Source organism: Ranitomeya variabilis, chromosome 2 (genome assembly GCF_051348905.1).
Source record: "Ranitomeya variabilis isolate aRanVar5 chromosome 2, aRanVar5.hap1, whole genome shotgun sequence".
Classification (NCBI taxonomy): Eukaryota; Metazoa; Chordata; class Amphibia; order Anura; family Dendrobatidae; genus Ranitomeya; species Ranitomeya variabilis.
This window is the reverse complement of record NC_135233.1, coordinates 656,698,559-656,770,647: the sequence shown is the minus strand read 5'-3', so window position 1 is coordinate 656,770,647 and position 72,089 is coordinate 656,698,559.

Genomic DNA, 72,089 nt, shown 5'->3' with positions numbered 1-72,089 from the left:
GTTACTGAACCCCAATAACAGAGGAGCGACTGTTGGGACTGTGCGGACAGCACTTCTGGACAGCAACTAGCGGTGTTGGAGCCCAGGGACAGGTGGAGGAGGAGGAGGTAGGAGGAGGTAGGAGGGATTGCCACACACACAGCAGGGGAACAGCTGACGTTACTGAACCCCAATAACAGAGGAGGGACTGTTGGGACTGTGCGTACAGCACTACCAGGCAACAACTAGCGGTGTTGGAGCCCAGGGACAGGTGGAGGAGGAGGAGGTGGAGGAGGTAGGAGGGATTGCCACACACACAGCAGGGGAACAGCTGACGTTACTGAACCCCAATAACAGAGGAGGGACTGTTGGGACTGTGCGTACAGCACTACCAGGCAACAACTAGCGGTGTTGGAGCCCAGGGACAGGTGGAGGAGGAGGAGGTAGGAGGAGGTAAGAGGGATTGCCACACACACAGCAGGGGAACAGCTGACGTTACTGAACCCCAATAACAGAGGAGGGACTGTTGGGACTGTGCGTACAGCACTACCAGGCAACAACTAGCGGTGTTGGAGCCCAGGGACAGGTGGAGGAGGAGGAGGTGGAGGAGGTAGGAGGGATTGCCACACACACAGCAGGGGAACAGCTGACGTTACTGAACCCCAATAACAGAGGAGGGACTGTTGGGACTGTGCGTACAGCACTACCAGGCAACAACTAGCGGTGTTGGAGCCCAGGGACAGGTGGAGGAGGAGGAGGTAGGAGGAGGTAGGAGGGATTGCCACACACACAGCTGGGGAACAGCTGACGTTACTGAACCCCAATAACAGAGGAGCGACTGTTGGGACTGTGCGGACAGCACTTCTGGACGGCAACTAGCGGTGTTGGAGCCCAGGGACAGGTGGAAAAGCAGAGGAACACAATGTAGGCCGAAGCCTGAGAAAGTCGAAAGGGAACCTTTAACCCCCCCCCAAGGCGTTTGTAGCTGAAAGAGCCAGCTTGTGCAGCACAAAAGATGCAAAAGGAAAAGGTGGCTCTTTTCATCATGCTCCTTGCAAACACAGAACTAAACACTTATAAAATGTGTCCCCTGAAACCGTGAAACCGTCCCGGAGGTGGGACTTTCCTTCGTAATATGATGCAGCACAGCCGTCATTCCTACCCCCCCGGCGCCGCGCCCCGGCTCCTCAGCGTAGTTTGATTCCGTCCCGGAGCCTGCGCTGTTATGTTATCCCTTGGCCAGGCACACTTAGCGCTGCCCATCTTCTGACATCATTTGGTGTCAGGCTGGCTGCGCCTGTGCGGCCGCGCTGGCCGAGAGCCCGCCTCGCAGTGTCTTCTGATTTTATCCCACTGGGGGCCTGGGATCCATGGCCATGCGCAGTGCATATCCTCGCCTCTCACTCCCCTCCCTACGGCTTCTTAAGACTGTGCGGTGTCATGGCCGTGGCATGCTATTAGGGACCAGCTGACACCGAACAGTCTGAAGAAGCCATAGGGAGATGAGTGAGAGGTGGAGGTTCAGATATGCACTGCGCATGTCCATGGATCCCAGGCCCCCAGTGGGATTAAATCAGAAGACACTGCGAGGCGGGCTCTCGGCCAGCGCGGCCGCACAGGCGCAGCCATCCTGACACCAAATGATGCCAGAAGACGGGCAGCGCTAAGTGTGCCTGGCCACGGGATAACATAACAGCGCAGGCTCCGGGACGGAATCAAACAACGCTGAGGAGCCGGGGCGCGGCGCCGGGGGGGTAGGAATGAAGGCTGTGCTGCGTCATATTACGAAGGAAAGTCCCACCTCCAGGACGGTTTTACGGTATCAGTGGACACATTTTATAAGTGTTAAGTTCTGCGTGTGCAAGGAGCTAAACCAAAATAGCTACCTTTTCCTTGTGCAGCATTACTGCTGCACAAGGTGGCTCTTTCAGTAACAAACGCCTTGGGGGGGGGGGGACAGATTCCCTTACATTTCAGTTGTTGTGTCAGCGTGGCGGTCGCATGACACATTGCCGGCTACACAGCTGGGGATCAGCTGACGTTACTGAAACCCAATAACACTGGGTCGTATGTTTTGACTGTGCAGACGGCACTTCTGAGCCTCAACTGGCGGTGTTGGAGCCCAGGAATTTAAGTTCAGGTGGTAGAAAGATAAACACAACAGGAGACCTGGATAACGTATACAGTGACCTAATTATTTAATCAGGAGGAGGAGTGGCAAATTCCTGCGAGATCCAGGCCTTGTTCATTTTCAGGAAAGTAAGCCGGTCAACGTTATCGGAGGATAGTCGCATGCGACGGTCAGTTAGTACACCACCTGCAGCACTAAAGACACGTTCCGATAATACACTGGCCGCAGGGCAAGACAGCACCTCCAATGCATACTGGCTTAGCTCTGGCCATGTATCCAGCTTTGAGACCCAAAACTTGAAAGGGGAAGAGCCGTCTGGGAGTACAGCAAGAGGGCAAGACATGTAGTCTGTCACCATCTGACGGAACCGTTGCCTCCTGCTGACTGGAGCCGTCTGTGATGGTGTAGACTTTTGTGGGGGGCACAGAAAACTGTGCCACAGTTGGGCCATACTGGTCTTGCCTTGGGCAGAGGCACTGCTTCTGCTCCCTCTTTGTGCAGAGCCTCCACCACTGCCTGGACGCACTGAGCTGCTTTGGAATGCACTAGCAGCACTTCTCTCAGTTGGAATGGAGAAGATGATGGAATTGACCAGTGTGTCTTGGTACTCCCGCATTTTTCGCTCCCGGTTCAACGGTGTGATGAGGCTTTCTACGTTGTCCTGGTAGCGAGGATCGAGGAGGGTGAACACCCAATAATCAGACATGTTGAGAATGTGGGCGATGCGGCGGTCGTTTCTCAGGCACTGCAGCATGTAATCCACCATGTGCTGCAGACTGCCAACTGCCCAAGAAACGCTGTCCCCTGCTGGAGGCGTGATCTCTGCCCGCTCGTCATCACCCCACCCTCGCTGTACACACTGAGTACTGGACAATTCGGTAACTCCCTAATCTGGACGGATGTCTTCCTCCTCCATTGACTCCTCCTCATCCTCCTCACAAACTGTCCCCTGCCTACGCGTTTGTGAGGAACCACGTGGCGCTGACTGTCCAGAAGATGATGGAAATGGTGAATCCTCATCCTCCACCTCTTCCACAACATCATCCCTTAGCGCTTGCAGTGATTTTTCAAGCAGGCAGATAAGGGGGACAGTCATGCTGACTAGTGCATCATCTGCACTCGCCATCCGCGTGGAATAATCAAAGGGACGCAAAACCTGGCAGACGTCATTCATAGTGGCCCACTCTGTGGTTGTGAAGTCTGTACGGCGCTGACTGCGACTTCTTTGCGCCTGAAGCAGCTGGTACTCCATTACAGCTTGCTGCTGCTCACACAACCGCTCCAACATATGTAACGTGGAATTCCACCTGGTAGGTAGGTCACATATGATGCGATGTTCCGGCAGGCGGTGTCGGCGCTGCAGAGCCGCAATGCGCGCTTTTGCCGTGCTGGAATGCCGCAAGTGAGCACACTCTAGGCGGACCTTGTGCAGCAGTGCATCAAGATCCAGATAGTCCCTCAAAAAGCTCTGCACGACCAAATTGAGCACATGTGCCAGACATGGGATGTGAGTGAGGTTGCCGAGGCCCAGAGCTGCCACCAGATTTCGGCCATTATCACACACTACCATGCCTGGCTGGAGATTCGCTGGCACAAACCACACATCGCTCTCCTGCTTGATGGCATTCCAGAGCTCCTGCGCTGTGTGGCTACGATTCCCCAAAAAAATTAATTTCAAGACGGCCTGTTGACGTTTGGCCACGGCTGTGCTCATGTCGGTCGTAACAGGTACACGTTCATCACGGGTCCATGTGGAGGTGGACTGTGACGGCTCCTGCAGCGATGATTCTGAGGAACTGGTGTAAGAGGAGGAGTCAATGCGTACAGAATGGATTCCTGCAATCCTTGGAGTGGGCAGGACACGTCCTGCGCCACTCGCACGGTCTGTACCCGGCTCAACGACATTAACCCAATGGGCAGTGAGGGAAAGGTATCGCCCCTGTCCATGTTGACTGGTCCACGCATCGGTGGTGAGGTGGACCTTGCTACTGATGGCGTTCAGTAGCGCGTGTTTTATGTGTCCCTCCACATGCTTGTGCAGGGCAGGGACGGCTTGCCTGCTGAAGTAAAAGCGGCTGGGCACATTGTACTGTGGGACTGCCAATGACATCAAGTCACGGAAGCTGTCAGTCTCCACCAGCCTGAATGACAGCATTTCCAGTGACAGAAGTTTGGCAATGCCTGCAGTCAGAGCCTGTGCTCGTGGGTGGTTTGACGAGAAAGGCCGCCTTTTCTCCCATGCCTGTACTACCGATGGCTGTAGACTGGGCTGGGAGTGTGTGGATGACTGGGAAAATGGTGCTGCGGGTGGAATTACAGCGGGTCTCTGGACAACAGGGCCAGAGGTTCTTCCACGGCGATCCTGGGAGGAAGCCGAACCAGCTGCGTGTGAGCTAGAGGAAGAGGCAACACGAGCTGAAGAGGTGGTAGCTGCCGCTGTTGCTTGGCCTAGCTCTTCAGTGTGTTTTTCTAACTCCGCCGGGTGCCTGTTGCGCACATGTTTCCACATGTTGGAGGTATTGAGGTTGCTGACATTTCGACCTCTTTTGACTTTTTGATGACACACCTTGCATCTGACATAGCAAATGTCATCTGCAACTGTGTCAAAAAAGGACCAGGCACTGCAAGTCTTGGGAGCGCCCTTTTTGGCTTTTGGAAGAGACATGCTCCTAACGGGTGCCAAAGCGGAGGCTGCAGGATCCGCAGTCTTCCCCCTCCCTCTCCCTCTTTGGGCCGTACGGGGAATCTCTTCCTCAGAGCTGCTCCCACCACCTTCCTGTCCCTCACGCCAAGATGGGTCAAGGACCTCATCATCTACACTACCCTCTGCCCCCAACTGCTCCTCCTGGGTAGTCTCAGCAGCAGAGCACGCACCAGTAAGTGGCACCTGAGTGTCATCATCAGCTGATGCGGCCTGCGATGTGGTGACCGGAGCCACTGGCCCACCCGCCTCTTCAGAGGAAGAGAGAAAAAGCTGTTGGGCATCACTGCACCCTGCCTCTTCTTCCATTTCTCCAATGCTGCTTGGCTGGCCCCCTGTTTCCAAGCCAAGAGATTCAGAGAACAGAAGTAGAGACGGCTCCTGTCCTGGGCTCTCTGTCTGCCTGGGCAATTTGGCAGGTGGTGAAGAGACAGATGGCTGCTCTCCAGTGCTCTGTGTCTGAGAGGATGTGGCACTAATTGAAGTTGATGCATTAGCTGCCATCCATCCGACAACGGCTTCAATTTGTTCTTCACGCAGCAGCGGTGTACGGCGCTCTGACACAAAGCTGCGCATGAATGACTGTTGCCTGGTGAAAGTGGGTGCTGATGAGTCACCGGTGCCCGCAGCAGGCACAGAATCCCCACGTCCCCTCCCTGCTCCGCGCCCACGTGCCTTACTCACTGCCTTCTTCATCTTGGTTGACTGATAAAGATAAGCAGAAAAGTACTAACGGCTTTGTGTGCTTATTCCTGAGCAACTCCTCCTAACAGGTATAAGAAACACTAATTTTCTAAAGTGTGGACTAGACTTTAATATGAGCTAATGTGGCCTACACAAATGTAAAGTGGTGTAACTGGTGTGTTTGGTGAACTTTATTATTTATTTATTTTTTGGGGGCTGAACTGACAACGGATAGAGCTGCAGTCACACAGAGACCGTGCAGACAGACGTAAACGGCGCTGCAAGGCCCAAAAACCCTCCTCTACGTTATCCTATGTAGTGTTTTTCCACAAGTTAGCTGGAGACGGGTGGAAAGACACTAATAGGATTTTTTAGAAAAAATGTGCAGCAGCCTGCACTACTTAAAAAAAAATGAAAATTGATTTGGCGGTATGACGCAGTGAAGAACCCTGAGCTGGAGACAACCAGGCTATGGCTGCTCACAGACTACAGGGCGAGCTGCAGTCACACGGAGACCGTGCATACAGCCGTAAACGGCGCTGCAAGGCCCAAAAACCCTCCTCTACGTTATCCTATGTAGTGTTTTTCCACAAATTAGCTGGAGACGGGTGGAAAGACACTAATAGGAATTTTTTGAAAAAATGTGCAGCAGCCTGCACTACTTAAAACAAAATGAAAATTGATTTGGCGGTATGACGCAGTGAACAACCCTGAGCTGGAGACAACCAGGCTATGGCTGCTCACAGACTACAGGGCGAGCTGCAGTCACACGGAGACCGTGCAGACAGCCGTAAACGGCGCTGCAAGGCCCAAAAACCCTCCTCTACGTTATCCTATGTAGTGTTTTTCCACAAATTAGCTGGAGACGGGTGGAAAGACACTAATAGGAATTTTTTGAAAAAATGTGCAGCAGCCTGCACTACTTGAAAAAAAAAAAAAAAGAACAGTATGAGGCAATGAACCACCCTCCCTGAACTGAATACAACCAGCTATGGATGGCCTATGTGGCTGCACTCAGACTAGAGAGTAGGCTGCACTCACACACACACACACACAGACCTTGCAGATCGCTGTGAAAACAGCGCTACAAGGCAAAAGCAAGGTGAATAGTAGGTGAACACAGCGGTTGCTAAATTAGCCTTTGGAAAGCACAAAGAAGCAAATCGCTATCTCTAAACTGTCCCTCAGTCAGCAAACAGCGTCCTGTCACTAACTGAATTCACAGCAGAGTGATCGCAAAATGGCGCCAGCGACTATTAAACTGCATCATGACATCATTTCAGCAGCCAATCACAGCCTTGCCAGTAGTTTCATGCCCTCAATGCTAAACAGGATGTGCCCACACTTGGAATCATTCTCATTGGCTGAATTTCTGCATTTTGAATCTTGGAACTTCCGATTCTGGTATCCGATACGCGGCAAGTATCGGAATCCCGGTATCGGAATTCCGATACCGCAAGTATCGGCCGATACCCGATACTTGCGGTATCGGAATGCTCAACACTAGTAGTGACCAGTACACCAGTGAATCTGACCAGTACGCTGCAGTCACCAATACTTTATGCCCAGCCCATGCTTCTGGAGACATGCACCCATAAATTAGGCGGACTCTCATCACTACAGAAATGCCTAACATGTGGGCGCTATACATGGTTTAGACACACTGGGGTTCAGAAGGGAGTGGGGTATTTGGATTTGAGAGCGCAGAATTTGATTCATTTCTTTTGAAGGTCTGAGGGAGATTTCACTTTTCCAGAGCCTTTTTACTACGAGTAACGTGGAAGCCCTCTATATTTCCATTAACAGATGACAGACTTCAGTGGGGACTTGCTTTTTTTGTGGATAGAGTTGAAGCTTTTATTGGGAACATTTACATTAAATTTGGGATCACATTTATCATGCGTGCTACGCTGAGCACTTACTTTGTGGTTTCCATCTAAATCTCTGAGTGACGTGATTAAAATGAAACCCCGAGGGATCCATTCACTATAATGAGGCAGCAGAGTTACTCTGGTCTCCCTCTGGCCTCTGTTTGGCGGTGTCCTTCTTTTCAGAAGTGCACAAAACTGTGGCCGTCGGCACTTTTATGCAATCCTAAAAAAACAGACATTGCCGGATCTCGGGTCCTGCGGCATCCACAGTGCCTCCATCTGCCTCATTATAGGGAATCTTCCACCAGAGGTTCCGTCTGAATCACATATTTTAGAGATTCACAAAGAAAATGTTTGCCGAGCCTTACTGCAATCTTTGTGAAGTAGAATGAAAAAAATCAACAGCAGGTGGAGGATTGATTTTATTTATTTTTTATGCCTTTCCTCGTGCACTATAAGTGATTAGGTGATTTTATTCTTTTGGTCAGTCCGATTACAGCGATACCAGATTTATCGGATTTTCATGTTTGGCTGCTGTTTTCTCATCCCCATATTTTGAGAGCTATAATTTTTCTATGTTTTGGCCAACAGTCATGTTATGGCTTTTTTTTTCTGGGACGAGTTGACGTTTTCATTTTCAGGCACATGACATTTTTTGATCACTTTCTATTCAGATTTTTGGGAGGCAGAATGAACAAAAACTAGCAATTCAGGATTTTTTTTAATGTCGTTCCGTATATGGTAAAATTGATAAGGCAGCTTTATTCTTTGGGTCAGTTTGATTACAGTGATACCCCATATCTTACTTTTTTTATATTTTGGCGCTTTTACAGAATAAAAACTTTTATAGAAAAAAAAATACTTTTGCATCACTTTATTCTGAGAGCTATAACTTTTTTATTCTTTTTTTTTTCTGCTGATAGAGCTGTATGGCGGCTAGTTTTTTGCGGGACAAGATGAAGTTTTCAGCAGTACCATTTTATATTTACATTCATCTTTTTCATCGCGTTTTATTGCACTTTTTGTTCAGCGGTATAATGATAAAGCATTGTTTTTTGCCTCATTTTTTATTTTATTTTTTTATGGTGTTCCCTGAAGGGGTTAACTAATGGTACATTTTTATAGAGCGGGTCGTTATAGACGCAGCCATGCCAAATATGTGTACTTTTATTGTTTTTTTCTTTTTTTACATAAATATATGTATTTATTGGAAAAATATTTTTCTTTTTTTTGTTATTTATTTGGGAATTTTTTTTTCATAATTTTTATACTTTTTTTTTTTTTTACATTCTTACATTATCCTAGGATGGGACATTACTTCCACTGCAGAAAATCGGAGCAGCACCTTCCCTGCAAGACCCTGAAGGACCCCGCTGCCATCTTGGGTCCTGGGGTCTCCATGGAGACCATCAGTATAATGTGATCGCATCGCGTTTTTCTTATAGGAGCACTCAGGGAGCCCCCTCCCTGTGTGCGATTTTCTCAATATCGCTGTCACTATTGATAGCGGCATCAGAGGTTAAACGCCCGTGATAGGTGCTAGCATTGATTACGGGCATTGCTGCTTGATGTCAATTCTCACACAGAGCTGATGGAACGCCCGCCAGGGAAGTGGGGTACTTGGTACCGGGTCCGATACTTAAATGGATTTGTCACGGCGGCAGCGACCTGGTCCGTGGCCCTGGGCGCCCATGTTAAATGGAAAGTCTTTTTCAAGGGGTTTTTGAGATAAAGAAAGTTTGTGACGCCACCTGTGGTATTCGGTCAGAGGTGACCAATGCTGCTTAAAGGGGTCCTCTGGGTTTATGTTATGGCAGCCAGATGGTATAACTTCCCACAGTTCCCTCTTTGAAAAAGAAAACGCGAAACGCGCGTCAGGGGGTATTCGGAGCCCCAGGCAGATTAACCATTCCACTATGGGTAAGCAGTCTCGCATCAAGTGGGCACAGTGACTGACTTTTAGCATGGTAAACATATGTCCACATGGACTTTGGTACTATATGGGAAAGCTACACCATGCTTTTTTGTGCCAATACTGATGCTTACTTATGAGAATACCCTGGTGTGTGTTTTGTATCACTTTCTCTGCCTGTGACTTGGATGTTTGTATACTAGGGTTCTTTTCCTTCCATTTGTGTACCATAATATGCTATGTGGTTTTTTTATGATTGTTATAAATAAAATTTAATATTTTTATACATATTTGTATGGTACTCAGTTTTATATATATATATTTGTATAGAACTCCTTTTTTTCGTGTTAAAATAACTTCCCACAGTTGAAGTAGGTCCCCAGGGCTCCCGGTGAATAGATGGAAGATGGTGAGTGGTGCAGTAAAGTACGAAGGACACAGTTGTGCAGTCTTGTTACCTGGCTTACTGATGGTAGCAGGCAGCCACAGTCCAGGGCACCAGATCACGGATACAGGCAGGGTCCGGCCGGCTTGGAAGCGAGTTCAGAGTCCAGCTTTTTCAGGTGGAGTTAAAAGCCTTCCTTCTAGTGCTGTGTTATTATAGTCCCTTACTGCCTATGGCTTTGTAGCAAGGTCCTCTCAGTTCTCTCTGTCCTTTGTTGAAGTGGGACACAAACCCGTATGACAGGTGACTCGAGCCTTTTTACAGGATCTCTATCATGACCCGGGCTCTATGTGTCACTGTGTTTCTGTGTTTCCTGGGTGATAGGGTAGATAGGTTACGTGTAGTCTAACTGTCCTACCGGTTTCTGCTGTGCCTCTTAGAGTATGACATAGCCTCAGTCTTCCGGTTACCGGTATCTGCGCTCAATCAGTGAGGTAGCCCAGTCTCCGCTATTCTCCCCTGTTGTCAATCTCCTGTGCTTCACTCTCCGGCACGTTTGCTACAAGCTGTTCTTCCCCCTGTCTCTCCCTATCTATGGGCTACAGCACCTCAGGCTGTACGGCCCCTCACCCGTTCTTCTGCCTCAGACTGCTCCAGTCTCCTGTCAGGCACCAACTGTCTAATTCTTCCCAACTGCCTAGCAACTAACTCCTCCTCCCGACCAGAGAGAGCAGCTCCCCTTAAGTCGGGTGTAGAGCTCCCCCTTCTGGCCTGGAGTCAGAACGGTGTTGTATGTGCTAATTACCTGTTAAAAGGAATCTTCCATTGCTTTCAAGCATGACATCACTCTCCCCGTGAGGAAAGCAATGCCACTGTGACAACCAGAACCCTGGGGCGTCACACTGACACCCGCACCCGATCACTGCGGCCCTTAACGTGAGGCCGCACGATCGGTGCGCCGTGCCTATACTGTGGTTAGCGGGAATGCAGCTCCTGAAAATTAGTATATATATGGCGCATGCCGGGAAGGGGTTAAAGACATAGTTAACTTAACAAACTTTAATGTACCCATTCATCATGCTCAGGTAGGGGTTCCAGACCTTTGACGTATGGGTATGTCATGGCAATCAAGCCAAAAGTTAGAGTTCTCAGAATAAATCGATGCAAAAATATATATTTTTTCTATAAAATAGTTTTATTTTGCAAAAGTGCCAAAACATGAAAAAACTATACAAATGTGGTATCGCTGTAATAGTACTAACCCGAAGTATAAAGCTGCCTTATGAATTTTACCACACGCAGAACGGCATAAAAAAAACCTCAAAAAGCGAATCCTGAATTGATGGTTTTTGTTCATTCTGCCTCTCAAAAATCAGAATAGAAAGCGATCACAAAATGTCATGTGCCCAAAAATGGTATGAATAAAAACATAAACTTGTCCCTTCAAAAAAACAAGCCCTCATATGACTGTTAGCAGAAATGAGGAAAAATTATAGCTCTCAAAATATGGTGATTCAAAAACTAGTTTCTGTAAAAAAAAATGCGTCTTTTAGTGTGACAGCAACCAAACATAAAAATTCTGGCGCAAATCTGAAGTCACGGTATTCGCAACGACTCATAGAGTAAAGTCGTCTATGACTTGTACTGCACTAGGAATGGCATAAAAAATAAATAAAACCAATTCTTCATCTGCTGTTGATTTGTTTATTCTGCCTGCCAAAAATTGCAGTAAGGCTCAGCTCTCATTTATCCTGCACTCTGTGCTCAACGCTTACACCTGGGTTTCCGTGTAAATCTCAGATATACATGATTCAGACGGAACCGCCAGCAGAAGATTCCTTTTAATGAGGCAGATGGAGGCACTGTGGTCACCGTCTGACCTATGATCCAGCGGTGTCCGTCTTTTCAGGCGTGCGTAAAAGTTTAATCGGCCACAGTTTTGTGCACTTCTGAGAAAGACACTGCTGAACAGAGGCAAGATTGAGTCCAGAGTAACTCTGCCACCTCATTATAGTGAATGTAACCTTCAAGGAAAGTGTTCAGAATAGAGCATAGGATAAATGTGATCCCAAATGTTATGCAAAATGTTCCTAACAAAATGTTCCAAAAAAACCTACAAATCAATTCACAAAAATAGACCTCATACAGGTCCATCATCTGTCAATGGAAATTTAGGGGACTTTCACGTTACTTGTAGCACAAAGGCAAAATTGTTCCTTGTCCTCAAAAAGAAATTCAGCAAACTCCACTCTCTCAAATCCAAATGCCCCCGTCCCTTCTGATCCCTGGTGCCTAAACCACATTAAGTGTCCACTAGTGTTGAGCGATACCTTCCGATACTTGAAAGTATCGGTATCGGATAGTATCGGCCGATATCCGAAAAATATCGGATATCGCCGATACCGATACCCGATACCAATACAAGTCAATGGGACACAAGTATCGGAAGCTATCCTGGATGGTTCCCAGAGTCTGAAGGAGAGGAAACTCTCCTTCAGGCCCTGAGATCCATATTCATGTAAAAAATAAAGAATAAAAATAAAAAATATGGATATACTCACCCCTCCGGCGGACCCTGGACCTAGCGGTGTTAACCGGCAGCCTCCGTTCCTAAGAATGAGCGAGTGAAGGACCTTCGATGACGTGGCGGCTTGTGACTGGTCGCGTGACCGCTCATGTGACCGCTCACGCGACCAATCACAAGACCGCGACATCATCGCAGGTCCTTCACTCGCTCATTCTTAGGAACGGAGGCTGCCGGTTGCAGCGGTTACAACCAGGGCACGTCAGAGGGTGAGTATATCCCTATTTTTTATTTTTATTCTTTATTTTACACATGAATATGCATTCCGATCCCGATTCCCAATATCGCAAAAATATCGGAACTCGGTATCGGAATTCCGATACCGCAAATATCGGCCGATACCCGATACTTGCGGTATCGGAATGCTCAACACTAGTGTCCACATGTTTGGCATTTCTGTAGCTATGAGAGCCTGCCTAATGTATGGGTGCATGTCTCCAGAAGTATGAGCTGGTCACTACAATGTACTGGTCAATGCAACATACTGGTCACTACAATGGCAGTTTGCAGTTTTCGCTCAACAACATCCACTGCTGCTTGTTTATTGAAAACAACCATGGAGTCAAAATCGTCACTACACTTGTAAATAAATTAGCAAAATAGGGTCATTTGAGGAATGATTCTGCTTTTCTAGCACTTAGGGGCTCTGTATATGGTGTCCGCAAATTATTCTAGGAAAATCTACTCTCCGGGAGGCAAACAGCTATGGATAAGCTGTACTGTACAGCCACATATGGGATATTTTCACGTTCAGCAGAAATTGTGGGACACATTTTGGTGCAATTTGTTACCTGTTTCCTGTGTGTAAATGGAAAATCTGGGACTAAAACAAAATTTGGGCGGTAAAATTGTAATTTTTTTCACTGCCAAATGGTATAAAATTCTGCGACACACCTGTGGCGTCAATATTATCACTGCACCCCTAGATTAATTAATTGGGTGTAGTTGAAACTGCCCAACAAACTTTGAGGTCCAATTTCTCTTGCTTTCCTTGTGAAAATGAAAACATTTTGGGGGCTAAATCATAAGTTTCATGGGATTTTTTTTTAAATTTTCACAGATCAACGTTGTAAAACTCTGTGAAGCACCAGGGGGTTCAAGGTCCTCACTGCATATCTAGATAAATTCCTTGAGTGGTCTAGTTTCCAAAGTGGAGTCACTTGTAGGGGGATCCATTGTTTAGGGACATCAGAGGCTCTCCAAACACGACAAGACACTCGCACACCATTCCATCAAAGTCTGCTTTCCAAAACATCACTCCTTCATTTCTAGCCCTGACGTGTGCCCAAACAGTAGTTCCCCCCCCCCCCCCCACATATGGGTTATCTGCGTACTGAGGAGAAATTGCACAACAAATTTTGGGTTCCATTTTTTTCTGCTACCCTTATGAAAATAAAAAAATGGAGATAAAATAACATTTTTATTGGTAAAATGTGATTTTTTTTATTTTCACAGTTCAATGTTATAAACTTCCCTGAAGCACATGGGTGTTCAAGGTGCTCACTGTTACGGCTGCGACCGTAAACGCGGCCGAGCCGATGCCCCCACATCGCCAAACCATGACGACGTGGGCGAGCGTCCCAAATGGGAACGCGATGTGGACTCACTGGACCACATAGAGTAACCTGGACCTACCCAGACTAGGGAAGGGCAGCGAGCAGTGTCTGTGACAGCTGAGCATGTGAACAAGATGGCAATATGCAGAACTAGATTACACCGCACAACTTCAGGTATAAAGAAACAAAGTTTACTTAAATGAAAACACAGTACATAGCAAAACATAATGATGTCAGGATCCCGATTCCACACATCAGAGTAGGGTACACGTCTCAGGATAACAGACGAAGGCAGGAGGACATCAAGACATCGGACACAGGAAGGACATCAGGACACAGGCAGGGCATCAGGAATACCGGATAGACATCTGGGACACTGGCGAGGCAGCCCAGGTCATCGGCTGAGACTTAGATGGCACAGGATCAGGTAGCGGTGGTCATCAGGTTCCTAGCTACGGCCGTCAGGCTCCGGGCATCGGACCTAGGAAGGAACTCAAGCGTGATGGTGCAAGCATCGCCGGGCTGGACCTGGGCCAGATGGGGTTAGCACCGCATAACAGACTAAGCACAGCATTGTAAGGGCTCAGCATAAACACCAGACTCCATCTTTAAAAGGTGAGCCCTGGAAGTTCAGTCACTGGGTACGGGGGGTCAGACACAAAAGGACTTCAGGAAAATAGTAGAGGACACAGTTCAGACAGAGTCAGGTACTGGATGTGCAGCCTCCAGGATAGGCGGGTCTGGGTACTCTGCCCCCAGATTAGGTGAAAAAACAAAACACAAACGGATCTGGATATGCAGCTTCCAGGATAGGCGGGTCTGGGTACTCTGCCCCCAGATTAGGCAGAAAAACAAAACACAAACAGATCTGGATATGCAGCCACCAGGATAAGCGGGTTTGGGTACTCTGCCCCCAGATTAGGTGGAAGACAGTTATCAGCTCTCCCAGAACATACTGCAGACAGAACGGGAGCCGGATACCTAACTCTCAAGGCAAGACACAGAAACACAATGCAATGCTCTGGCAACGCCCAACAGGAAAGAGGGCGTTTATATAGGAGCTGCCCCTCTGCAGTAGGCTGAGGAAGCAACACAGGTGCACACTCAAACCCTAATAAAAGCAGGGTAGGTGGGGCCGCGCACACCCTAAGCACAAACAGAAACCATTACAGCACAGAGAGCACAGGAACTGTGGCTTAGGGCACCTGGCAGCGACTGCTAGCCTGAACACATGTGGAAAGTCATGCACCAGCTGCCGAGGACCTCGCTACCCGTGGATAGCTTCCACAGCGGCAGCCAGGGACCGCACATGCGGGTGGTGATAAAGCAGGGCAAAGACATAACAGCACATGTACAGCTACGCAGCAGCACAGGGAACTGAGCCGCATCCATACAGGTAACAGACTACAGTATCCCTGCAAGTAAGGGGAGAGGAGCAAGGGTTTAAGCAGAGACATGCAAAAGAAACGCCGAAGAAACAAGGTATAAACCAAGTGGCGTTACACTCACCACACATCTAGATATATTCCTTGAGTGCTCTAGTTTCCAAAAGGGATTCATTGTGGGGAGTGTCCACTGTTTAGACACATCAAGGGCTCTCCAAATGGGATATGGTGTCCGCTAATGATTCCAGCAAATTTTGTGTACAAAAAGTCAAATGGCGCTTCCTCCCTTGTGAGCTCTGCTGTGCACCCAAAGAGTAGATTCCCCCCACATATGGAGTATCGGTATACTTAGGATAAATTTCACAATAAGTTCTATAGTGCGATTTCTCCTGTTACCCTTCTGAAAATAAAAAAATTGGGGCTAAAATACATTTTTGTGGCGAAATTGTGATTTATTTTTTTTAATTTTCACATCTCAATGTTATAAATTTCTGTGAAGAACCTTGGAATTCAAGGTGCCCACCATGCATCTAGATATGTTCCTTGAGGATTATCCAAACAATAACCTATATTCCAGGCACTTCCAAAATAAAGCAGATATCCAAAAAATAGAACCAAAACGGAAGCTTTATGCCAATAAAAACATGAATTTTATTTATAATAATACATTAAAATCCTAATAAAGTCCAAATGACAGTCAGTGGTAAAACATAAGACAGAATATATACTGTCTGCTGAGAAGATACATATGTCAGTTCACCTATCAAAAAAAGTGTTCCCTAATAATTACAGCCCAAAGCAGAGAGAGTATATAGGATATATAAATACTAAATAGCAAAAGGTGCTTAAATGTACACTCACCGGCCACTTTATTAGGTACACCTGTCCAACTTCTTGTTAACACTTAATTTCTAATCAGCCAATCACATGGCGGCAACTCAGTGCATTTAGGCATGTAGACATGGTCAAGACAATCTCCTGCAGTTCAAACCGAGCATCAGTATGGGGAAGAAAGGTGATTTGAGTGCCTTTGAACGTGGCATGGTTGTTGGTGCCAGAAGGGCTGGTCTGAGTATTTCAGAAACTGCTGATCTACTGGGATTTTCACGCACAACCATCTCTAGGGTTTACAGAGAATGGTCCGAAAAAGAAAAAAAATCCAGTGAGCGGCAGTTCTGTGGGCGGAAATGCCTTGTTGATGCCAGAGGTCAGAGGAGAATGGGCAGACTGGTTCGAGCTGATAGAAAGGCAACAGTGACTCAAATCGCCACCCGTTACAACCAAGGTAGGCCTAAGAGCATCTCTGAACGCACAGTGCGTCGAACTTTGAGGCAGATGGGCTACAGCAGCAGAAGACCACACCGGGTACCACTCCTTTCAGCTAAGAACAGGAAACTGAGGCTACAATTTGTACAAGCTCATCGAAATTGGACAGTAGAAGATTGGAAAAACGTTGCTTGGTCTGATGAGTCTCGATTTCTGCTGCGACATTCGGATGGTAGGGTCAGAATTTGGCGTAAACAACATGAAAGCATGGATCCATCCTGCCTTGTATGGAGCATCTTTGGGATGTGCAGCTGACAAATCTGCGGCAACTGTGTGATGCCATCATGTCAATATGGACCAAAATCTCTGAGGAATGCTTCCAGCACCTTGTTGAATCTATGCCACGAAGAATTGAGGCAGTTCTGAAGGCAAAAGGGGGTCCAACCCGTTACTAGCATGGTGTACCTAATAAAGTGGCCGGTGAGTGTATATTATTCCATATATATGGGCTAAATAGAGGTGCATAGGTCTGCACTATGTGTCATTGCATAAGCCAGGGCTACACTATATGTTATACCTAAGAAAGTAGCATAATTGCTACATAGTAATGCTCAAATGTGAGGCATAGTGAAGGTATATAGAATAATGCCACTATATGTATAGATATGCTGACCATATGCCAAGTAGTACGCACACATAAGATATAGGGAGAGGTGAAAAAGTATTTACCTGTACCAGCAGAACAGTAAATGGACCCCGACGCGCGTTTCGCGTTTAAGCTTCGTCCAGGGGAGTAGTCTCCCCTGGACGATATACCTTCACTATGCCTCACATTTGAGCATTACTATGTAGCAATTATGCTACTTTCTTAGGTATAACATATAGTGTAGCCCTGGCTTATGCAATGACACATAGTGCAGACCTATGCACCTCTATTTAGCCCATATATATGGAATAATATACATTTAAGCACCTTTTGCTATTTAGTATTTATATATCCTATATACTCTCTCTGCTTTGGGCTGTAATTATTAGGGAACACTTTTTTTGATAGGTGAACTGACATATGTATCTTCTCAGCAGACAGTATATATTCTGTCTTATGTTTTACCACTGACTGTCATTTGGACTTTATTAGGATTTTAATGTATTATTATAAATAAAATTCATGTTTTTATTGGCATAAAGCTTCCGTTTTGGTTCTATTTTTTGGATATATGTTCCTTGAGGAGTAGTGTTGAGCATTCCGATACCGCAAGTATCGGGTATCGGCCGATACTTGCGGTATCGGAATTCCGATAACGAGATCCAATACTTACCGCATATCGGATACCGGAATCGGAAGTTCCCAGAATTCAAACAGCACGAATTCAGCCAATGAGGAATGATTCCAAGTGTGGGCACATTTTGTTCAGCATGGTGGGCATGTAACTACTGGCAAGGCTGTGATTGGCTGCTGAAATGATGTCATGATGCACTATAAAAAACGCTGCCGCCCTTTCTGGCTCACTCTGCTGTGAATTCAGTTAGGCATAGGACGCTGTGTTCTGACTGAGGGCCAGTTGAGATAGCGATTTGCTTCTTTGTGCTTTTCCCAGGCTAATTTAGCAACCGCTGTGTGTTCACCTTGCTTTTGCCTTGCAGCACTGTTTTCACAGCGATCTGCAAGGTCTCTGTGTGTGTGTGAGTGCAGCCCACTCTCTAGTCTGTGTGCAGCCATAGCCGGTTGTATTCAGCTCAGGGTGGTTCACTCTCTCATACTGTTCTATCCATTCCATTGTCCTTTTTTGCAAATAGTGCAGCCCGCTGCACATTTTTTCAAATACTTCCTATTAGTGGCTTTCCACCCGTATCCAGCTAAATTGTGGAAAAACACTACATAGGATAACGTAGAGGAGTTTTTTTGGGCCTTGCAGCGCCGTTTACGGCTGTCTGCACGGTCTCCGTGTGAGTGCAGCTCGCCCTGTAGTCTGTGTGCAGCCACAGCCGGTTGTATCCAGCTCAGGGTGCGTCACTGCCTCATACCGTAAAATACATTGTCCTTTTTTGCAAATAGTGCAGCCCGCTGCACATTTTTTCAAATACTTCCTATTAGTGGCTTTCCACCCGTATCCAGCTAAATTGTGGAAAAACACTACATAGGATAACGTAGAGGAGGTTTTTTGGGCCTTGCAGCGCCGTTTACGGCTGTCTGCATGGTCTCCGTGTGAGTGCAGCTCGCCTTGTAGTCTGTGAGCAGCCACAGCCGGTTGTATCCAGCTCAGGGTACGTCACTGCCTCATACCGTAAAATACATTGTCCTTTTTTGCAAATAGTGCAGCCCGCTGCACATTTTTTCAAATACTTCCTATTAGTGGCTTTCCACCCGTATCCAGCTAAATTGTGGAAAAACACTACATAGGATAATGTAGAGGGGTTTTTTTGGGCCTTGCAGCGCCGTTTACGGCTGTCTGCACGGTCCCCGTGTGAGTGCAGCTCGCACTGTAGTCTGTGTGCAGCCACAGCCGGTTGTATCCAGCTCAGGGTGCGTCACTGCCTCATACCGTAAAATACATTGTCCTTTTTTGCAAATAGTGCAGCCCGCTGCACATTTTTTCAAATACTTCCTATTAGTGGCTTTCCACGCGTATCCAGCTAAATTGTGGAAAAACACTACATAGGATAACGTAGAGGAGTTTTTTTGGGCCTTGCAGCGCCGTTTACGGCTGTCTGCACCGTCTCCGTGTGAGTGCAGCTCGCCCTGTAGTCATTTCAGCCCCCCAAAAATAAAAAAATAATAAAGTTCACCAAACACACCACTTTACAGTTGTGTAGGCCACATTAGGTCATATTAAAGTCTAGTCCACACTTTAGAAAATTAGTGTTTCTTATACCTGTTAGGAGCTGTTCAGGAATAAGCACACTAAGCCGTTAGTACTTTTCTGCTTATCTTTATCAGTCAACCAAGATGAAGGAGGCAGGGAGTAAGGCACATGGGCGTGGGCGCGGAGCAGGGAGAGAACGTGGGGATTCTGTGCCTGCTGCGGGCACCGGTGACTCATCATCACCCAGTTTCAGCAGGGAACAGTCCTTCATGCGCAGCTTTGTCGGAGAGCGCCGTACACCGCTGCTGCGTGAAGACCAAATTGAAGCTGTTGTCGGATGGATGGCAGCTAACGCATCGACTTCAATTAGTGCCACATCCTCTCAGGCACAGAGCACTGGAGAGCACCCATCTGTCTCTTCACCACCTGCCAAATTGCCCAGGCAGTCAGAGAGCCCAGGACAGGAGCCATCTCTACTTCTGTTCTCTGAATCTCTTGGCTTGGAAACAGGGGGCCAGCCAAACAGCATTGGAGAAATGGAAGAAGAGGCAGTGTGCAGTGATGCCCAACAGCTTTTTCTCTCTGAGTCTGAAGAGGCGGGTGGGCCAGTGCCTCCGGTCACCACACCGCAGTACGCATCCGCTGATGACACTCAGGTGCCACTTTCTGGTGCGTGCTGTGCTGCTGAGACTACCCAGGAGGAGCAGTTGGTGGCAGAGGGTAGTGTAGATGATGAGGTCCTTGACCCATCGTGGCGTGAGGGACACGAAGGTGGTGGGAGCAGCTCTGAGGAAGAGATTCCCCGAACGGGCCAAAGAGGGAGAGGGAGGGGGAAGACTGCGGAGCCTGTAGCCTCCACTTTGGCACCCGTTAGGAGCATGCCTCTTCCAACAGCCAAAAAGGGCGCTCCCAAGACTTGCAGTGCCTGGGCCTTTTTTGACACAGTTGCAGATGACATTTGCTTTGTCAAATGCAAGGTGTGTCATCAGAAAATCAAAAGAGGGAGAAATGTCAGCAGCCTCAATACCTCAAATATGTGGAAACATGTTTGGACCAGGCACGCGGCGGAGTTACAAAAACACACTGAAGAGCTAGGCCAACCAACAGCGGCAGCTACCACCTCTTCAGCTCGTGTTGCCTTTCCCTCCAGCTCACACACAGCTGGTTCGGCTTCCTCCCAGGATTGCCATGGAAGAACCTCTGGCACTGTTGTCCAGAGACCCACTGTAATTCCACCCGCAGCACCACGTTCCCAGTCATCCTCACACTCCCAGCCCAGTCTACAGCCATCAGTAGTACAGGCATGGGAGAAAAGGCGGCCATTCTCGTCAAACCACCCACGAGCACAGGCTCTGACTGCAGGCATTGCCAAACTTCTGTCACTGGAAATGCTGTCATTCAGGCTGGTGGAGACTGACAGCTTCCGTGACTTGATGTCATTGGCAGTCCCACAGTACAATGTGCCCAGCCGCTTTTATTTCAGCAGGCAAGCCGTCCCTGCCCTGCACAAGCATGTGGAGGGACACATAAAACACGCGCTACTGAACACTGTCTGTAGCAAGGTCCACCTCACCACCGATGCATGGACCAGTCACCATGGACAGGGGCGATACCTTTCCCTCACTGCCCATTGGGTTAATGTTGTTGAGCCGGGTACAGATCGTGCGAGTGGCGCAGGACGTGTCCTGCCCACTCCAAGGATTGCAGGAATCCAGTCTGTACGCATTGACTCCTCCTCATACACAAGTTCCTCAGAAACATCGCTGCAGGAGCCGTCACAGTCCACCTCCACATGGACCCGTGAACATTTACCTGTTACGACTGACATGAGCACAGCCGTGGCCAAACGTCAACAGGCCGTCTTGAAATTAATTTCTTTGGGGAATCGAAGCCACACAGCGCAGGAGCTCTGGAATGCCATCAAGCAGGAGAGCGATGTGTGGTTTGTGCCAGCGAATCTCCAGCCAGGCATGGTAGTGTGTGACAATGGCCGAAATCTGGTGGCAGCTCTGGGCCTCGGCAACCTCACTCACATCCCATGTCTGGCACATGTGCACAACTTGGTCGTGCAGAGTTTTTTGAGGGACTATCCAGATCTTGACGCACTGCTGCCCAAGGTCCGCCTAGAGTGTGCTCACTTGCGGCGCTCCAGCACGGCAAGATCGCGCATTGCAGCTCTGCAGCGCCGACTCCGCCTTCCGGAACATCGCATCATATGTGACCTACCTACCAGGTGGAATTCCACGTTACATATGTTGGAGCGGTTGTGTGAGCAGCAGCAAGCTGTAATGGAGTACCAGCTCCATCAGGCGCAAAGAAGTCGCACTCCGCGCCGTCCAGACTTCACAACCACAGAGTGGGCCACTATGAAGGACATCTGCCAGGTTTTGCGTCCCTTCGATTATTCCACGCGGATGGCGAGTGCAGATGATGCACTAGTCAGCATGACTGTCCCCCTTATCAGCTTGCTTCAACAAACACTGCAAGCGCTAAGGGATGATGTTGTGGAAGAGGTGGAGGATGAGGACTCACCATTTCCATCAGCTTCTGGACAGGGGACAATGGAGGAGGAAGACATCCGTCCAGAGGAGGGAGTTACACAATTGTCCAGTAGTCAGTGTGTACAGCGAGGGTGGGGTGATGAAGAGCGGGCAGAGCTCACGCCTCAAGCAGGGGACAGCATTTCTTGGCCAGTTGGCAGTCTGCAGCACATGGTTGATTACATGCTGCATTGCCTGAGAAATGACCTGCGCATCGCCCACATTCTCAACATGGCTGATTATTGGGTGTACACTCTCCTCGATCCTCGCTACCGGGACAACGTACAAAGCCTCATCACACCATTGAACCGGGATCGTAAAATGCGGGAGTACCAAGACACACTGGTGAATTCCATCATCTTCTCCAGTCCAACTGAGAGAAGTGCTGCTAGTGCTTTACAAAGCAGCTCAGTGCGTCCTGGCAGTGGAGGAGGCTCTGCACAAAGAGGGAGCAGAAGCAGTGCCTCTGCCCAAGGCAAGACCAGTATGGCCCAATTGTGGCACAGTTTTGTGTGCCCGCCACAAATGTCTACACCATCACAGGCGGCTCCAGTCAGCAGGAGGCAACGGTTCCGTCAGATGGTGACAGACTACATGTCTTGCCCTCTTACTGTACTCCCAGACGGCTCTTCCCCTTTCAAGTTTTGGGTCTCTAAGCTGGATACATGGCCAGATAATTGGAGGTGCTGGCTTTCCCTGCGGCTAGTGTATTATCGGAACGCGTCTTTAGTGCTGCAGGTGGTGTACTAACAGACCGTCGCATGCGACTATCCTCCGATAACGTTGACCGGCTTACTTTCCTGAAAATGAACAAGGCCTGGATCCCGCAGGAATTTGCCACTCCTCTTCCTGATTAAATAATTGGGTGACTGTCTACAGTATCCAGGTCTCCTGTTGTGTTCATCTTTCTACCACCTGAACTGTAATTCCTGGGCTCCAACAACGCCAGTTGAGGCTCAGAAGTGCCGTCTGCACAGTCAAAACATACGACCCAGTGTTATTGGGTGTCAGTAACATCAGCTGATCCCCAGCTGTGTAGTCGGCAATGTGTCCTGCGACCGCCACGCTGACACAACAACTGAAATTTAAGGGAACCTGTCCCCCCCCAGGCGTGTGTTACTGAAAGAGCCACCATGTGCAGCAGTAATGCTGCACAAGGAAAAGGTAGCTATTTTTGTTTAGCTCCTTGCACACGCAGAACTTAACACTTATAAAATGTGTCCACTGATACGGTAAAACCATCCCGGAGGTGAGGCTTTCCTTCGTAATGTGACGCAGCACAGCCGTCATTCCTACCCCCTTGGTGCCGTGAGCCGCCTCCTCAGCGTTGTTTGATTCTGTCCCGGAGCCTGCGCTGTTATGTTATCCCTTGGCCAGGCACACTTAGCACTGCCCGTCTTCCGACATCATTTGGTGTCAGGCTGACTGCGCCTGTGCGGCCGCGCTGGCCAAGATCCCGCCTCGCAGTGTCTTCTGATTTAATCACACTGCGGGCCTGGGATCCATGGGCATGCGCAGTGCATATCTTCACCTCAGGCTGTCACTCATCTCCCTCCACCTTCTTCAGACTCTGCACCGTCAGCTGATCCCTAATAGCATGCCACGGCCGTGATGCCGCACAGTCTGAAGAAGCCGTAGGGAGGGGAGTGAGAGGCGATGATAAGCACTGCGCATGCCCATGGATCCCATGCCCGCAGTGGGATTACATTAGACAACACTGCGAGGTGGGATCTCGGGCAGCGTGGCCGCACAGGCGCTGCCAGCCTGACACTTAAATGATGTCAGAACACGGGCAGCGCTAAGTGTGCCTGGCCAAGGGATAACATAACAGCGCAGGCTCCGGGACAGATTCAAACAACGCTGAGGAGGCGGCGCACGCCACCAAGGGGGTAGGAATGATGGCTGAGCTGCGTCCCATTACGATGGAAAGTCCCACCTCCAGGACGGTCTCACGGTATCAGGGGACACATTTTATAAGTGTTTAGTTCTGTGTTTGCAAGGAGCATAAATAAAAGAGCCACCTTTTCCTTTTGCATCCTTAGTGCTGCACAAGATGGCTCTTTCAGCTACAAACGCCTTGGGGGGGGGTTAAAGGTTCCCTTTCGACTTGCTCCAATCAGGCTTTGGCCTACACTGTGTTCCTCTGCTCCTCCTGCTGTCCCTGGGCTCTAACACCGCCAGTTGGTGCCTGGAAGTGCTGGCTGCACAGTTAACACTTGCTGCCGTGTTATTGGGTTTCAGTAACGTCAGCTGATTCCCAGCTGTGTATCTGGCAAAACAAATCTGCTCCTCCTGCTGTCCCTGGGCTTCAACACCGCCAGTTGCTGCCCAGAAGTGCTGTCTGCACAGTCAACAGTCGCTCCTCTGTTATTGGGGTTCAGTAACGCCAGCTGCTCCCCTGCTGTGTTGCGGCAATACCTCCAGCCTGCTCCTCCTACTGTCCCTGGGCTCTAACACCGCCAGTTGGTGCCCAGAAGTGCTGGCTGCACAGAGAAAAACACCCGTCAATGTGTCAGTGGGGTTCAGTAACGCCAGCTGTTCCCCTGCTGTGTAGCCGGCAACGTGTCCTGCAAACGCCATGCAGACACACAGCTGCCGCCAGTGCAGGCTTCGGCCTACACTCTGCTTCCTCTGCTCCTCCTGCTGACCCTGGGCTCTAACAACGCCAGTTGGCACCCGGAAGTGCTGGCTGCACAGAGAAAACACTCGCCACTGTGTCAGTGGGGTTCAGTAACGCCAGCTGTTCCCCTGCTGTGTAGCCGGCAACGTGTCCTGCAAACGCCACGCAGACACAACAACTGAAATTGAAGGGAACCTGTCCCCTCCCCAGGCGTTTGTATGTATAACAGCCACCTTGTACAGCAGTAATGCTGCATTTGTACAAGGTGGCTCATTCAGTTATTCTTCTTGCACACGTCGAACTCAACACGTCTAAAATGTGTCCCCTGAGACCATTAAACCGTCCCTGAGGTGTGACTTTCCTTTGTAATGACACGCAGCAACCCCCTTGGTAGCGCTGCCCGTCTTCTGACATCATTGATTGGCTGGCTGCGCCTCTGCGGCCGCCCTGGCCGACACAACGCCCCTCAGTGTCTTATTTATTTTGACTGCGAAGGTGTGATTGATGGGCATGAGCAGTGCATTGTTGTGATTTTGCTTTTTGCTCCCTCTAGTGGTCATTAGTGATTTGACTCTGGAGCTTCTGTCTTTTCCTATATCCTCACCTGGGCCGTTAGTTCAGGGGCGTTGCTATATAAGCTCCCTGGACCTTCAGTTCAATGCCTGGCATCATTGAAATCAGAGCTAATCTGTTGTGCTCTTGTCCTATGATCCGGGTTCCTGTATTTCAAGCTAAGTCTGCTTCCTTGCTTTTTGCTTTTGTTTTGTTTGGTATTTTTGTCCAGCTTGTTCCAATCTGTATCCTAACCTTTGCTGGAAGCTCTAGGGGGCTGGTGTTCTCCCCCCGGACCGTTAGACGGTTCGGGGGTTCTTGAATCTCCAGCGTGGATTTTTATAGGGTTTTTGTTGACCAGATAAGTTATCTTGCTATATTCTGCTATTAGTAAGCTGGCCTCTCTTTGCTGAACCTGGTTCATTTCTGTGTTTGTCATTTCCTCTTACCTCACCGTTATTATTTGTGGGGGGCTTGTATCTTGCTTTGGGGTCCCTTTCTCTGGAGGCAAGAGAGGTCTTTGTTTTCTTCTCCTAGGGGTAGTTAGATTCTCCGGCTGGCGCGAGTCATCTAGCGATCACCGTAAGCATGATCCCCGGCTACTTCTAGTGTTGGCGTTAGGAGTAGCTATTTGGTCAACCCAGTTACCACAGCCCTATGAGCTGGATTTTTGAATCTCGCAGACTTACACGTTCCTCTGAGACCCTGTCCACTGGGGTCATAACAGTATGCCAGGCCAGTATTAAATGTTTAATGCATTGCAGAAGTGGGATTATAAGAAAGAAAATTTTGAGGTTTTTTTTTTCCTCTCTCATTTTTTTTTTTTTTTTTCTTTTCCCCTTTACCTCAGAGTGGCTTAAGCTTGCTGCAGACATGAATGTCCAGACCTTGATTACAAGTGTGGACCAGCTTGCCGCTCGTGTGCAGGGTATACAAGATTATGTTACCAGAAATCCTAGGTCTGAACCCAAGATTCCGATTCCTGAACTGTTTTCAGGAGACCGATTTAAGTTTAGGAATTTCAGGAATAATTGTAAATTGTTTTTGTCCCTGAAACCTTGTTCGTCTGGAGACTCTGCTCAACAAGTAAAAATTGTTATTTCATTCTTACGGGGTGACCCTCAAGATTGGGCTTTTTCGTTGGCGCCAGGAGATCCGGCATTGGCTGATATTGATGCGTTTTTTCTGGCGCTCGGTTTACTTGATGAGGAACCCAATCTTGAGATTCAGGCAGAGAAAGCCTTGCTGGCTATGTCTCAGGGCCAGGACGAGGCTGAGGTGTATTGCCCAAAATTTCGGAAATGGTCCGTGCTGACACATTGGAACGAGTGTGCACTGGCCGCTAATTTTAGAAATGGCCTTTCTGAGGCCATTAAGAATGTTATGGTGGGTTTTCCCATTCCCACAGGTCTGAATGATACCATGTCCCTGGCTATTCAAATTGACCGGCGGTTGCGGGAGCGCAAAACCGCAAATTCCCTCATGTTGTTGTCTGAACAGACACCTGATGTGATGCAATGTGATAGAATCCTGACTAGAAATGAGAGGAAAATTCATAGACGCCGGAATGGCTTGTGCTACTACTGTGGTGATTCTACACATGTTATCTCAGCATGCTCTAAACGTATATCTAAGGTTGTTAGTCCTGTCACCGTTGGTAATTTGCATCCTAAGTTTATTCTGTCTGTAACTTTGATTTGCTCACTGTCATCTTATCCTGTCATGGCGTTTGTAGATTCAGGTGCTGCCCTGAGTCTTATGGATCTCTCATTTGCTAAGCGCTGTGGTTTTATTCTTGAACCATTAGAAAATCCTATCCCTCTTAGGGGTATTGATGCTACGCCATTAGCAGAAAATAAACCGCAGTATTGGACACAGGTTACCATGTGCATGACTCCTGAACACCGCGAGGTGATACGTTTTCTCGTTCTACATAAAATGCATGATTTGGTTGTTTTGGGGCTGCCATGGTTACAGACCCATAATCCAGTCCTTGACTGGAAGGCTATGTCAGTGTCTAGTTGGGGCTGTCGTGGTATTCATGAGGATTCCCTGCCTGTGTCTATTGCTTCTTCTACGCCTTCGGAAGTTCCTGAGTATTTGTCTGATTATCAGGATGTCTTTAGCGAGTCCAGGTCCAGTGCATTGCCTCCTCATAGGGAATGTGACTGTGCAATAGATTTGATTCCAGGCAGTAAATTTCCTAAGGGAAGACTGTTTAATCTGTCGATACCTGAACATACCGCTATGCGTTCATATATCAAGGAGTCTCTGGAGAAAGGACACATCCGTCCGTCTTCTTCCCCTCTTGGTGCGGGATTCTTTTTTGTGGCTAAAAAGGACGGATCTTTGAGGCCTTGTATTGACTATCGGCTTTTAAATAAGATCACTGTCAAATTTCAGTATCCTTTGCCGCTGTTGTCTGACTTGTTTGCCCGGATTAAAGGTGCCAAGTGGTTTACCAAGATAGACCTTCGTGGTGCGTACAACCTTGTGCGCATTAAGCAAGGGGATGAATGGAAAACCGCATTCAATACGCCCGAAGGTCATTTTGAGTACTTGGTGATGCCTTTTGGGCTCTCTAATGCCCCTTCAGTTTTTCAGTCCTTTATGCATGACATTTTCCGGAACTATCTGGATAAATTTTTGATCGTTTATCTGGATGATATTCTGTTTTTTTCTGATAATTGGGACTCGCATGTGGAGCAGGTCAGGATGGTCTTTAAAATTTTGCGTGAAAATTCTTTGTTTGTCAAGGGCTCAAAGTGTCTTTTTGGTGTACAGAAGGTTCCCTTTTTGGGGTTCATTTTTTCCCCTTCTGCTGTGGAGATGGACCCAGTCAAGGTCCGAGCTATTCGTGATTGGACTCAGCCCTCGTCAGTTAAGAGTCTTCAGAAGTTCTTGGGTTTCGCTAACTTCTACCGTCGTTTTATCGCTAACTTTTCTAGCATTGTGAAACCTTTGACGGATATGACCAAGAAGGGCTCCGATGTGGTTAATTGGGCTCCTGCTGCCGTGGAGGCTTTCCAGGAGTTGAAACGTCGGTTTACTTCGGCGCCTGTTTTGTGCCAGCCTGATGTCTCGCTTCCCTTTCAGGTTGAGGTGGATGCTTCAGAGATTGGAGCAGGGGCCGTTTTGTCGCAGAGAGGCCCTGGTTGCTCTGTTATGAGACCTTGCGCCTTTTTCTCTAGGAAGTTTTCGCCTGCGGAGCGAAATTATGATGTGGGCAATCGGGAGTTGTTGGCCATGAAATGGGCATTTGAGGAGTGGCGTCATTGGCTCGAGGGTGCTAAGCATCGTGTGGTGGTCTTGACTGATCACAAAAATCTGATGTATCTCGAGTCTGCTAAACGCCTGAATCCTAGACAGGCCCGCTGGTCATTGTTTTTCTCCCGTTTTGACTTTGTTGTCTCGTATTTACCAGGTTCAAAAAATGTAAAGGCCGATGCTCTTTCCAGGAGCTTTGTGCCTGATGCTCCTGGAGTCGCTGAACCTGTTGGTATTCTTAAGGATGGTATTATCTTGTCAGCTATTTCTCCAGATCTGCGACGTGTGTTGCAGAGATTTCAGGCTGATAGGCCTGATTCTTGTCCACCTGACAGACTGTTTGTGCCTGATAAGTGGACCAGCAGAGTCATTTCCGAGGTTCATTCCTCGGTGTTGGCAGGTCACCCAGGAATTTTTGGCACCAGAGATCTGGTGGCCAGATCCTTTTGGTGGCCTTCCTTGTCTAGGGATGTGCGGTCATTTGTACAGTCCTGTGGGACTTGTGCTCGAGCTAAGCCTTGCTGTTCTCGTGCCAGCGGGTTGCTCTTGCCCTTGCCTGTCCCTAAGAGACCTTGGACACATATCTCCATGGATTTCATTTCTGATCTTCCGGTGTCTCAAGGCATGTCTGTTATCTGGGTGATATGTGATCGCTTCTCCAAGATGGTCCATTTGGTTCCTTTGCCTAAGCTGCCTTCCTCTTCCGATCTGGTTCCTGTGTTTTTCCAGAACGTGGTTCGTTTGCACGGCATCCCTGAGAATATTGTGTCAGACAGAGGATCCCAGTTCGTTTCCAGATTCTGGCGATCCTTTTGTAGTAGGATGGGCATTGACTTGTCGTTTTCGTCTGCTTTCCATCCTCAGACTAATGGACAGACGGAGCGAACTAATCAGACTTTGGAGGCTTATTTGAGGTGTTTTGTCTCTGCTGATCAGGACGATTGGGTGACCTTCTTGCCGTTGGCTGAGTTTGCCCTTAATAATCGGGCTAGTTCCGCCACCTTGGTTTCGCCGTTTTTCTGCAACTCTGGTTTCCACCCTCATTTTTTCTTCGGGTCATGTGGAACCTTCTGACTGCCCTGGGGTGGATTCTGTGGTGGATAGGTTGCAGCGGATCTGGAATCTTGTGGTGGACAACTTGAAGTTGTCACAGGAGAGGGCTCAGCGCTTTGCCAACCGCCGCCGCGGTGTGGGTCCCCGACTACGTGTTGGGGATTTGGTGTGGCTTTCTTCCCGCTTTGTTCCTATGAAGGTTTCCTCTCCCAAATTTAAACCTCGTTTTATTGGTCCTTACAAGATATTGGAAATCCTTAATCCTGTATCCTTTCGCCTGGATCTTCCTGTGTCGTTTGCTATCCACAACGTGTTTCATAGGTCCTTGTTGCGGCGGTACGTTGTGCCTGTGGTTCCTTCTGCTGAGCCTCCTGCTCCGGTGTTGGTTGAGGGCGAGTTGGAGTACGTGGTGGAGAAGATCTTGGATTCTCGTCTCTCCAGGCGGAGGCTTCAGTACCTGGTCAAGTGGAAGGGCTATGGTCAGGAAGATAATTCCTGGGTGGTCGCCTCTGATGTTCATGCGGCCGATTTAGTTCGTGCCTTTCACGCCGCTCGTCCTGATCACCCTGGTGGTCGTGGTGAGGGTTCGGTGACCCCTCACTAAGGGGGGGGTACTGTTGTGATTTTGCTTTTTGCTCCCTCTAGTGGTCATTAGTGATTTGACTCTGGAGCTTCTGTCTTTTCCTATATCCTCACCTGGGCCGTTAGTTCAGGGGCGTTGCTATATAAGCTCCCTGGACCTTCAGTTCAATGCCTGGCATCGTTGAAATCAGAGCTAATCTGTTGTGCTCTTGTCCTGTGATCCGGGTTCCTGTATTTCAAGCTAAGTCTGCTTCCTTGCTTTTTGCTTTTGTTTTGTTTGGTATTTTTGTCCAGCTTGTTCCAATCTGTATCCTGACCTTTGCTGGAAGCTCTAGGGGGCTGGTGTTCTCCCCCCGAACCGTTAGACGGTTCGGGGGTTCTTGAATCTCCAGCGTGGATTTTTATAGGGTTTTTGTTGACCAGATAAGTTATCTTGCTATATTCTGCTATTAGTAAGCTGGCCTCTCTTTGCTGAACCTGGTTCATTTCTGTGTTTGTCATTTCCTCTTACCTCACCGTTATTATTTGTGGGGGGCTTGTATCTTGCTTTGGGGTCCCTTTCTCTGGAGGCAAGAGAGGTCTTTGTTTTCTTCTCCTAGGGGTAGTTAGATTCTCCGGCTGGCGCGAGTCATCTAGCGATCACCGTAGGCATGATCCCCGGCTACTTCTAGTGTTGACTTTAGGAGTAGCTATTTGGTCAACCCAGTTACCACAGCCCTATGAGCTGGATTTTTGAATCTCGCAGACTTACACATTCCTCTGAGACCCTGTCCACTGGGGTCATAACATGCATATGTTCGCCTGTCACTCATCTCCTTCCACCTTCTTCAGACTGTGCGGCTTCATGGCCATGGCATGCGATAAGGGATCAGCTGACGCCGCACAGTCTGAAGCAGGTGTAAGGACATGAGTGAGAGGCGAACATATTTACTGCGCAAGGCCATGAATCCCAGCCCCGCAGTGTGAATTAATGAAAAGACACTGCGGGGCTGGGATTCATGGGCATCGCGAACCGCTCCGGCCGACATGAAATGATGTCAGAAGACGGGCAGCGCTAACAGTGCATGGCCAAGGGATAACACAACAGCGCAGACTCCTGTACAGCAAAATGCGACGCTCAGGAGGCCGCGCCAAGCACCAAGGTGGTTTTTTGGACAGCTGTGCTGCGTCTCATTAAGAAGGGAACTCACGCCTCCAAGACAGTTTTGACTGTATAAGGGGCTAAATTTTATACGTGTTTCATTCAGCGTGTGCAAGGAACAAAATTAAAAGAGCAACCTTTGACTTGTGCAGCATTACTGCTGCCCAAGGTGTGGCTCTTCTAGTTTGTAACACCTGAGGGGGGGTTAAAGGTTACCTTTAAAATTGGTTCAATTAGGCTTCGGCCTACACTCTGCTCCTCCTGCAGACCCTGGGCTCTAACACCGCCAGTTGGTGCCCGGAAGTGCTGGCTGCACAGAGAAAAACACCCGCCAATGTGTTAGTGGGGTTCAGCAACGCCAGCTGTTCCCCTGCTGTGTAGCCGGCAACGTGTCCTGCAAACGCCACGCAGACACAAAGCTGCCTCCAGTGCAGGCTTCGGCCTACACTCTGCTCCTCTGCTCCTCCTGCTGACCCTGGGCTCTAACAACGCCAGTTGGTGCTCGGAAGTGCTGGCTGCACAGAGAAAAACACCCGTCAATGTGTCAGTGGGGTTCAGCAACGCCAGCTGTTCCCCTGCTGTGTAGCCGGCAACGTGTCCTGCAAACGACACGCAGACACAAAGCTGCCGCTAGTGCAGGCTTCAGCCTACACTCTGCTCCCTCTCCTCCTGCTGTCCCTGGGCTCTAACACCGACAGTTGGTGCCCGGAAGTGCTGGCTGCACAGAGAAAAACACCAGCCAATGTGTCAGTGGGGTTCAGTAACGCCAGCTGTTCCCCTGCGGTGTAGCCGGCATCGTGTCCTGCAAACGCCACGCAGACACAAGAACTGAAATTGAAGGGAACCTGTCCGCCCCCCCAGGCGTTGGCATGTATAACAGCCACCTTGTACAGCAGTAATGCTGCATTTGCACAAGGTGGCTCATTAAGTTATTCTCCTTGCACACGCCGAACGCAACACGTTTAAAATGTGTCCCCTGATACCATTAAACCGTCCGTGAGGTGTGACTTTCCTTTGTAATGACACGCTGCAACCCCCTTGGTAGCGCTGCCCGTCTTCTGACATCATTGGTTAGCTGGCTGCGCCTCTGCGGCCGCCCTGGCCGACACAACGCCCCTCGGTGTCTTATTTATTTTGACTGCGAGGGTGTGATTGACGGGCATGAGCAGTGCATATCTTCGCCTGTCACTCATCTCCTTCCGCCTTCTTCAGACTGTACGGCTTCATGGCCGTGGCATGCGATAAGGGATCAGCTGACGCCGCACAGTCTGTAGCAGGTGTAAGGACACGAGTGAGAGGCGAACATATTGACTGCGCAAGGCCATGAATCCCAGCCCCGCAGTGTGAATTAATGAAAAGACACTGCGGGGCTGGGATTCATGGGCATCGCGAACCGCACCGGCCGACATGAAATGATGTCAGAAGACGGGCAGCGCTAACAGCGCATGGCCAAGGGATAACACAACAGCGCAGACTCCTGTACAGCTAATAACGACGCTCAGGAGGCTGCGCCCAGCACCAAGGTGGGATTTTTGACAGCTGTGCTGCGTCTCATTAAGAAGGAAAGTCACGCCTCCAAGACAATTTGACTGTATAAGGGGCTAAATTTTATACGTGTTTCGTTCAGCGTCTGCAAGTTTCAAAACTTAAAGAGCAACCTTTCACTTGTGCAGCATTACAGCTGCACAAGGTGTGGCTCTTCTAGTTTGTAACACCTGAGGGGGGGGGGGTTAAAGGTTACCTTTAAAATTGGTTCAATTAGGCTTCGGCCTACAATCTGCTCCTCCTGCAGACCCTGGGCTCTAACACCGCCAGTTGGTGCCCGGAAGTGCTGGCTGCACAGAGAAAAACACCCGCCAATGTGTTAGTGGGGTTCAGCAATGCCAGCTGTTCACCTGCTGTGTAGCCGGCAACGTGTCCTGCAAACGCCATGCAGACACAAAGCTGCCGCCAGTGCAGGCTTCGGCCTACACTCTGCTCCCTCTCCTCCTGCTGACCCTGGGCTCTAACACCGACAGTTGGCACCCGGAAGTGCTGGCTGCACAGAGAAAAACACCCGCCAATGTGTCAGTGGGGTTCAGCAATGCCAGCTGTTCCCCTGCTGTGTAGCCGGCATCGTGTCCTGCAAACGCCACGCAGACACAACAGACCTCCAAATGCCTCCAGTGCAGGCTTCGGCCTACACTCTGCTCCCCCTGCTGACCCTTTGCTCCAACACCACTAGTTGGGGCTCTAGGAAGACAAGCTTGAATAGGTCCCCATCCTGGTTCCAGTACCGTCAGCTGGTTCTGGGTAGAGCCTTTGGCTTAGGTGCCTCCTGGGTATCCGAGTTCCACCAACGTCAGGTGGTCCTTGGTAGTGCTTTCAGGCACGGGTACCTCCTGCTTAGTAACCGGGTTCCAGTAACGTCAGCTGGTCCTCGGTAGTTCCATTGGCTCTTGGACCTTCGGCTACCCATCCGGGTTCCAGTACCGTCAGCTGGTTCTCGGCAGTGTCTTTTGCTCTTGTACCTTCTGCTCCCCATCCTGGGTCCAGTACCGTCAGCTGGTTCCGGGCAGAGCCTTTGGCTTAGGTGCCTCCTTCTGGGTATCCGAGTTCCACCAACGTCAGGTGGTCCTTGGTAGTGCTTTCAGGCACGGGTACCTCCTGCTTAGTAACCGGGTTCCAGTAACGTCAGCTGGTCCTCGGTAGTTCCATTGGCTCTTGGACCTTCGGGTAGCCATCCGAGTTCCAGTTCCATCAGCTGTTTCTCGGCATTTTCTCAGCCTTCTTGTACCTTCTGCTACATTTCCAAGTTCAAGACCCTAAAGATGACGACCCGGAAGACCACCCCTAAGATGACGACGACACCAGAGACGACAACCACTGAGATGACGACGATCCTGGAGACGATGACCCTGAAGACCACCCCGATGACGACGACCCCGGAGACGACGACCCTGGAGACGACGACGACATGGGAGACCGAGAAGCAGAAGAACAAGAGGCTCCAGAACAAAGAGCAGAAGAACATTAAGCATAACACTAAATATCAGAGCAAAAGATATTATCTAAATTATAAGCAGAAGAAGACTAAGCAGTGTATGGGGGTGAGTCCGTTCCTCCTCGTGGTGCCCCTGGATAAAACCTGATGCTGCAGGCCAAACTGAACGCGGACAAATGTAACTCTTTTGTGACAGGCAGAACGGAAGGTGTAATCTTCAAACTTTTAGAGATAACAACTACGGGAATGCCTGTCACAAACAAGAATATGATGAAGAAGTTGAATATGAAGAATAATAATAGTTAAATAAAAAGAATATGAACAATCTAACAAAAAAAAAATAATAGGTAGAAGATGAAGAAGAAGATGAATAAGGTGAAGAAGAAGTTGATGTCAAAGATGCTGATGATGATGAAGAAGAAAGTGTGGGAGAAGTAAAAAAGAGGGTGAAGGGCGTGGAAGTAGTGAAACATCAATATCTGACAAAATAAAAAAAAAATTAACATAGTCAATATCTTTGTAACTCCGAACGTCTTAAAAAAAAATTAAATTCCTGCTATTCTATTTGATTGGGCTAAACCTCTATGCCTTTAATGTCTCCGCCACCTCCACCAATACATCCTACATTATTCTTATGTGTTTTCCTTCATATAGAATGAACATACAAGGAAAGAAAGGGTTTATTTTAATTCCGATATTTTCGTCCCATTGACTTGCATTGGTATCGGGTATCGGTATCGGCGAGATCCGATATTTTGCCGGTATCGGCCGATACTTTCCGATACCGATACTTTCCGATATCGGAAGGTATCGCTCAACACTATTCGTGACACTTGCACTATATAGTGATGCTATTTAAATCAACCAAGTCTGGCTGTAGGCTTTTAACGTACATCTTGAGCAGTGTAAATGGTGTATAATATCTCTTTTTACAGCTATTTTCAGGATTAAAAAGCATATTGGCAAACAGAATATTAGTAGACCTGAGAAGAGCTATTTGATATGAGTTCCAGCAGAAGAAAGGACATTCAATGAACCATATGATGTCCTATACTATCCCTCCACATTCTCTCCCTAATTACTGTTAACAGCAGTATTAATATTCAATAGAATGAGCCCTAATAAGGACTGTTGTTGCAGATGGCAAAAATAAAAGTAGTGTGGAATCCGTGCCAGCTGTCCCTACCCTGACTGTGGTAGACTTTGACGAGCATAGGGTCCCGGGTCTTATATAGACTTGATGGCTGGCTGCATAGCGTCAATCACAGTAATGCCACTACCAACATGGCAAAAGCAGTGACTGTTAGGCAATCCCTGCATGTTTATTGGCTGCCTAAAAAGCGCCAAACATGCGGGGTGGGGACTCAAGCTCTGCCCCAGCATTCAAAAATGACTTGCTGAGTAATGAGCATCTCGAGCACAGTGAAGCTCGGGCGAGTAACGAGTAGAGTCGAGCACGCTCGCTCATCACTAGTTGTCAATATAATAATAGTCTATATAAGTAAAGTGCCATAGTGCATAGAACAATATCAAGGAATGGGCACAAGTACATGTATGGGAGCAAAAGCATTTGTGCATCTAATGCAGTGTCTTTATGCTCAGAAACCTAAAGGGGTAGCGGCTCGCTTTAGTAACAAAATGTGACAGTAATGTAAGGTACATTTGTACCAGTATGGGAGCAGCAATATGTGACTGCCAGGATATGCCTACCCTGATGCGCGTTTCGGTGTCTGCTCCCTTATAGACGCCCCTCCATTACTGATCCATGGGCTTGATGTCACCTGACAATACAAAGGTGACATCAACCCCACAAATATTACCCTCACTTGCCACAGAGCAATTGGGAAGAGCAGGTCAAAGCACCAGAATTGGCGCAGCTAAGTCTACGTTCACATTAGCGTTCGGCGCCGCAGCGTCGGGCGCCGCAGCGTCGGGCGCCGCAGCGTCGGGCGCCGCAGCGTCGCCGAATGCGTCATGCGCCCCTATATTTAACATGGGGGCGCATGGACATGCGTTGTGCTGCGTTTTGCGACGCATGGCCGCAAGCGTTGGGCGCAGAGAACGCAGCAAGTTGCATTTTTTTTGCGTCCAACTTTTGGCAAAAAAGGACGCATGCGTCGCAAAACGCAGAGTTTTAGCGTGCGTTTTGTTGCGGTTTTGTTTGCGTTGTGCGTTGCGTCGCCGACGCTGCGGCGCACAACGCAAATGTGAACGTAGCCTAATAGATGTGCCTTTTCTGGACAGCTGCGGGTTGCTATTTTTAGGCTGGGGGAGCCAATATCCATGGCTCCTTATCAGCCTGAGAATACCAGCCCCCAGTTGTCTGCTTTAGCAAGGCTGGTTGTCAAAAATGGGGGTACCCCAAGCTGTTTTTATAAATTATTTGTATAACTAAAAAAATAGTGTGGGGACCCCTCTATTCTTGATAACCAGCCTTATAGAAGCTGACAGCTGAGGGTTGCAGCCCCCAGCTGTGAGTTTTACCTGACTGGTTATCAAAAATACAGGGGAACCCATGCCATTTGTTGTTTAAATTATTTATTTACTGCGTAGGAGCCGGCTAATGAATACACCCATCAGCGGATGATGGGAACCGTAGTCCCATCAGCTGACACCAGTGACCGGATGTAAATGTTACACCTCCTATCACAGCTGAGCGCTCACACTGTATTTTGACAGCGTGGGAACAACGGCTCTCTGACCGGCGGGAATGATTTCACTGCCGATCAGAAGCGGTGTTTGCCATGCTGTCATGCACATGACAGCATGACAAACACCCAATATTCAGGCAGCCGAACCCGAACAGTAACATGGACTTCCTGGTGAAGTCTGTGTTCGGTGTTCATGCCCGAACAGTAGGTGTTCGGTATGTACACCGAACTTTACTGTTCGGGTTTGCCCTTCTCTAGTCAGGGGCTCTTCAAATGTGACATAGTGTTTGCAACCTATGTCAGCCAAAATAGCTCTTGTTCCCTTCCAAGCCCTGCTGTGCACCAAAATAGTAGTTTTCCACCACCTACGGGTATTGGCGTACTCAGATGAAATTGCACAACAAATTTTATGGTCCAATTTTTTCTTTCTACCCTTATGAAAATAAAAAAATTAAGGCTAAAATAACATTTTTGTGGGAAAAATATGTTGTTTAACCCCTTCCTGACATCCGACGTACTATCCCGTCGAGGTGGGGTGGGCCCGTATGACCGCCGACGGGATAGTACGTCCAGCGCGATCGGCGGCGCTCACGGGGGGAGCGCGGCCGATCGCGGCCGGGTGTCAGCTGCCTATCGCAGCTGACATCCGGCACTATGTGCCAGGAGCGGTCACGGACCGCTCCCGGCACATTAACCCCCGGCACACCGCGATCAAACATGATCGCGATGTGCCGGCGGTGCAGGGAAGCATCGCGCAGGGAGGGGGCTCCCTGCGGGCTTCCCTGAGCCCCCCGCAGCAACGCGATGTGATCGCGTTGCTGCGAGGGTCTTACCTCCCTCCCTGCCTGCTCCAGACCCGGATCCAAGATGGCCGCGGATCCGGGTCCTGCAGGGAGGGAGGTGGCTTCACAGAAGCCTGCTCAGAGCAGGCACTGTGAAGCAGCCTGCACTTCTCGCAGATCGGTGATCTGTCAGAGTGCTATGCAAACTGACAGATCACCGATCTGTATTGTCCCCCCCTGGGGCAAAGTAAAAAAGTTAAAAAAAAAATTTCCAAATGTGTAAAAAAAAATTAAAAAAAATATTCCAAAATAATGAAAAAAAAAAAAAAAAATTCCCATAAATACATTTCTTTATCTAAATAATAAAAAAAAAACAATAAAAGTACACATATTTAGTATCGCCGCGTCCGTAACGACCCGACCTATAAAACTGGCCCACTAGTTAACCCCTTCAGTAAACACCGTAAGAAAAAAAAAAAAAAAACGAGGCAAAAAACAACGCTTTATTATCATACTGCCGAACAAAAAGTGGAATAACACGCGATCAAAAAGACAGATATAAATAACCATGGTACCGCTGAAAGCGTCATCTTGTCCCGCAAATAACGAGCTGCCATACAGCATGATCAGCAAAAAAATAAAAAAGTTATAGTCCTGAGAATAAAGCGATGCAAAAGTAATTATTTTTTCCATAAAATAGTTTTTAATCATATAAAAGCGCCAAAACATAAAAAAATAATATAAATGAGGTATCGCTGTAATCGTACTGACCCGAAGAATAAAACTGCTTTATCAATTTTACCAAACGCGGAACAGTATAAACGCCTCTCCCAAAAGAAATTCATGAATAGCTGGTTTTTGGTCATTCTGCCTCACAAAAATCGGAATAAAAAGCGATCAAAAAATGTGACGTGCCCAAAAAGTTACCAATAAAAACGTCAACTCGTCCCGCAAAAAACAAGACCTCACATGACTCTGTGGACCAAAATATGGAAAATTTATAGCTCTCAAAATGTGGTAACGCAAAAAATATTTTTTGCAATAAAAAGCGTCTTTCAGTGTGTGATGGCTGCCAATCATAAAAATCCGCTAAAAAACTCGCTATAAAAGTAAATCAAACCCCCCTTCATCACCCCCTTAGTTAGGGAAAAATAAAAAAAAATGTATTTATTTCCATTTTCCCATTAGGGTTAGGGTTAGGGCTAGGGTTGGGGCTAGGGTTAAGGCTACAGTTAGGGTTGGGGCTGAAGTTAGGGTTAGGGTTGGGGCTAAAGTTACGGTTAGGGTTTAGATTACATTTACGGTTGGGAATAGGGTTGGGATTAGGGTTAGGGGTGTGTCAGGGTTAGAGGTGTGGTTAGGGTTACTGTTGGGATTAGGGTAAGGGGTGTGTTTGGATTAGGGTTTCAGTTATAATTGGGGGGTTTCCACTGTTTCGGCACATCAGGGGCTCTCCAAACGCGACATGGCGTCCGATCTCAATTCCAGCCAATTCTGCGTTGAAAAAGTAAAACAGTGCTCCTTCCCTTCCGAGCTCTCCCGTGTGCCCAAACAGGGGTTTACCCCAACATATGGGGTATCAGCGTACTCAGGACAAATAGGACAACAACCTTTGGGGTCCAATTTCTCCTGTTACCCCTGGGAAAATACAAAACTGGGGGCTAAAAAATAATTTTTGTGGGAAAAATAAAGATTTTTTATTTTCACGGCTCTGCGTTATAAACTGTAGTGAAACACTTGGGGGTTCAAAGTTCTTACAACACATCTAGATAAGTTCCTTGGGGGGTCTAGTTTCCAAAATGGGGTCACTTGTGTGGGGCTTCTACTGTTTAGGTACATTAGGGGCTCTGCAAACGCAATGTGACGCCTGCAGACCATTCCATCTAAGTCTGCATTCCAAATGGCGCTCCTTCACTTCCGAGCCCTTCCATGCGTCCAAACGGTGGTTCCCCCCACATATGGGGTATCAGCGCACTCAGGACAAATTGGACAACAACTTTTGGGGTCCAATTTCTCCTGTTACCCTCGGGAAAATACAAAACTGGGGGCTGAAAAATAATTTTTGTGGGAAAAAATTTTTGTTTTATTTTTACGGCTCTGCATTATAAACTTCTGTGAAGCCCTTGGTGGGTCAAAGCACTCACCACACATCTAGATAAGTTCCTTAGGGGGTCTACTTTCCAACATGGTGTCACTTGTGGGGGGTTTCTACTGTTTAGGTACATTAGGGGCTCTGCAAACGCAATGTGACGCCTGCAGACCATTCCATCTAAGTCTGCATTCCAAATGGCGCTCCTTCACTTCCGAGCCCTTCCATGCGTCCAAACGGTGGTTCCCCCCCCACATATGGGGTATCAGCGCACTCAGGACAAATTGGACAACAAATTTTGGGGTTCAATTTCTCCTGTTACCCTCGGGAAAATACAAAACTGGGGGCTGAAAACTAATTTTTGTGGGAAAAAATTTTTGTTTTATTTTTACGGCTCTGCATTATTAACTTCTGTGAAGCCCTTGGTGGGTCAAAGCGCTCAAAACACATCTAGATAAGTTCCTTAGGGGGTCTACTTTCCAAAATGGTGTCACTTGTGGGGGGTTTCAATGTTTAGGCACATCAGTGGCTCTCCAAACGCAACATGGCGTCCCATCTCAATTCCTGTCAATTTTGCATTGAAAAGTCAAACGGTGCTACTTCCCTTCCGAGCTCTCCCATGCGCCCAAACAGTGGTTTACCCCCACATATGGGGTATCAGCGTACTCAGGACAAATTGTACAACAACTTTTGGGGTCCAATTTCTTCTCTTACCCTTGGGAAAATATAAAATTGGGGGTGAAAAGATAATTTTTGTGAAAAAATATGATTTTTTATTTTTACGGTTCTGCATTATAAACTTCTGTGAAGCACTTGGTGGGTCAAAGTGCTCACCACACCTCTAGATAAGTTCCTTAGGGGGTCTACTTTCCAAAATGGTGTCACTTGTGGGGGGTTTCAATGTTTACGCACATCAGGGGCTCTCCAAACGCAACATGACGTCCCATCTCAATTCCTGTCAATTTTGCATTGAAAAGTCAAACGGCGCTCCTTCCCTTCCGAGGTCTCCCATGCGCCCAAACAGTGGTTTATCCCCACATATGGGGTATCAGCGTACTCAGGACAAATTGTACAACAACTTTTGGGGTCCAATTTCTTCTCTTACCCTTGGGAAAATAAAAAATTGGGGGCGAAAAATAATTTTTGTGAAAAAATATGATTTTTTATTTTTACGGTTCTGCATTATAAACTTCTGTGAAGCACTTGGTGGGTCAAAGTGCTCACCACACCTCTAGATAAGTTCCTTAGGGGGTCTACTTTCCAAAATGGTGTCACTTGTGGGGGGTTTCAATGTTTAGGCACATCAGGGGCTCCCCAAACGCAACATGGCGTCCCATCTCAATTCCAGTCAATTTTGCATTGAAAAGTCAAATGGCGCTCCTTCGCTTCCGAGCTCTGTCATGCGCCCAAACAGTGGTTTATCCCCACATATGGGGTATCAGCGTACTCAGGACAAATCGTACAACAACTTTTGGGGTCCAATTTCTTCTCTTACCCTTGGGAAAATAAAAAATTGGGGGCGAAAAATAATTTTTGTGAAAAAATATGATTTTTTATTTTTACGGTTCTGCATTATAAACTTCTGTGAAGCACTTGGTGGGTCAAAGTGCTCACCACACCTCTAGATAAGTTCCTTAGGGGGTCTACTTTCCAAAATGGTGTCACTTGTGGGGGGTTTCAATGTTTAGGCACATCAGGGGCTCCCCAAACGCAACATGGCGTCCCATCTCAATTCCAGTCAATTTTGCATTGAAAAGTCAAATGGCGCTCCTTCGCTTCCGAGCTCTGTCATGCGCCCAAACAGTGGTTTACCCCCACATATGGGGTATCGGCATACTCAAGACAAATTGTACAACAACTTTTGGGGTCCATTTTCTCCTGTTACCCTTGGTAAAATAAAACAAATTGGAGCTGAAGTAAATTTTTTGTGAAAAAAAGTTAAATGTTCATTTTTATTTAAACATTCCAAAAATTCCTGTGAAGCACCAGAAGGGTTAATAAACTTCTTGAATGTGGTTTTGAGCACCTTGAGGGGTGCAGTTTTTAGAATGGTGTCACACTTGGGTATTTTCTATCATATAGACCCCTCAAAATGACTTCAAATGAGATGTGGTCCCTAAAAAAAAATGGTGTTGTAAAAATGAGAAATTGCTGGTCAACTTTTAACCCTTATAACTCCCTAACAAAAAAAAATTTTGGTTCCAAAATTGTGCTGATGTAAAGTAGACATGTGGGAAATGTTACTTATTAAGTATTTTGTGTGACATATCTCTGTGATTTAAGGGCATAAAAATTCAAAGTTGGAAAATTGCAAAATTTTCAAAATTTTCGCCAAATTTCCATTTTTTTTGCAAATAAACGCAGGTAATATCAAAGAAATTTTACCACTATCATGAAGTACAATATGTCACGAGAAAACAATGTCAGAATCGCCAAGATCCGTTGAAGCGTTCCAGAGTTATAACCTCATAAAGGGACAGTGGTCAGAATTGTAAAAATTGGCCCGGTCATTAACGTGCAAACCACCCTTGGGGGTGAAGGGGTTAATTTTCACGGCTCAACATTATAAAATTCTGTGAAGCCCCTGGGGGTTCTAGGTGCTCACCACACATCTAGATAAATTCCTTGAGGGTGTAGTTTCCAATATGGGGTCACTTGTGGGTGGTTTCCATAGTGTAGGCATATCAGGGGCTCTCCAAACGTGACATGGAATCCACTCTCAATTCCAGCCAATTTTGCATTGTAAAAGTCAAATGGTGCTCATTCCTTTCCGAACCCTGCTGTGCACCCAAATAATAGTTTTCCACCATATAAGGGGTATCTGCATACTTACGAGAAATTGCACACCAAATTTTAAGGGGAATTTTTTCCTGCTACCTTTTTGAAAATGCAAAATTTGGAGCTAAGTAACTTTTTGTGGGAAGATGTAAAACTTTCATTTTTTCCACCCACATTGTAAACATGCAGTGACAGTTCAGTGCCAACAGCTGTCTGTGACAGCTGAGAGGCACAGGAAGAGATGCAGGGACCCATGCCGTCGGTTTCTGCACCCACATCGCTATGATCGGTCAGCCAATCTGACTGACCGATCACAGCATGATTGAGCAGGAGATACTAAAATATCAGCACCTCCTGCCCGATCAGTACAACAGCTCTGCTCTGCCAGTGGTCGAGCTTCTCCAGGAGCAGTGTCAGTGCCGCCCCTGGCTGTTAACACCCTAAATGCTGCGATAGAGCGCGACTGCAACATTTAGGAGGGAGCCAGAGGGACGGGAACTCCCTCTGCCTTCTGATCGGCGCCTGATCGTTGTCATAGTGACACGGGGTCATCATGATAGCCCCCAGGTCACCAAGCTACAGAAAGCTTCTGATACCATGCTAACAGTATGGTGTCAGATGCTTTCTGTCCAGGTATAATGCAGTGCAATGCTAGTGCATTGCAATGCATTATACCTTAAATCAAAGTGAAAAAAGTGAAAGTCCCATAAAGGGACTAGGTAAAAAAGTAAAAGAAAAATTTAGAAGTATGTAAAAAAAAAATTTAAAATAATAATAATAATAAAATCCACTAATAGATACACATTTTTATGTAAAAAAAAAAAAATAAACAAATAAGTTCACGTTTGGTATCTCCGCGTCTGAAACAATACGATCTATAAAAGTGTCACAGTAGCTAACCTCTTCAGTGAACAAAACATAAAAAAAACACAAAAAAAGTAGCAAACTATGCTTTATCATCATACCATATATCATATGGAATAAAACGCAATCAAAAAGACGATTGTAAACAAAAATAATATCACTGAAAATGCCATCTTGTCCAGCAAAAAACAAGATGTCATACAGCTGCATCAGTGAAAAAATAAAAAAGTTGTAACTCTCAGAATAAAGCGATGCAAAAATAATTATTTCTTCTATAAAAGTTTTTATTGTGTAAAAGCGTCAAAACATTAAAAAAGATATAAATGTGGCATCTCTGTAATCGTACTGACCCGAAGAATAATGCTGCCTTATCAATTTTACCACTTGCAGAATGGGGATAAAAAAGAAGACAATTCCTGAATTGCTGTTTTTTTTCATTCTGCCTCCACAAAATCTGAATATGTAAGCTTCCATGTAAATCTCTAAAATATGTGAGTCAGACAAATCCATTGGTGGAAGATTCCCTATAATGAAGCAGATGGAGGCACTGTGGACGCCATAGGATCTGTGATCCGGCAGTGTCCGTCTTTTTAGGTGTGCATAAAAACGTGGCCCGCCATAGTTTTGTGCACCTCCGAAAAGAAGGACAATACTGAACAGAGGCCAGACGGAGGCCAGAGTAAGGCTGTGTGCACACGTAGCAGATTTTTAGCGTTTTTTTCGCGGTTTTTCGCTATAAAACCACAAAAAAACGCTAACATTAAGCATCCTATGTAACAGAATGCAATCCGCATTTTTTGTGCACATGCTGCATTTTTTTCCTGAGCGGAATCGCAATCCAGAAAAAAACGCAGCATGTTCATTAAAATTGCGGAATCGCGGCGATTCTGCACACATAGGAGTGCTTTGATCTGCTTACTTCCCGCACGGGGCTGTGCACACCATGCGGGAAGTAAGCAGATCATGTGCGGTTGGTACCCAGGGTGGAGGAGAGGAGACTCTCCTCCACGGACTGGGCACCATATAAGTGGTAAAAAAAAAAAGAATTAAAATAAAAAATAGCGATATACTCACCCTCTGGCGGCCCGACCTTCTCAGCGGCCTCCGAGGTGTGTGTGAAGGACCTGCGATGACGTCGCGGTCACATGACCCGCGGTCACGTGACCGCTACGTCAATGGAAGGTCCTGAACACACAGCATTAGGAACGGAAGCCGCTGAGGTGAGTATAACCTTTTTTTTTTTTTTTTTTTATTATTTTTAACATTCTTTCTTTTACTATAGATGCTGCATAGGCTGCATCTACAGTAAAAAGTTGGTCACACTTGTCAAAAACTATGTTTGACAAGTGTGACCAACCTGTCAAACAGTTTTCCAAGCGATGCTACAGATCGCTTGGAAAACGCTAGCATTCTGCAAGCTAATTATGCTTGCAAAACGCTAGTTTTCTGCGGGTATATGCATGCAAATTCTGCATGCGATATACCCGCGGCAGGAGGCGCAGAATTGCCGCGGAAATTTCCGCGACAATTCTGCTATGTGTGAACTCAGCCTAACTCTGCTGACTCATAGTGATTTGATCCCTCAGGAGTTTCATCTATCACGTCACTCGGAGATTTAGATGGAAAAACCTAAGTAAGTACTCAGCGTAAAGCGCTGTTCTGGCACCTTAGGTGCTCTCCCAGTGGGTCATGGCACCCTCAAACTATAATAGTAAAATCTGCACTATAATATGGTGCTCCTTCCCTTTTGAGCATTGCACTGTGCCTCAAGAGTAGTTTTTACCCACACATGGGATACTGGTACACTCAAGAGAAAATTCACAACAAATTTTGGTGTCCATTTTCTCCTGTTACTCTTGAGAAAAGAAAAAAAACGTGATTTTTTTAAAAAATGTTCTTAGCTCAGTTATAAACTTCTGTAAATCACCTGGTGGTTCAAAATGCTCACCACACATCTAGATAAGTTCCTTGAGGAGTCTATTTTCCAAAATGGTATCACTTGTGCGGTAATTCCACTCTTTAGGCACATCAGGGGCCCTCTAAAAGTGACATGGCATCCGCTCTCTCCAGCCAATTTTGTGTTAAAACAGTCAAACCTTGCTCCTTCCCTTCTGAGTCCTGCCATGCACCCAAACAGTGGTATAACTCCATATATGTGGTATCTGCATACTCAGGAGAAATTGCACAACAATGTTTGCGGTCCATTTTCTCCTGCTACCTTTTGTGAAAATAAAAAAATTGGGGCTAAAAGATGATGTTTGTGGAAAAAATGTGATTTTTAATTTTCACTGCTCTACGTTATAAACTTATGTGAAGCATCTGGGGGTTCACGGCGCTCACCAAACATCTAGATAAGTCCCTTGAGGGGTATAGTTTCTAAAATGGGGTCACTAGTTGGGAGTTTCCACTGTTTAGGCACATCAGGGGCTCTCCAAACGCGACATACCATCTGCACTTGATTCCAGCTAATTTTATGTTCAAAACATCAAACTGTGCTCTTTCCCTTCCAAACCCTGTCGTGCTCCCAAACAGTGGTCTTCCTCCACACATGGGGTATCGGCGTACTCAGAAGAAGTTGCACAACAAATATTGTAGTTCATTTATTTCTGATACCTTTGAGAAAATAAAAAAATTTGGGTCCGAAGTAAAATTTTGGTGAAAAAAAAATGTTCATTTTTTACTTCCACATTTCTTCAGTTCCTGTGAAGAACCTGAAGGGTTAATGAACTTCTTGAATGTGGTTTTGAGCACCTTGATGGGTGAAGTTTTTAGAATGGTGTCACTTTTGGGTATTTTCTCTCATATAGGCCCCCAAAGTCACTTCAAATGTGATGTGGTCCCTAAAATAACTGCACATTATGTTTTAGGCACTAAAATGGCATATTTGCAAATTTCACTCTGAAGCAACCACTAAGGCTACTTTCACACTAGCGTTGTTTTGAATACGTCACAATGTGTCACTTAGGAGAAAAAAATGCATCCTGCAAAGTTGTCTGCAGGATGCGTTTTTTTCCCCATAGACTAACATTAACGACGCATTGCGATGTATGGCCACACGTCGCAATCGTCGTGCGACGGTTGCGTCGTGTTTTGGCGGACCGCCGGCACAAAAAACGTTACATGTACCCTTTTTTGCGCGTTGTGTCCGGCATTTTTGACCGCGCATGCGCGGCCGAAACTCCGCCCCCTCCTCCCCGGACCTTACAATGGGGCAGCGGAAGCGTCGTAAGACTGCTTCCGCTGCCCACGTCTGGCACTACTTTCACAACGCGCGTTGGCACGTAGGGCTGACGCATAGCGACGGCCCAGGGCCGACGCATAGCGAAGGCCCAGTGCCGACGCTAGTGTGAAAGCAGCCTAATCTCTGCAAAATCCCTGGGGGAGTCAATATGGTCACTACAGGTCTGAATAGAAGTAGATAGGCTGGAGAAAAAAATGCTCAATAGGTTCTTTTCTCATAAACATTCAGAATTAAAAATAGCAGATTATGCTAACCTGATCCATAGAATTGTGCATTTTAGAATGTTATTCAGCTGCTGCACAGGTCGTCAAACCATTTGCAACAGAAACCAGGAAGGATTTGTGGACTTGTTCGAGTTGCTAATTATTGCATCATACATACAGTTTTATTTGACAAGTTTCAAGTATAATACACTTCTTGCTCAGGAAAAACCAGGTTGTTTTTTCCTGAGGAGGAAGTGTATTACACTTTGAAAAAGTTTGAATAAAACCATATGTCTAATTAATTTTCTGAAATTAGCGTCTTCATTATTCATCAACGCGAACAAGTCCACAAATCATTCCTGGTTTCTACACCTCTATATGAATTTTCTAAGTATACTTCACAAAATGGGATTGTAAAGGTGGAGAGATAGGTGAACACTCTCTATGAAGACCCCATGACCTCTTTATTATTGTTTTTTTATCCTCATTAGGCTGCAATTTCCTATTAGATAGGGGTGATAGCATTAACTGTAGCGCCAGCCCTTAGTTGGGAAGGTGTGCAAAGGCACTAGGGGTTTGTTCTTGTTTTTTAGTTACTCCTGGTAGAGCTAGAGACAAGGAAAGGACACCCTCAGACAGTTGTGATCATCATCAGGTATGTGTGACGAGAAGACATTAAGGGAGCACGTTTCAGCCAGCTAGTAACAGTGACATCAGTTTAAGAAGTGGAACTTAAGTCAGTTTCAGTGTTAGCCAGACCTGGTGGTCTTTGTGAATAAATACAGAATCAGCCAGGCTGGGACACGTCCGTAAGGTGGTTCGCACCGTTCACAATATGCAGTTTGGGGGCAATGGGCACAGCGTAACAGATTGACCCATGTTGTCCTGTGCCCGGAAGATGGAGGCCCCCAGTGTAACCTGTTATTCATATGCAACATTCTTCACAAGTAATGTGACGCCGTCCACAACCGTCAAGTGTGAACCACTGTTATACTGTACAGATGAAAAACTTAAATATTGTTCCTGTTACCCATTGTACATATGTTCCAGACCTAGTAAACAAGAGTTTCTTTTTCTAAACCTGTTTGTTTTCTTCATCATGCTGTTAAAGGGTCCCAATGTGTCACAAATCTTAGCAGAACTTAACCTGAAGGTGTCAACAGCAGAAACTGCAACACATGCACACACCATGTGACCCCTATGTAAGGTGTTTTGGGTTTCGGAAATAGATGTTGGCCCAATTTCCCCTCTTACAAGATCACTTTTTGGGGAATTCGGCTATTTTGGCACCTCAGGGGTTGTGCAAATGGTAAATGTAAACTATCTCAGAAAAATCTGCGCTAAATAGCGTTTCTTCCCTTCTACCCTATTTGGGTCTACCATGTGCCCAAATAGAAATTTTCGACCACATGCAAGGTATTGCCGCATTTGGGAGAAAATAATTTACAAAATTTTGGTGTCCATTTTTGCCTATTACCCCTTGTGAAAATAAAAAATATTGGGCTAATACAACATTGTAAAGGAAAATTAAATTTTTAATTTTTGCATTCACATGTTATGAAGTTTTGTGAACTTTTGGTCCAAAAATGAATTCCTTGAGGTAGAAATTGTGGAGACATGAAAAAATATAGAAAGGCAGCGCTCACTGTTTCCTGTGATGAGAAGTCTTTTGTTTCAATTCATACGGACATCTAAAGCGGCATAGCGGGGTGGGAGGGGAGTTATGCGGGGAGATTAAAGGATGACAGCTGTTTCACGCACAGCTATTGCTTCTATAGGTCCAATCTCCCATAGAAATTGTGGGACAAATTTTTTGGCACATTTTCTCTCACCACAACTTGTGAAAATGGAAAATTTGAGGCTAAAGCAACATTTTATTTGAAAGAATGTATTTTTTTTATTTCTTTCATTCCAGTTTATATTAATTTCTGTAAAGCACCTGTGAGTTTGTCAATCTTATTACAACGGCAGGGTTGAATACAAAGTCATTTCAAAACTGAATAGGTCTGCGAAAAACAGATTTTGTAACATTTGTAGAAAAAAATGTAAAAATTGCTGCTAAGCTTTTAACTATTACTGCTAAGCTTTAACTTTTAAAATCCTAAAAAATATATGGGTATTTAAAAAATTCAGCCAATGTCAATAAGGATTATGGGAAATGTTATTTATTAACTATTTTGTCTGGTATGACTGTGTTACAAGGACATACAAATTCAAAGTCTGAAAATGTTTGCAAAGTTTACAATATTTTTAAAAATAAACATAAATCTTATCAGCATATACCATTAGCAAAAAGTGCAAAGTGTCTTGAAAAACAGAATGACTGTGATTCCAATGTTATTACCACATAAATTGACACGTCAGATTTGAGATATGGGACTTAACCCCTTAACGACCGCCGATACGCCTTTTAACGGCGGCCGCTAAGGGTACTTAAACCACAGCGCCGTTAATTAACAGCGCTGTGGAAAAAGTGAATAGCGCCCCCCAGAGTTGGATTTTCCCTGGGGTCTCGGTTGCCGAGGGTAGCCGAGACCCCAGAGAACATGATTCGGGGGGGTTTTACCGACCCCCGAGTTGCGATCCCCGGTAATTAACCGTTTACCGGCGGTCGCAACAAAAAAAAACAAAACGCGATTTGCCATTTAATTTCTCTGTCCTCCGATGTGATCGCACATCGGAGGACAGAGAAATGGGGTCCCCGATCGCCCCCGATAGCCCCCCAATACTCACCTATCTCCCCCCGGTGCTCCTCGTGGCTCCCGATGGGCGCCGCCATCTTTTTCTGGGGAAAAAATGGCGGGCGCCCGGCACCCGGAAGATCTTTGGGGTCTCGGCTGCCGGGGGTAGCTGAGACCCCAAAGAACATGATCGGGGTCGTTTTTTACCGACCCCTGTTTTGCGATCGCCGGTAATTAACTGTTTACCGGCGACCGCAAAAAAAAAAAAAGCAATGTCAGTCTCTGTCCTCTGATGTGATCGCACATCAGAGGACAGAGAAATAGGGAGATTCGGGGACCCTGTTATACTTACCGGTGTCCCTGGGTCCTCCTGCTTCTTCTGCTGGCCGCCGGCTTCTTGCTCCGGTAAGAAAATGGCGGGCGCATGCGCAGTGCGCCCGCCATGATCTGCCGGCCGGCAGAATAAGATTCTTCCACTTGTTTTATTTTGGTCACTGTGAGATCCTTTCACAGTGATCAAAATAAAAAAAATAGTAAATAACCCCCCCCTTTATCACCCCCTTAGTAAGGAAAGTATAATAAAATTAAAAAAATTTATGAATTTCTATTTTCCAATTAGGGTTAGGGTTAGGGGTAGGGTTAGGGGTAGGGTTAGGATATGTGCACACGTAGAATGGTTCTCTGCGGATTTTTCCGCAGCAGATTTGATAAATCCGCAGGAACAAAACGCTGCATTTTTCCTGCGGATTTATCGCGGATGTACCGCGGTTTTTGTGCGGATTCCCCTGCGGTTTTACACCTGCGGTTTTCTATTATGGAGCAGGTATAAAACCGCTGCGGAATCCGCAGAAAGAATTGACATGCTGCGGAATGTAAACCGCTGCGTTTCCGCGTGGTTTTTTCCGCAGCATGGGCACAGCGTTTCATGTTTCCTATAGGTTTACATTGTACTGTAAACTCATGGGAAACTGCTGCGGACCCGCAGCTGCGGAAACGCTGCGGATTCACAGCAAAATCCGCAACGTGTGCACATAGCCTTAGAGTTAGGGCTAGGGATAGGGCTTGGGTTAGGGTTAGAGCTAGGATTAGGGTTAGAGCTAGGGTTAGGGCTAGGGTTAGGGTTGGGGCTAAAGTTAGGGTTAGGGTTGGGGCTAGGTTTAGGGCTAAAGTTAGGGTTAGGGCTAGAGTTGGGGCTAAAGTTAGGGTTAGAGTTGGGATTAGGGTTTGGATTAGGGTTGGCATTAGGGTTACATTTGGGATTAGGGTTAGGTTTGGGATTAGGGTTAAGGCTAGGGTTGGGATTAGGGATAAGGGTGTATTGGGATTAGGGTTAGGTTTTGAGATTAGGGTTGAGATTAGGATTAGGGGTGTGTTCAGTTTAGGGTTTTAATTAGGGTTATGGTTAGATTTGGGATTAGGGTTAGGGGTGTTTTGGGGGTTAGAGTTGTGATTAGGATTATGGATCGGGTTGGGATTAGGGTTAGGGGTGTGTTGGGGTTAGGGTTGGAGTTAGAATTGGGGGGTTTCCACTGTTTAAGTACATCAGGGGGGTCTCTAAATGCCACAGCCAATTTTGCGCTCAAAAAGTCAAATGGTGCTCCCTCCCTTCTGAGCTCTGCCGTGCGCCCAAACAGTGGTTTACCCCCACATATGGGGCATCAGCATACTCGGAATAAATTGGACAACAACTTTTGGGGTCCAATTTCTCCTGTTACCCTTGAGAAAATAAAAACTTGGGGGCTAAAAATCTTTTTTGTGGAAAAAAAATATTTTTTTATTTTCACGACTCTGCATTATAAACTTCTGTGAAGCACTTGGGCATTCAAAGTTCTCACCACACATCTAGATAAGTTCCTTGGGGGGTCTAGTTTCCAAAATGGGGTCACTTGTGGGGGGTTTCTACTGTTTAGGTACATCAGGGGCTCTGCAAATACAACATAATGCCCGCAGACCATTCTATCAAAGTCTGCATTCCAAAACAGCGCTCCTTCCCTTCCGAGCTCATCCATGCGCCCAAACAGTGGTCCCCCCACATATGGGGTATCAGTGTACTCAGGACAAATTGTAAAACAACTTTTGGGGTCCAAATTCTCTTGTTACCCTTGTGAAAATAAAAATTTGGGGGCTAAAAAAATCTTTTTTGTGGAAAAAATATTTTTTTTTTATTTTCACGACTCTGCATTATAACCTTCTGTGAAGCACTTGGGCATTCAAAGTTCTCACAACACATCTAGATAAGTTCCTTGGGGGGTCTAGTTTCCAAAATGGGGTCACTTGTGGGGGTTTCAACTGTTTAGGTACATCAGGGGCTCTGCAAACGTAACATAACGCCCGCAGACCATTCTATCAAAGTCTGCATTCCAAAACGGCGCTCCTTCCCTTCCGAGCTCATCCATGCGCCCAAACAGTGGTTTATCCCCCACATATGGGGTATCAGCCTACTCAGCATAAATTGCATAATTAATTTTGGGGTCCAATTTCTCTTGTTACCCTTGTGAAAGTAAAAATTTGGTGGTGAAAAGATCATTTTTGTGGAAAAAATATGATTTTTTTTATTTTCATGGCTCAACATTATAAACTTTTGTGAAGCAGTTGGGGGTTCATAGTGCTCACCACATATCTAGATAAGCTCTTTGGGGGGTCTAGGTTCCAAAATGGGGTCACTTGTGGGGGGTTTCTACTGTTTAGGTACATCAGGAGCTCTACAAATGCAACATGACACCCGCAGACCATCCCATCAAAGTCTGCATTCCAAGCGGCGCTCCTTCCCTTCCGAGCCCTGATGGGTACCCAAACAGTGCCCCCCCCACATATGGGGTATCAGCGTACTCAGGACAAACTGGTCAACAGATTTTGGGGTCCAATGTCTCCTGTTACCCTTGAGAAAATCAAAAATTGCAGGCTAAAAAATCATTTTTGAGATAAATAAAAGGATTTTTTATTTTCACTGCTCTACGTTATAAATTTCTTTGAAGCACTTGTGGGTTTAAAGTGCTCACCACAAATCTAGATAAGTTCCTTAAGGGGTCTAGTTTCCAAAATGGGGTCACTTATGGGGAGTTTCTACTGTTTACGCACATCAGGGGCTCTCCAAACGTGACATGGTGTCCGATCTCAATTCCAGCCAATTCTACATTGAAAAAGTAAAACGGCACTCCTTCTCTTCCAAGCTCTGCGGTGCGCCCAAACAGTGGTTTATCCCCACATATGGGGTATCGACGTACTCAGAAGAAATTGCACAACAACTTTGTGGTCTAATTTCTCCTGTTACCCTTGTCAAAATGAAAATTTTGGGGCAAAAAGATCATTTTTGTAGAAAAAATGCGATTTTTTATTTTCACGGCTCTACGTTATAAACTTCTGTGAAGCACCTGGGGGTTTAAAGTGCTCACCAAACATCTAGATAAGTTCCTTATGGGGTCTAGTTTCCAAAATGGTGTCACTTGTGGGGGGTTTCCACTGTTTAGGCACATCAGGGGCTCTCCAAACGCGACATGGTGTCCGATCTCAATTCCAGCCAATTCTACATTGAAAAAGTAAAACGGCACTCCTTCTCTTCCAAGCTCTGCAGTGCGCCCAAACAGTGGTTTACCCCCACATATGGGGTATCGACGTACTCAGGAGAAATTGCACAACAACTTTTGAGGTCTAATTTCTCCTGTTACCCTTGTGAAAATAAGAATTTGTGGGCGAAAAGATCATTTTTGTGTAAACAAATGCGATTTTTTATTTTCACGGCTCTACTTTATAAACTTCTGTGAAGCACTTGGAGGTTTAAAGTGCTCACCACACATCTAGTTAAGTTCCTTAAGGGGTCTAGTTTCCAAAATGGTGTCACTTGTGGAGCGTTTCCACTATTTAGGCACATCAGGGGCTCTCCAAATGCAACATGGCGTCCGATCTCAATTCCAGCCAATTCTGCATTGAAAAAGTCAAACGGCACTCCTTCTCTTCCAAGCTCTGCGGTGCGCCCAAACAGTGGTTTATCCCCACATATGGGGTATCGGCGTATTCAGGAGAAATTGCACAACAACATTTTATGGTTAAATTTCTGTTTTTACACTTGTGAAAATAAAAAAATATGGTTCTGAATTAAAATGTTTGCAAAAAAAGTTAAATGTTCATTTTTTCCTTCCACATTGTTTCAGTTCCTGTGAAGCACGTAAAGGGTTAATAAACTTCTTGAATGTGGTTTTGAGCACCTTGAGGGGTGCAGTTTTTAGAATGGTGTCACACTTGGTAATTTTCTATCATATAGACCCCTCAAAATGACTTCAAATGTGATGTGGTCCCTAAAAAAAATGGTGTTGTAAAAATGAGAAATTGCTGGTCAACTTTTAACCCTTATAACTCCCTAACAAAAAAAAAATGTGTTTCCAAAATTGTGCTGATGTAAAGTAGACATGTGGGAAATGTTATTTATTAACTATTTTGTGTGACATATCTCTCTGATTGAAGGGCATAAAAATTCAAAGTTTGAAAATTGCAAAATTGTAAAAATTTTCACCATATTTCCATTTTTTTCATAAATAATCGCAAGTAATATCGAAGAAATGTTACCACTAATATGAAGTACAATATGTCACGAAAAAAAAATCTCAGAATCAGCGGGATCCGTTAAAGCATTCCAGAGTTATAACCTCATAAAGTGACAGTGGTCAGAATTGTAAAAATTGGCCCGGTCATTAAGTACCAAATTGGCTCTTTCACGAAGGGGTTAAGGTAAAACTAGGAGTCAGCGCTAAGGGGTTATATAATAGGTGGAAGTGCATAACCCATCTCCTTTGGGAAGGTGATGTATTGGAAGTGGGTGGAGGAATGGTTGCGAGGGCTGGGTGAGGGAGCGGGGATTGGGAATAACTTAAGTTCCCACAATGAGTTTTTGGTGACATTTTGATGTTGCGTATTTTTGCTGTGCAAAAAATGCAGCGTATTACAATTCCAGCAATGAGTATGGGATTTTTTAAATTAAAATCTTGTGCCTATTGTGCTTTTATTAAATGCACTGTAAACTGATTTTTGGTACGTTTTTTAAATCTGCAGCAGCGCAAAATTATCTTAGTGGTACGCTAATTATTTTTTTCACGTATTTTCCCTATAGAATTGCATCAGATATGGAAAAGTGTGTGGAGGCTGCTGTTGTGAGGTGACTATAGTATGTTATAGTGGCACTATAAATATGGAGGGAATGCTGTGACTGACAATTAGTGGGGGAATTGGCTAGCTGTTGTGGATGGCTGAGGCTGTAAATGATAAAAGGGAGTTCAGGCTATCAATTAAGGATGTTGCTTGTCATAGGAAACTAACAGCAGGGCAGGCAATAGGCAGAGGGCAAACTGGCCAGTTGATCGGGGCCTTCAAACTTGTAAGGGCCGCCAGCTTTTCAAGTAGAAACTGTATTAATAACAGTAATCCTGCATTATCAGTGCAATTTCTGAGGTTAAAACTGCAGCAGGACCTTTGGTGACATCAAGATTATGTGGCCATGATGTCACCAAAACTTATGTGCCCCTCAGGAGTCGAGGACTAGTAAAAGTCCTCAATGTGTGTGTGTGCATGGGCTATGTGTAACATACAGTGTGTGTAACATGTAGTGTTTGTGTCACATTTAGGCCGGCGTCACACTAGTGAGTTTTACGGACGTATCAGAGGTGCAGAAAATACGGATTGCATACGGTACAATGATTCTCTATGTCCCAGCTCCTATCTGCCGTATTTTACTGATCAGTAGTATATGGTCTTGTACGGCCGTAGAAAATCGCAGCATGCTGCGTTTGTCACCGTATTGCGCAAAAAAAATCGCCAATGAAAGTCTATGGGGGCGAGAAAAATACAGATTACACACGGACCAGCAGTGTGACTTGCAAGAAATATGCAGCAGTGTTCTATAGAAAAGCCGGTAATTCAATTGCCGGCTTTTTCTTTCTCCTTCACAAACCCGACAGGATATGAGACACGGTTTACATACAGTAAACCATCTCATATCCTTTTTTTTTTTTGCATATTCCACACTACTAATGTTAGTAGTGTGTATGTGCAAAATTTGGGCGCTCCATTATTAATCTGGCTTATTGTCACCTTACAATAGCAAGGTGACATTAACCCTTCATTACCCCATATCCCACCGCTACACGGGAGTGGGAAGAGAGTGGCCAAGTGCCAAAATAGGTGCATCTTCCAGATGTGCCTTTTCTGGGGTGGCTGGGGGCAGATGTTTTTAGCCAGGGGGGGGGGGGCAATAACCATGGACCCTCTATAGGCTATTAATATCTGCCCTCAGTCACTGGCTTTACCACTCTGGCGGAGAAAATTGCGCGGGAGCCCACGCCAATTTGTTCCGTGATTTAACCCTTTATTTTACAAGCTACAGCGCCCAAATTTTGCACATGCACACTACTAACATTAGTAGTGTGGAATATGCAAAAAAAAAGGGATATGAGATGGTTTACTGTATGTAAACCATGTCTCATATCCTGTCGGGTTTGTGAAGGAGAAAGAAAAAGCCGCAAAAGAATTCCCGGCTTTTCACATATCTCGCGCTGAATTAAATATAAATACAGTATATATATATATATATATATATATATATATATATATATATATGTGTGTGTCTCAATGACATATATATATATATCTATATACACTGTATATATGTTTTAACGAACATTTGAGCACATAAATCCATTAGATGTCGGTTTTGCAAGCCTGCGAGAGAATCTCGCAGTACGGATGCCATACGGATTACATATGGAGGATGCCATGCTCAAAATACGCTGCCACACCCTGCGTACGGATGACATACGGATCACTATTTTGGGAACATTTCTGCGTATTACCGGACTGTATTTTCATACGCTGCGTGTGACGCCGGCCTTAGTTTGTACGTGTGTGCATGCATGTGTGTGTAGCATCCACATTTAATAAATGCCGGCAGTGCAGACGAGAGTGTAAACATGTCGGCCATCACCTATGCTCATTCATTAGGTAATTGGATTGTTTATGGCGGAACAAAATTAGATGTTTGATGATAACACAGTATTATATAGAGACAGAACGAGCTATTAGAGATCATTCTGTCCCAAGCATTCTATGTCAGCTTGTGTAAAGAGTCTAATAAACAAGCGCCACACAAATTCAATACAGTGGATTGCGCTCATTTATTGGTCTGAAATCAGCTTGAGTAAATGAACCTTAAATGTTTCTGTGTGATGGTGCAATATGTTTGCATTTGGAGCTCAATGTTAAACTTTTGCCCAGGGTTCTAATTTGTCTAAAACCAGCCCTGGCTGTTCCTTATGTGGGACCGTGTCTTTCAAATTTGGAACGCTTTGATTGAGAATTACGAGGACATTGCCTGTGGATGGCAATCATTTTTGGAGGCCTTTAGCTGGCAATTACATGAGGCTGTGGCTGACAATTATGAGAGGGTTGTGGCTGGCAATTAAAAGGTGACTGTGCCGGCTATTACACGAGGGCTGTAGCTGTGGATTACAGGAAGGGAATGGATGGCAATTACAGGAGAGCTAAGACAGGCAATTAAAGAAATAATTATGTCTGGTAAAAGCCAACTCATCACATGTCCCTCTGAAGTACGGAATGAACGTCGCTGCCACTAACAATGATCAGAATGTAGTAGAAGTCCAACTCAACAGTGTAAAATCTTCAACTTTATTTGTAAAATGTTTTAAAACATCTCATAGATCAGAACATCTATACACGTGGTCAAAATTGTATGAGCCCTGACCTAAATCCTGTTGAGCATCTTTCGAAAGAGCTGAAACATGGCGTCTGGAAAAGGCAACCTTCAAACACGAGACCACTGGAGCAGTTTGTTCTTGAGGAGTGGGCCAAAATACTCGTCGAGAGGTGCAGAAGTTTCATGGACAGTTAGGGTATGTGTCCACGTTCAGGAAACGCTGCGTGTTTGACGCTGCGCAGAGCCGCAGCGTCAAACACGCAGCGTCCAGATGTTACAGCTTAATGGAGGGGATTTTATGAAATCCCGTCTCCACTATGCGTGGTAACACGCACCTGGCGGCCCTGCGATTCCGGATATGCTGCGCGTCTTTTAAGATCGCAGCATGTCCGTGTACCTTGCGGCGATGCTGCGCCACCGCAAGGTAAAACACAGGGCCCTATGTGTGGGGTGCGATGATGCCGGATGTGTGCAATGAACACATCCGGCATAATCGCGTCACAGAAGGAGGCGGGGCTTAGGGCGGAGCTGGTTTGCCGCTCCGTCCAAACCGCCGGCCATCCTGAAAGTGGACACATACCCTTACAGGAATCGTTTGATTGCAGATATTGCCTCAAAAGGTTGTGCAGCAAAATATTAACCCCTTAGTGACAGAGCCAATTTGGTACTTAATGACCGAGCCAATTTTTACAATTCTGACCACTGTCACTTTAAGAGGTTATAACTCTGGAACGCTTTATCGGATCCCGCTGATTCTGAGACTGTTTTTTTGTGACATATTGTACTTCAAGATAGTGGTAACATTTCTTCGATATTACTTGTGATTATTTATGAAAAAAACGGAAATATGGCGAAAATTTTTAACATTTTGCAATTTTCAAACTTTGTATTTTTATGCCCTTAAATCAGAGAGATATGTCACGAAAAATAGTTAATAAATAACATTTCCCACATGTCTACTTTACATCAGCACAATTTTGGAAACAAAATTTTTTTTTGTTAGGGAGTTATAAGGGTTAAAAGTTGACCAGCAATTTCTCATTTTTACAACACCATGTTTTTTTTAGGGACCACATCACATTTGAAGTCATTTTGAGGGGTCTATATGATAGAAAATAACCAAGTGTGACACCATTCTAAAAACTGCACCCCTCAAGCTGCTCAAAACCACATTCAAGAAGTTTATTAACCCTTTACGTACTTCACAGGAACTGAAACAATGTGGAAAAAAAAAAGAACATTTAACTTTTTTTTGCAAACATTTTACTTCAGAACCATTTTTTTTAATTTTCACAAGAGAAAAACAGAAATTTAACCAAAAATTTTGTTGTGCAATTTCTCCTGAGTACGCCGATACCCCATATGTGGAGGTAAACCACTGTTTGGGCGCACCGCAGAGCTTGGAAGAGAAGGAGTGCCGTTTGACTGTTTCAATGCAGAATTGGCTGGAATGGAGATCGGACGCCATGTCGCGTTTGGAGAGCCCCTGATGTGTCTAAACAGTGGAAACCCCCCACAAGTGACACCATTTTGGAAACTAGACCCTTTAAGGAACTTATCTAGATGTGTGGTGAGCACTTTGAACCCCCAAGTGCTTCACAGAAGTTTATAACGTAGAGCCGTGAAAATAAAAAATCGCATTTCTTTGCACAAAAATGATTTTTTCGCCCACAAATTTTTATTTTCACAAGGGTAACAGGAGAAAATGGACCCCAGAAGTTGTTGTACAATTTGTCCTGAGTACACCGATACCCCAAATGTGGAGGTAAACCACTGTTTGGGCGCATGGCTGAGCTCGGAAGTGAAGGAGCACCGTTTGACTTTTTCAATGCAGAATTGGCTGGAATTGAGATCGGATGCCATGTCGCGTTTGGAGAGCCCCTGATGTGCCTAAACAGTGGAAACCCCCCAAATGTGACCCTATTTTGGAAACTAGACCCCCCATGGAACTTATCTAGATGTGTAGTGAGAACTTTGAATGCCCAAGTGCATCACAGAAGTTTATAATGCAGAGTCGTGAAAATAAAAAATATTTTTTTTTTTAGCCCCCAAGTTTTTATTTTTACAAGGGTAACAAGAGAAATTGGACCCCAAAAGTTGTTGTCCAATTTGTCCTGAGTATGTTGGTACCTCATATGTGGGGGTAAACCACTGTTTGGGTGCATGGGTGAGCTTGGAAGGGAAGGAGTCAAATTTGGAATGCAGACTTTGATAGAATTGTCTCCGGGCGTTATGTTGCGTTTGCAGACCCCTAATGTACCTAAACAGTAGAAACCCCCAACAAGTGACCCCATTTTGGAAAATAGACCCCCCAAGGAACTTATCTAGATATGTGTTGAGAACTTTGAATGCCCAAGTGCTTCACAGAAGTTTATAATGCAGAGTAGTGAAAATAAAAAATATATTTTTTTCCCACAAAAAATATTTTTTAGCCCCCAAATTTTTATTTTCACAAGGGTAACAAGAGAAATTGGACCCCAGAAGTTGTTGTCCAATTTGTCCTGAGTATGCTGGTACCCAATATATGGGGGTAAACCACTGTTTGGGCACACGGCAGAGCTCGGAAGGGAAGGAGCGCCATTTTGGAATGCAGGCTTTTGATAGAATGGTCTGTGGGCGTTATGTTGCGTTTGCAGAGCCACTGATGTACCTAAACAGTAGAAACCCCCCACAAGTGACCAAATTTTGGAAACTAGACCCCCTAAGGAACTTATCTAGATATGTGGTGAGAACTTTGAATGTCCAAGTGCTTCACAGAAGTTTATAATGCAGAGTAGTGAAAATAAAAAAATATTTTTTTTTCCCACAAAAAAGATTTTTAGCCCCCAAGTTTTTATTTTCACAAGGGTAACAGGAGAAATTGGACCCCAAAAGTTGTTGTCCAATTTATCCCGAGTACGCTGATGCCCCATATGTGGGGGTAAACCACTGTTTGGGCGCACGGCAGAGTTCAGAAAGGAGGGAGCACCATTTGACTTTTTTAGCGCAAAATTGTCTGTCGTGTTTGGAGACCCCCTGATGTACCTAAACAGTGGAAACCCCCCAATTCTAACTCCAACCCTAACTCCAACACACCCCTAACCCTAATCTCAACCCGATCCACAATCCTAATCACAACCCTAACGATAATCACAACCCTAACCCCAAAACAGCCCTAATCTCAACTCTAACCATAACCCTAATCAAAACCCTAAATCCAACACACCCCTAACTCTAATCTCAACCCTAACCTCAAACTTAACCCTAATCCCAATACACCCCTAACCCTAATCCCAACCCTAACCTTAACCCTAATCCCAACCCTAACCCTAATCCCAACCCTAATCCCAAACGTAACCCTAATCCCAACCCTAATCCCAAACGTAACCCTAATCCCAACCCTAATCCCAAACGTAACCCTAATACCAATGCTAATCCAAAACCTAACCCTAATCCCAACTCTAACCCTAACTTTAGTCCCAACCCTAACCCTAACTTTAGCCCCAACCCTAACCATAACTTTAGCCCCAACCCTAACCCTAATTTTAGCCCCAACCCTAGCCCTAACCCTAACTTTAGCCCCAACCCTAACCCTAAATTTAATCCTAACCCTAGCCCTAACTTTAGCCCCAACCCTAACCTTAAGGCTACTTTCACACTTGCGTCGTGTGGCATCTGTCGCAATCCGTCGTTTTGGACAAAAAACGGATCCTGCAAATGTGCCCACAGGATGCCTTTTTTGCCCATAGACTTGTATTACCGACGGATGGCCACACGTCGCGTCCATCGTGCACTGGATCCGTTGTGTTTTGGCGGACCGTCGTCACAAAAAAAGTTCAATGTAACCTTTTTTTGTACGTCGTGTCCGCCATTTCCACGCATGCGTGGCCGTAACTCTGCCCCCTCCTCCCCAGGACATAGACTGGGCAGCGGATGCATTCAAAAACTGCATCCGCTGCCCACGTTGTGCACAATTTTCACAACGTGCGTCGGTACGTCGGGCCAACGCATTGCGACCGCCCCGTACCGACGCAAGTGTGAAAGAAGCCTAAGGCTACTTTCACACTAGCGTCGTACTCGGCATATCGCAGTGTGTCGGGCCGACGTACCGACGCTAGCGTTGTAAGCGCCGCACAACGGGTGCAGCGGATGCTGTTTTTTCAATGCATCCGCTGCCCCATTGTGAGGTGCGGGGAGGTGGGGGCGGAGTTCCGGCCGCGCATGCGCGGTCGGAAATGGCGGACACGTCGCACAAAAAAAGTTACATGTAGCGTTTTTTTGTGCTGACTGTCCGCCAAAGCACAACGCATCCGTCGCACGATGGATGCGACGTGTGGCAATCCGTCGCAATGTGTCGCTAATGCAAGTCAATGGAGAAAAAAACGCATCCTGCAAGCACTTTTGCAGGATGCGTTTTTTCTCCAACGACGGAAGCCAAAAAACGCTAGTGTGAAAGTAGCCTAACCCTAGCCCTAACCCTAAATTTAGCCCCAACCCTAACCCTAAATTTAGCCCAAACCCTAACCCTAGCCCTAACCCTAACCCTAATTTTAGCCCCAACTCGTCTCTCCTGCCGGCCGGCAGATGGCAGCAGATGGCGGGCGCACTGCGCATTCGCCCGCCATTTTCTTTCCCGAGGAAGAAGCCGGCCGGCAAGAGGAGACGCAGGAGGACCCAGGTACACCGGGTGAGTATGATAGGGTCCCCGAATCCCCCTATTTCTCTGTCCTCTGATGTGCGATCACATCAGAGGACAGAGAATTACAGATCGCTTTTTTTTTTTTTTGCGGTCGCCGGTAAACAGTTAATTACCGGCGATCGCAAAACAGGGGTCGGTAAAAACCGACCCCGATCATGTTCTTTGGGGTCTTGGCTACCCCCGGCAGCCGAGACTCCAAAGATCTTCCTGGTGCCGGGCGGCGGGCGCACTGCGCATGTTCCCGCCATTTTTTCCCAAAAAAAAGATGGCGGCGCCCATCGGGAGCCACGAGGAGCACCGGGGGAGATAGGAGAGTATTGGGAGGCTATTGGGGGCCATCGGGGACACTATTTCTCGATGCGATCACATCGGAGGACAGAGAAATTAAATGGCAAATCGCGTTTTTTTTTTTTTTGTTGCGACCGCCGGTAAACGGTTAATTACCGGCGATCGCAACTCGGGGGTCGGTAAAAAACCCCCGAATCATGTTCTCTGGGGTCTCGGCTACCCTCGGCAACTGAGACCCCAGAGAAAATCCGACTCTGGGGGGCGCTATTCACTTTTTCCTTAGTACCCTTAGCGGCCGCCGTTAAAAGGCGTATCGGCGGTCGTTAAGGGGTTAAGTTAAGGGTACCATCATTTCTGTCCAGGCCTATTTCATGAGTTTTATTTTTTTTTAAATTCTATGGAAGCATGGTTGAAAAGCAATGTCTGACTTTCATTTGTTCATCTTCATAGATTTTTTATTTATTATTACTTTTGTCAGATTCAAGTTATTTCTGTTACTATTGTGGGTTTTTCTGTTATTAACCCCTTTCTGACCTCGGACGGGATAGTACGTCCGAGGTCAGATCCATTGCTTTGATGCGGGCTCCGGCGGTGAGCCCGCATCAAAGCCGGGACATGTCAGCTGTTTTGAACAGCTGACCTGTGCCCGCAATAGCGGCGGGTGGAAGCGTGATTCACCCGCTGCTATTAACTAGTTAAATGCCGTTGTCAAACTCTGACAGTGGCATTTAACTAGCGCTTCTGGCCATCTGGCCGGAAATGCGCGCATCGCTGACTCCGTCACGTAACTGGGGGTCAGCGATGCATCGTCATGACAACCAGAGGTCTTCACTCCTATGTAGCAGAGGCGATCGAGTTGTGCCAGCTTCTAGCCTCCCATGGAGGCTATTGAAGCATGGCTAAAGTAAAAAAAAAGTTTTCAAAAATATGAAAAAAAAAAAAATATATAAAAGTTTAAATCACCCCCCTTTCTCCCCATTCAAACAAAGACAATAACAAAATCAATAGAAATAGGATTCAGCAGGGATCTTTGCTTTGGCCCAAGCAGGTGGCTATGGAGTCACAATGGACAATAGCAGGTTTGCGAGTTCCACACAGGTATGAGCCAGGCGTATTTATTGTTCACACTTGTCATACAATGTTGCACTTATCAAACATGAAATAAAATGTCTAAGGCCGTCTGGCCACTAACTATCAACAAGATTCTAACTACAAAATAAACCTACAAATAACAAAGAAGTTCATGCAGTCTTAGGCTGGGGTCACACTTGGCGTAAGACAATACGCCACGTATTATACGTCCGTACTACGGCCGTAATACGGAGAAATGTTCCCAAAATATTGATCCGTAGGCAGGGTGTGTCAGCGTATTTTGCGCATGGCATCCTCCGTATGTAATCCGTATGGCATCCGTACTGCGAGATTTTCGCGCAGGCTTGCAAAACCGACATCTAATGGATTTATGTGCTCAAATGTTAGGGAAAACATATATACAGTATATATATATATATATATATGTCATTGAGACACACACATATATATATTCTGTATTTAGATTTCATTCAGCGCGATATCTGTGAACAGCCGGTAATTCAATTGCCTGCTTCTCATTTCTCCTGCACAAACCCGACATGATATGAGACATGGTTTACATACAGTAAACCATCTCATATCCCCTTTTTTTTTGCATATTCCACACTACTAATGTTAGTAGTGTGTATGTGCAAAATTTCAGCGCTGTAGCTGCTAAAATAAAGGGTTAAATGGCGGAAAAAATTGGCGTGGGCTCCCGCGCAATTTTCTCCGCCAGAGTGGTAAAGCCAGTGACTCAGGGCAGATATTAATAGCCAGGAGAGGGTCCATGGTTATTGGCCCCCCGTGGCTACAAACATCTGCCCCCAGCCACCCCAGAAAAGGCACATCTGGAAGATGCCCCTATTCTGGCACTTGGCCACTCTCTTCCCACTCCCTGTAGCGGTGGGATATGGGGTAATGAAGGGTTAATGCCACCTTGCTATTGTAAGGTGACATTAAGCCAGATTAATAATGGAGAGGCGTCAATTATGACACCTATCCATTATTAATCCAATTGTTTGAAAGGGTTAAAAAAACACACACACATGATTAAAAAGTGTTTTAATGAAATAAACACAGCGGTTGTTTTAATAATTTATTGTTCTCTCAATCCATTTCCAGGCCCTCGCTTGGCAAAATAATAAACGCACAAGATACATACCCTCAGCTGAAACGTCACGTCCCACGAAGTAATCCATCTGAAGGGGTTAACTAATATTACAGGCACGAGCTGCGATAAACCACTCGCTCGTGCCTGTAATCCCCGGGTGCTGAAAGGAAAGCTGGATCTGTACTTACATTGAGTCGCGGTGAGGCGCCCTCTGCTGGATGTTCTCATGAACTGCAGCCTGGGAACTTTTTCCCACGCTCCAGGTCATATGAGGACATCCACCAGGGGGCGCATCACCGCGACTGAAGGAAATGTAGGTCAATGACCTACATTTCATTCATTCGCCGGGGAATTACAAGCAGGAGCACACCGCTGCATTAGCAAGGCTCCTGCCTGTAATATTAGGCTACTTTCACACTAGCGTTAACTGCAATACGTCGTTTTGCCGAAAATACGCATCCAGCAAAAGTTCTTGCTGGATACGTTTTTTCGTCATAGACTAACATTAGCGACGCATTTGCGACGCATTGCCAAACGTTGCGTCCGTTTTGCGACGCTTGGGCGTGTGGTAGCGGGCCGTCGGGAGAAAAAAACGTTACATGTAACGTTTTTTGCTCCCGACGGTCCGCTTTTTCCGACCGCGCATGCGCGGCCGGAACTCCGCCCCCACCTCCCCGCACTTCCCCGCACCTCACAATGGGGCAGCGGATGCGTGGGAAAAGTGCATCCGCTGCCCCCGTTGTGCGGCGGAGACCACGCTAGCGTCGGGAACGTCGGCCCGACGCACAGCGACGGGTTGTTCCCGACGCTAGTGTGAAAGTAGCCTTAGTTAACCCCTTCAGATGGATTACCTCGTGGGACGAGACGGTTCACCAGAAGGTATGTATCTTGTGCGTTTATTATTTTGCCAAGCGAGGGCCTGGAAATGGATTGAGAGAGCAATAAATTATTACAACAACCGCTGTCTTTATTTCATTAAAATACTTTTAAATCATGTGTGTGTGTGTTTTTTTAACCCTTTCAAACAATTGGATTAATAATGGATAGGTGTCATAATTGATGCCACTCCATTATTAATCTGGCTTAATGTCACCTTACAATAGCAAGGTGACATTAACCCTTCATTACCCCATATCCCACCGCTACAGGGAGTGGGAAGAGAGTGGCCAAGTGCCAGAATAGGCGCATCTTCCAGATGTGCCTTTTCTGGGGTGGCTGGGGGCAGATGTTTGTAGCCACGGGGGGCCAATAACCATGGACCCTCTCCTGGCTATTAATATCTGCCCTCAGTCACTGGCTTTACCATTCTGGCGGAGAAAATTGCGCGGGAGCCCACGCCAATTTTTTCCGCCATTTAACCCTTTATTTTAGCAGCTACAGTGCTGAAATTTTGCACATACACACTACTAACATTAGTAGTGTGGAATATGCAAAAAAAAGGGGATATGAGATGGTTTACTGTATGAAAACCATGTCTCATATCCTGTCGGGTTTGTGCAGGAGAAATGAAAAGCCGGCAATTGAATTACCGACTTTTCACTAACACCGCTGCGTATTTCTCGCAAGTCACACTGCTAGTCCGTGTGGAATCCGTATTTTTCTCGCCCCCATAGACTTTCATTGGCGATTTTTTTGCGCAATACGCTGACAAACGCAGCATGCTGTGATTTTGTACGGCCGTAGAAAGCCGTATAATACTGAACCGTAATATACGGCTAATAGGAGCAGCCCCATTGAGAATCATTGTGCCGTATGTAATGCGAGTTTTACGGACGTAGTTTCTGCGCTCTTACGTCCGTAAAACACGCATGTGTGACCCCGGCCTTACTGTGTCAGCTCTCCAAGACCAGCAGATGAGACTGAGATCCCAGCAGCTCCTGATTATATCAGCTGAAAACAGTCAGGAGTCAAAACCTGGATTGTATGTGTGGAGGGGAGGCACCAGTCCTTTTCACGCTGATCACTAAAGAAACCAGGACCGGATTACATTGAAAAAACACCTTCACAATTAATACCTGGAAACATAGGAAATGAAACGGGGAGAAACATCTGTTTTCTAGTACTTCTCCCCTTGGTACCTCACAACACATATTTGGTATCTCCGCATTCAGAATCGCCCGATCTATCAATAAAAAAAGAATTAACCTGATCGCTAAACGGCGCAGTAAGAAAAAAAATTAGAAACGCCGAATTACGTTTTTTTGGTCGCCATGACATTGCATTAAAATGCAATAACGGGCGGTCGAAAGAACGTATCTGCACCAAAATGGTATAATTAGAAACATCAGCTCGGCACGCAAAAAATAAGCCCTCACCTGACCCCAGATCACAGAAAACTGGAGACGCTACAGGTATCGGAAAATGGCACAATTTTTTTTTTTTTGCAAAGTTTGGAATTTTTTTTCACCACTTAGATAAAAAATAACCTATACATGTTTGGTGTCTATGAGCTCGTAATGACATGGAGAATCAAAATGGCAGGTCAGTTTTAGCATTTAGTAAATCTAGTAAAAAAGCCAAACAAAAAACAAGTGTGGGATTGTACTTTTTTTGAAATTTCACAGCACTTGGAATTTTTTTCCTGTTTTCTAGTATATGACATGCTAAAACCAATGATGTTGGTCAAAAGTGCAGCTCATCACGCAAAAAATAAGCCCTCACATGGCCATATTGATGGAATAATAGAAAAGTTATGGCTTGGGGAAGGAGGGGAGCGAAAAACAAAAACGAAAAACGAAAATACCCCGGGTCATGAAGGGGTTAAATGAGGGGTACCAAAAATTTTGACCACGTGTGTACTTGTTTTGTGGTGCACTGAGCATCTGGAGTGCACCAGAAATGTGTGGGTGTTTTTATCCATGGACTAGTGATGCTAGTGGAGATGTTTTAATCAGATACAAATAAAGTTGAATATTTTCTACAGTTGAGCTGGATTTGTTATGCTACTTTATAATTATGACTGGCAATTGCTGAAGAGCTATGGCTGGCAAATATGGGATGGCTATCTATAGATGACAAATGTGGGGATACTGTGGCTGGATATTACAAGAGGGCTGTGGCTGGCAATGTCAGTAGAGCTATGTCTGGTATTATGATAGAGCTGTGGCTGGCATTTACAAGAGTTCTGTGACTGCAAATTAGTGGAGGGTTGTGGCTGGCATTTACAATGTGGCTGTAGTTGGCAATTATGGGGAGACTGGCTGGAAATTACAGGAGGGCTGTGGCTGGCAATTATAAGAAGGCTATGGCTGGCAGTGACAGGAGAGCTGTAGCTGGCAGACACAGGAGAACTGTGGCTGGCAATTATGAAAGGGCTGTAGCTGGAGCATTCTAGATGACATTTAAGGGACGGTTTTAACTGCTAAATGCTGGAAAGTTGTGGGAAGCAATTATGGGAGAGATGTGGCTGACAAATATGGGGAGACTAGCTGGCAATTATGGGAGAGCTGTGTCTGACAATTATGAAGAGACTTTAGTTGGCAGTTACAGGAGGGCTGTGGCTTACAGTTACAGGAGGGCTGTGGCTGGCAGTTACAGGAGAGCTGTAGCTGGAAGTTACAGGAGGGCTATGGCTGGCAGTTACAGGAGGGCTGTGGCTGGCAGTTACAGGATGTTACAGGATGGCTTTGGATGGCAGTTACAGGAGGGCTGTGGATGGCAGTTACAGGAGGGCTATGGCTGGCAATTACAGGAGGGCTGTGGCTGGCAGTTACAGGAGGGCTGTGCTGGCAGCTACAGGATGGCTGCGGCTGGCAGTTACAGGAGGGCTGTGCTGGCAGCTACAGGATGGCTGCGGCTGGCAATTACAGGAGGGCTGTGACTGGCAGTTACAGGTGGGCTGTGGCTGGCAACTACAGCAGGGCTGTGGCTGGCAGTTACAGGAGAGCTGTGGCTGTCAGTTGCAGGAGGGCTGTGGCTGGCAGTTACAGAAGAGCTGTGGCTGGCAGTTACAGGATGGCTGTGGCTGGCAGTTATGGGAAGGCTGTGTGTTATGATCTGGTGACCTTGGAGCCGCATGAAAACTTTCTCTGGAGTCGGTGGAACCTGTACTGACCGCAAATCCTGAACTAACACCGCAACTAGAAGTAGCCGTGGGGTGTGCCTAACAAACCCTAGACACCTCGACACAGCCGGAGGATTAAATACCCCTATAGATGGAAATAGAATGCTATCTTGCCTCAGAGCAGACCCCCAAAGGATAGGCAGCCCCCCACGAATAATGACTCTGAGTAGGAGAAGAATAGACACACGCAGGTAGAAAACAGGATTTAGCAAAAGAGGCCACTCTAGCTAAATAGGAAAGGATAGGACAGATTACTAGGCGGTCAGTATTAAAACCCTTCCAAAAATATCCACAACAGATTATACAAAAAGTTCCACAATCTAACTAAAGACATGGAATGTATATCTGCCACTCCAGAGAATCCAACAAGACTGAGAAAATACTGACACAATCTAAGCTGGACAAGAAAACACAAAGAATAGCACTGAATTGTGAAGCACACAGCATGTGTGCCACAGGAAAAAAAAAACACACTTATCTTTGCTGATTTGGCAGAAAGGCAGGAGGAACCAGGCAGAGGTCCTACACCTCCCAACAACAATTGACAACTGGCAAGGACTAATGAATCCTGCACACCTAAATACCCCAGTCAGAACTGCAATCAGCAGACACACCTGACCAGTAGGGTTGAGCGAAACGGGTCGATCATTTTCAAAAGTCGCCGACTTTTGGCTAAGTCGGCGTCTCATGAAACCCGATCCGACCCCTGTGCTTGTCGGCCATGCGGTACGCGACTTTCGCGCCAAAGTCGCGTTTCAATGACGCGAAAAGCGCCATTTCTCAGCCAATGAAGGTGAACGCAGAGTGTGGGCAGCGTGATGACATAGGTCCTGGTCCCCACCATCTTAGAGAAGGGCATTGCAGTGATTGGCTTGCTGTCTGCGGCGTCACAGGGGCTATAAAGGGGCGTTCCCGCCGACCGCCATCTTACTGCTGCTGATCTGAGCTTAGGGAGAGGTTGCTGCCGCTTCGTCAGAAGCAGGGAGAGCGTTAGGCAGGGTCCACTAACCACCAAACCGCTTGTGCTGCAGCGATTTCCACTGTCCAACACCACCTTCGGTGTGCAGGGACAGTGGAAGCTATTTTTTTTTTTTTTTCCCCTCAGCGCTGTAGCTCATTGGGCTGCCCTAGAAGGCTCCCTGATAGCTGTATTCCTGTGTGTACGCCACTGTGGAAACCAACTGCTTTTTTCAAAGCACATATCCTCTTGTTCCTTCCTTTCTGCACAGCTATCTTTTTTGTTTGTCCACACTTTTTATTTAATTTGTGCATCAGTCCACTCCTATTGCTGCCTGCCATACCTGGCTGAGATTACTGCAGGGGAGATAGTAATTGTAGGACAGTCCCTGTTTTTTTTTTGTTTTTTTTGTGGGAGATTAAGATTGGCATTTCTGCTAGAGTGCCATCCCTGTGTGTGCCATCTCTCACTGAGTGGGCCATAGAAAGCCTATTTATTTTTTCCTTCATTTGTGTTCTAAAATCTACCTCAACACAAAAACACTACATCAATCAGTGGGAGAAAAATATTGGCCTCAGTCAGGGCTTGTGTGCCACTGCTGTGTGTGCTATCTCTCATTCAGTGGGCTATAGAAAGCCTATTTATTTATTTATTTTTTTTAAATATTATTTGGTTTCTAAAGTCTCCCTGAAAAAAAAAAATACCTAAAAAAACAGTGGGAGAGTAATATTGCCCTTTCAGCTTGTGTGCCAGTCTTGACTCCTGGGTGTGCCACCTCTGTCCCTCTCATTCAGTGGGCCATAGAAAGCCTTTTTTTTTTGTTTTTTTTTTTAATATTATTTGGTTTCTAAAGTCTCCCTGAAAATAAAAAAAAAAAAAAACCTAAAAAAACAGTGGGAGAGTAATATTGCCATTTCAGCTTGTGTGCCAGTCTTGACTCCTGGGTGTGCCACCTCTGTCCCTCTCATTCAGTGGGCCATAGAAAGCCTTTTTTTTTTGTTTTTTTTTTTAATATTATTTGGTTTCTAAAGTCTCCCTGAAAATAAAAAAAAAAAAAACATAAAAAAACAGTGGGAGAGTAATATTGTCCTTTCAGCTTGTGTGCCAGTCTTGACTCCTGGGTGTGCCACCTCTGTCCCTCTCATTCAGTGGGCCATAGAAAGCCTTGTTTTTTTTTTTTTTTAATATTATTTGGTTTCTAAAGTCTCCCTGAAAATAAAAAAAAAATACATAAAAAAACAGTGGGAGAGTAATATTGCCCTTTCAGCTTGTGTGCCAGTCTTGACTCCTGGGTGTGCCACCTCTCTCTCTAATTGTGGGCCATAGAAAGCCTTTTTATTTTTTTCCTTCATTTGTGTTTTAAAATCAACCTCAACACAAAAACACTACATCAATCAGTGGGAGAAAAATATTGGCCTCAATCAGGGCTTGTGTGCCACTCCTGTGCGTGCCATCTCTCATTCAGTGGGCCATAGAAAGCCTTGTTTTTTTTTTTTTTTTAATATTATTTGGTTTCTAAAGTCTCCCTGAAAATAAAAAAAAAAAAAACATAAAAAAACAGTGGGAGAGTAATATTGCCCTTTCAGCTTGTGTGCCAGTCTTGACTCCTGGGTGTGCCACCTCTGTCCCTCTCATTCAGTGGGCCATAGAAAGCCTTGTTTTTTTTTTTTTTTTTTAATATTATTTGGTTTCTAAAGTCTCCCTGAAAAAAAAAAAAAAAATACATAAAAAAACAGTGGGAGAGTAATATTGCCATTTCAGCTTGTGTGCCAGTCTTGACTCCTGGGTGTGCCACCTCTGTCCCTCTCATTCAGTGGGCCATAGAAAGCCTTGTTTTTTTGTTTTTTTTTTAATATTATTTGGTTTCTAAAGTCTCACAGAGAAAAAAAAAAAAATAAATTAGGTGGGAGATTAATATTGACATTAGTGCTTGAGTGACAGTCCTGCGTGTGTGTCATCTCTGTGATTTGGTGTCACCGAAAACAGAGTGTGTAACATTGTGCCTGATTTTCCTTGTGGTCTCACCAACCTGTTAAGGGATATTGAAATCATACTGAAGTTATAGCTCACCGTGTAAGTTGTTTGACAGCAACAAATAAAGTTACTTTGGTTACGATTTTTAAACAATGAGGAAGTCTGGTGCAAGAGGTCGTCGTGGGCGTTCATTGTCAGCTGGTAATGATGGTAGTGGTAGTGGAGCATCAGGTGGTCGTGGGGATAAAAATATTCCACCTAAGTCTGGAGCTGTGGAGCCAGTTTCGTCGTCAGGCTACACAAGGCCTCGAACGCTCTCTTTTCTGGGAGTAGGAAAACCGCTTTTAAAGGCGGAGCAGCAACAGCAAGTTTTGGCTTACATTGCAGACTCAGCCTCTAGCTCTTTTGCCTCCTCTTCCGAAACTGGTAAATGTAAAAGCAGCGCGTCGCTTGTGGATGTTCACGGTCAGGGACAAGTCGCTTCCTTGTCCTCCTCAGCAAAAACTACAACAAGAGAGAAGGATGCAGCAGGCGACACAACGGGTCACTCCATGGAGCTCTTTACACATACCGTCCCTGGCTTAGAAAGTGAAACATTTAACAGGCCATGCCCATTACAAGTAGATTCTGACATGGAGTGCACTGATGCACAGCCACAGCCAGAGTACTATGCTGCTCCTTTGACTCAGACCACCACATTGCCCTCTCAGGGTACAGATCCACAATCAGACCCTGATGAGACTATGTTGCCCCGCCACGAACGCTATACCACCGACCGACACAGTGACACAGACGAAGTTGCACACGAGCTCGAAGAGGAGGTAATAGATGACCCAGTTATTGACCCCAATTGGCAGCCATTGGGGGAACAGGGTGCAGGCGGCAGTAGTTCAGAAGCGGAGGTGGAGGAGGGGCCGCAGCAGGCATCAACATCGCAACAGGTTCCATCTGCCGGGCCCGTA